Source organism: Cupressus sempervirens, chromosome 8, assembly GCF_028749045.1.
Source record: "Cupressus sempervirens isolate cs-2001-9-10 chromosome 8, ASM2874904v1, whole genome shotgun sequence".
Lineage (NCBI taxonomy): Eukaryota > Viridiplantae > Streptophyta > Pinopsida > Cupressales > Cupressaceae > Cupressus > Cupressus sempervirens.
Genome location: NC_143125.1, coordinates 40,657,616 through 40,729,704, shown reverse-complemented (window position 1 = coordinate 40,729,704; position 72,089 = coordinate 40,657,616). Strand labels below are relative to the sequence as shown.

The window sequence follows — 72,089 nt, the reverse complement described above, 5'->3', positions numbered from 1 at the left end:
TTTATAGATTCATTATAAAGGAAGGACATTTTCCTTTATCATCTATGATGGATGTATGGATGAATGTGAATGATTGTACCTAGTACAAACTGCTGAATATGAAGATAAGTAGAGCAGAGTAGAAGTGAAGGAAACTTCATTGTCAAGCTTTTATTGTATGATCCAAAGTTTGATACTTTGATTTGAGGTTCCTGACTTGGTCTACAAGGTTTGATAGTGATTGGTTTAGTTGATAGGATGGAGGAAAGAAGTTAAAGTATAGTACATATAATTATGCTGCAAGGAATGGTTGAGAGATCAATTAGACAATAAGTTTAGTGGTCTTTCCCTAGAAGCTATTTGGACAATGGGTCCTTCTATCTTCTACAACACCTAATAGGGTTTGAATCTTCTAGCAAGGATTCAAAGTCTCCTAATAGGGACTCATATGTACTAAATATTGCAATAGACTCCTAATAGGGACTCATATGTGCTAAATGTTTTAATAGAATCCTAACATTGTCCATCCTCTAACAAGGAATATTTATATTAGTGCATCATCTTGTGGGCATCATTCCCATTGGGGTTTTCCCTCTAATCAAGAGTTTCCCTAATTAACATATCTAGTGTAATTGTGTATGTGCATCTTGTTATGGTTGATGTTTATTTTTTTTAATGGATAAGATTTTTTAAAGCTGATACATGTTTTAATTATTGGATAACTAATTAACCCACCCTCCAACCCCTAAATTATCTCAGTGGACTATTTTTCCTAACACCTCTTGGAAAACAAATATGCCCTTCTTTGAATAGTAAACTAGTTTGTAAATTATAATCAACATAGTCATAGTGATTTTGAAATTCTAATAATATCGAGTAGGGTGTAGAAATGTCTTCATCTTTAGGATATAGATCCCTAAATTTATCTATCCCAATGCTCCTTAACTAATTTTTTTATATTTTAGCAACCTTCTACTTAAGTCATTTGCTACTTTATTATTCTACCCTTTATTTTGTTTTATAGTAAAAGTATAGGTTTGTATGTATTCAATCCATTTCATGCGCTTGTAACTTAGTTTGTCTTGTGAATTAAGGAAATATAAAGCTGCTATAAAAATTGTTGCCATCATGTTTTTGACTCATAATTTTCTATCTGCATAGGCTTCCTTGATGCTCCACTTTCTATTGTTATTAGCACTTGAAAGAAAATGAAACAGTTGAATCTGTATGCCAAGGATTTCTATCCCTCTTACTACTTTTCCCATTGTCCTCAACAACCGAGACCCAGTAATGCCACTCAAGAAGGACAGTAAAAATTTACTTTTCCTTTTTTTCCTTAAAATTCTTTTACGGTTCCTAGAGATAGTAGGGTTTAATGTTTGGTTTTTTTCTTTTCTCTCTCTTTAGTTACTCACTAAATCATCTCTTTAAATCTTTAACTAGATTGTAGATCTGTAGAGTGAATTATACAAACCCTAGTTCTAAATGCATACGACCATCAAATGATACTAGCATTGATTTCATTCTTCTACTTGATCAAGGGTTTATAGAAACCCTACTTCTATTTAAGCTAAAAATTTACAAAAATAAAATAAAATTCAAAACTATATTTGTGGTGAACAAGTAACCCTAAGATCATAATGAAATATTGTAGATGCATTTTAAATTCTTGAGCTTGGCGGCACATGCTAAATATAAAACTATGATTTTGGAAAGGTTTTTCCATGTTTTCACTATGTGATCTAGCTGATAGGTGGGGCGACTATACAGATTTCATACAAGTGTAAGGGCTTTCTCTGTACAAATCAATCTAGTAAACAATGCAAGCCTAGAGTAAAATGAAACATTGAATTTCTCCATAAAAAAGAGTATACAATTCCATCAAGTCACAAACTAACAAATTTTAATGAAAGCTAAAATCCAAAGTCTTATCGCAAATGGTAATGAAATTTTAAGGCTTTAGAAGTTTAAAGGCTATTATCTGTTGCCATAATTATAATCAGTTTGAATGCGAATATATATAACATTTTATTTATGGACATTCTTCTATAGAGCACTATTACTCTCCTTGGATGAGACTTTGTTAAACTTGCACCACATAGTAGTGATCCCCTCCTTGGGTTGGAATATATGTGTAGTAACCCTAGATTTGACACCCATCTCTTTTGATTTCTCCCCATTGTTGGGAGTAGAAACGTTCAAATCTCTACTTTTTAAAATGGCTTTCTAGAAAAAGTCATCCTTATCATCACAAAACTACAATCAATGATGGAAGACTAGAAACATAGATGAGGGCAATAAACAGAGGAGTTATAGCATTTGAGGTGATTTGTAAGAACCATGTCCTAATCAACTTTTCTACATCATCAGATTATGGAAAATGCAAAAGAGAACCAATCAAAACATAGTGGAATAGTAAAACTGATTAACTATTAACAATTAGTTTACACATATAATAAAAATGTTAAGATGTTGATCAACAATTTCACTTTTATGCATGTTTAGAAAAATTCAATGTTACATCAATAATGGTGATGCCTAATTACTCATCAAGTCTCTTTATTTATCAAGTAACATTAACCAAATTACTAATCTAACATACATCAATTATAGTGATTACACATAATTTACATTTCTTTACATTAGTTTCCACTTTTACATAACTCTGAAGTTAAAATTACATATATCAGTACATCTTGTAGAAGTTGATGAAAGCTAGCTTCATAGCTCACCAAGATCACCTGCATGCAAATAACCTGCTAAAGGGAAACCAAAAAAGGAAGAGGTGGAGCTTGGAAAAATACTAAATGGACTGAGAGAGAAGATTCCAAATAATAAAAATGTATGGCTATATAATATGCCTTGAAAATAAGTTATGAGTTACAATGAGAGAGCTCGAATATAAAGGCCTCAAAGAAGCTTGTAGAAAAATTTGGAAAGTGCTAGAACATAAGGTTGACAACTAAGCATATCCTCGATCAAGGTGAGGAGAAAAGTATGACTTAGATAGGAACAAACTCACATGTTGTCAACAACTCCTAGACTAAAACTAATAAATAAATGAATTAACCTAAGTAAACTTAAGTAAAAGAATAAATAATTATTTACTCTAACACATTCCAATGATGAATAATACAAATTAGACTAAGATAAACTTTCCTATTGTGTTGCCAACCATGGAGTGAAACCTCCCCTAAGATTCTTCTTGACATGAAGAATTCTCCAACCCTAGCACAAGAAGCCTAGCTTCTTAGAACAAGATGGATTGGATGGATCTAGTGCAACTGTGTAATGCACTACATTGCAACCATGTGCCTAGTAGCCTAATCATGGAATGTAGTCAGAAATAAAAATAAACTACACATCTACACATATGTAGGAAATGAAATAAGCATATCCACATGCAATGTGCATCATCTGGAAAAAAAAATGGCTTGTCCAAGCACTTTAGAAGTTAGATTTAATGGTAGAAGAAACAAGAACATCATTTATTCATTTTATAGAACTTGCAGATACCTAAACTAAATGTGAAGTATCCATCTTTCCCATAATTAGTACATTACACTCAGCCATGAAATAAAATGCACCTTATATGCTAACAATAACAAGATGTTCAACTAATCTAATTTACATCTGAATAATGCATATGATCATTCTCTAGGTGTAAAAATCAATCTTAGAACTACTAGAATGAAACTTATTGAAAAACACATAAGATTTTTGTGTTTGTATGCTTCTATCAAATATAGAAATACTAAATTGTAACAAGAGGTTTGAACTAATGTTTTTTCACCTTATGGTATAATCATTCACAGTGATACTGAAAGAATATTGTTTCATCTCATTCACATACAATGTATGTCATTCTTTTCCTATGTTTCAGTCAACCATAATATTGTTGAAATGCTTACTCTTGCAACTATAACACATAAAATGTCTTCCATTATGCTATTATGGTTAAGAAAAAATTTAATAAAATAAAATTTCATCTAAAATAAAACATACATATTTATCCATTCTATTAGTATGGTTATATCAATTACAGATTTCTAGAATGACCACTTTTCCATTTAAATGTTGATTTCACACTTTTTTAATCATTTAAAAAACATATAGTTGTGTTAATCTCCTATAGTACAATTAACTACAACAATACTAGAATGCATACAAACAAAACAAACTCATAGTCTCTAATAGCTAAATTAACATTCTGTTGTAGAGATTAAATGAATGAAAAGTATTGACAATTAATCTTCAAAATATACTAAACCTTTGGCAAAAGTAACTTCTAACTATTCTCAATATTACACCTAAAGTTGTCATCAATTTGCTAAGGGTTTTGCTACTTTCTAGATATTACAATCTTGACAATACTCTATAATTATATGCCACACTTCATCTAGGGAAATAATGAATAATGTTTTCCTTTATGTTACAATACACATAGTTCAGCTCAATGCTTGATTTCTCACACCAATCAGCATATGAAATTGATCTAGGTTAAGGTGTTCTAAAGTTATACAATTTCAATGTTGGAGACCATTTATGTGGTGTCTGTGTTCAGAGTAGGACTACCTGGAAGTTTCAATTATAGATTTAACACACCATTTATTCATTCTTTTTCAAAAATAGAGAGCTTAATTTGCTAATTGGTATTGATAGTTAGTTTTAGTTCTATACTCTTGGCTTATATCGAATAATCACCAAGGATACTCTCCTCACACATTTATAATAGGAAAAAAAAGGTGAAAGATATGGTTCATCATTCTGTGTCCACCCTAACCAAGCTATCACAGGATTTCAAAGGTTTTAAAGTTTCCAAACCATTGTTAATAATCAAAGCTATGCTATGCAAGGATGAGTAATTTGAGTCATGCCCTTACTTAACATTAGTTTTGATTGATTAAGTCTCAAGATGTTTTAATGAGCCACAAATAGATAACACTCTACAATTTAGAAACAAGCATAAAGAAAAGAGTAATATAAAAAACAACAAGCTACTTATTTCTTGAATCTTTCAAACAACAATTTTTCAAAAAATGAAGAATAAATCAAGGATGACCTGGTAAATCTTGCTATATTGCCTTCTCTCCTTGCTCCCTTTCACTAGCCTCTTCTTTATCATAATTTCCCTCTAGTCTACTGCCACTATCCTCTTCAAAACACTTGGCCCCTTTTAAAATAATAATTCCCATCAAAAATAATAACTGACCTAAAAATGCTCTTTTGTTTTTCCCTGCCTGATGACCTCCACTATACATTTATTTACCAAATTGTTTTTGTTTCATTGTGGAACTTTTAAAAGAAATTACATTTAGTAAACACACATATCTAAATATAGGTAAAAGAAAATTGTATTTATAAATTCCTTTCAGTTAATTAGAACTATATTAATATGTTAAAATCAAACATTAAAATTCTTCCATTAGCATATTATTATATATACATTCTATCTAACATTTTAAAAAACAAGATTATCTATAAATAAAATAAAACATAAAATATCAACACTCATCTTTAGTGACTAAATAGATTAAAAAAATTTGTTCTGATCTCCATCTTTCACAAGAAAATTTAAATAGAAACCTCTATATTTTGTTAACCAATCAACAAAGCATCTCTATTTCTTTAAACCAATCCTACTATAGCTTCTATATTTCATTTTGAACTTTCAAGATTAGTTTGTAAACATAACAAAAACAAAAATAAACAATATCAATTTCTATGTGATGTGTGTGTAGCAGCATGGGCATCCAATGCATCCCCTTCTAAGAGGGTAGCCCTCTCTACCTCAACCACACTCTCATCATGTCAATCCTTGCATCCACTTAGAGACTTGCAACCAAAAATGAGTTAGTATCCATCATAATGAATGTACCACAACTTAATTACATCATCATTAAGAAGTAAAACATTAACATAATCACATATTAAAGCACGACATTTAAGAATACATCAAATGTCATCATCATCATAAAGTAATATCTCATACATTTCCATAAAATCACTCACTCATTTATCTTAAATTAAGTTTAATCCATTTTTACCAAGTCAAAATTTTCCACATAAGCAAGAAAAAAATGATCCTAATGAAAGACGTGACATGATCAATAACCAACAACATAACACACCTAAACTTTGGAATAGGAAATTTCAAATATCTTTCCCATAGTTCTAGAGTCCAAAAATCTCCAAGAATTCATATGAAATGCCTTATAGAATCTCCATGATGTAAAATTCACAAATTCCTAAGCAAGGTTCACACCATTTATGCACAAAAGGAAGAAAAACACTTCAACATTCTTGAAACCTAATAAATCAAAGATGGAATACAATCTAACAAGTTAATGAAGTCTATACATATTAATAAGTTTCGATGGTGTCATACTTAAAATCAATTGGAAAGTAGAAAAAGTTATAGGAGGATAATGGCTCATCAACATCCATGCTCTTTTCTTTACACTTTTTAATACACTACATCCAATGATTATCTAGGATTCCAAGAAACATGTCTCGACTAGAAATGGTCTATACCAAATCACATTAGAATTAATGATGATACTAAAAATGTACTTTGAAGAAATTTTTACATTTTTATAAAATTGAAACACTTGGCTTCCAAATTTGTATAATGAGTAGTGGGCATACCTATATGCATTGGGAATCTATTTTATGATTCGGGTTGTTCTTATTAAAAAGAAAAACTTCACATAAAAAAATTCTACTATAACTTGCTAATCATAGATGCTCTGATATAGCCATGTATCAGAGTAAGAAACCATATCACAACCCATGAATCAAAATACACTCTGATAACCGAGTGTATTTTGATTCATGGGTTGATTAGCAGGTTGCAATAGAATTTGATTGTGTGAGGTTCTACTTTTTAATAAGAAAACCCTAATCATAAAACATATTCCCAATGCATACAAGTATTCCCACTACTCATTATATGAACTTGGAGGCCAAGTGTTCCCATTTTATAAAAATGAAAAAATTTCTTCAAAGAATATTTTTAGTATTGCAATTTATTCTAATGTGATTTTCTATATACTGTTTCTAGTCGAACATGTTTCTTGGAATCCTAGATAGACACTGGATGCAGTGTATCAAAAAGTGTAAAGAAATGAGTATAGATGTTGATAAGCCACTATCGTAGTATGACTTTCTACCTTCCAATTTATTTTAAGTATGACATTGTCTGAACTTCTTAATATGTATAGAAATCATTATCTTATTAGGTTTTAGGCCATCTTTGATTTATTAGATTTCAAGAATGTTGAAGTTTTCTTCTTCCTTTTGTGAAGAAATGGTGTGAACCTTGCTTAGACATTTGTGAATTTAACATAAATAAGAGCCAAATGGAGGTTCTATGAGGCATTTCATATGAAACCCTAGAGATGTTTGGACTCTAGAAGAACTATGAGAAATATATGTGAAATCACCTATGCCAGAGTTTAGGTGTGTTGTTGGTTATCAATCACCTCTTATGTTATAACTCCTTTTTCTATTTCCTCATCTATGTTCCTAGTCCACCATCATTTATTGTAGTTTTGTGATGATAGGAACAAGTTGCTCTCAAAAGTTAGTTTAATCACTATAGATTTGAATAGTTCTACATGAAATACTCATCACTAGTATTCAAACCACCTTGTAGTGGGGAGAAATCAAAAGAGATGGGTGCCCAAGGAGACGATCACTATTGTGTGGTGCAAGGTTAACAAAGTCCACTCCATGTAGTGTAACAAGACTATATAGTAGAATATTCATAAATGAAATATTATAGTTTTCGCTATTTAAGTTGATTATAGATATGGGTACAAATAATAGCCTTTAAAACTTCTACAAGCCTAGAGTTTCATTATTATTGAGAACATGAAATGTCCCTTTTCTAATTTTTTATGATATTTCAAACCTCTAATCAGATCTTTAAAATCAAACAACCAATATTTCAAAGATCCACCAATTTCTCAATAAACCCCAAATCGGGTATGCCAAAAATAGTGCCAAAAACTTCACAGCTTCACATATTATTAATAAATATGAAAGTGGAAATTTTTTATAGAAATTTAAAAACCATAACAGCCTACAAAATGAAATTTCTAGATCTGTATAAAATTTACACAATAGCTCCCAAATGGAGGATAAAAACAATGCTCATCGGACTCCCAACAACAACATAGAATAGCCCAGAAACACCACAAAAACACTAATAATCTATCACAAAAGTATAATCATGACCAAATACATATATTCAGCTCTATTTTAACATCTTAAAGTCAGAAATAAGCAGAAACCCAAACTGATATGAAATACTCAACAAGAAACACCAAACTCTTACAAAAAACACACCTGAAAACTCACAAATCTGCACTGTTCAGCACAAAGGAAAATTCTGCATGAGCATGCACATGGAATGGCTTCAAAATCCAATCCTTAGCCTTCCTATAAACCTAAAAACTCCCATTCTCAGGTCTCCTTCTCCATAGGTTTGGCAGCCTCTGAAGAATAACAAAGAAATGAGCAAAATTCAAGTTTTGGAATCAGCTCAAAATGCCTCCAAACCTCTTAAAAGAGGGCATAACCCTAACTCATGTCCAAGAGGGGTTAATAAAACATATTTTAATAATAATTTTCATTTATTAGTCCATTAGCTTCCAAATATTATCCCCTTTTTCTAAAACTTCACCTTTTTGGGCCTGCCTGCCTTAGAAAAGATTATTATTTTTAATTATTTGAAAAGGGGACATAACAAGTCCTCCCCTCCAAAATATTGCTTGTCCTCAAGCAATGGCTGAAAAATAAACCAATCAATCCACATGGATCCCAAATGTAGTCATGAACTATACTACTACCAATTAATATAGGCTCCTGCAATATCCTTTAAGAGGAATCCATAATCAAATTGACAATTACAGCTCAACCAAACTCCAAAATCACCACTACCACAGTCAGAAACCCATGAGACACAAACTCTTAGAACATCAGAACCCAAGTAAAGTGGAGAAATAAAACTACCAACATAATAAATACCCTCAACGCATCCCACTGGCCTATAATGAATGTACAATCCAACTCTGCAACAATGGTGAATGCTCCCGAATGAAATTGTACCAAGTATGGAGAATCCACACACTATACAACTCTTGTAGTCAACACAACTCTGCAGATCACCAGCCATTGTCTCATAACCATAACTCCCATGCACCCTTAATGGTGAAAAGCCATCACAAGATAAACAACAAGAAATGGAACCCAAACCAAATTTTCCTGCCATCAACTCCTCAACACAAGGATCAAATGCTAACTGATGTACATACCCTGCAATATAATGTCAATAAAAAAAACCAAACTCAGTCAATAGCTCACCATGAACAAGTGATACAACCCAGTGTGATTGATCACCAGCTAAGTTAGGAGATGTCATAGCCAAAGTAGTAGAATCAATAACAACACCAGCTGTAGCATCACTCCAAAACTCCTGCTCTAAGTCATGTATTATCAAGCTGTCAACTGCAAAACCTATTGCCATGTTGGTACCATCACAACTCTCATCCCGAGGTGTCAAACTATCCCATAACTGATGATAAGCACTAGGAACCAAAATACATCTCTATATCATCATCTCATCAACATGGTCATCAAAGGTGAATTGATAAGCATACCTCACAATGTAATGTTGATAGAATGTGCCAATCTCAGTCAATGGCTCAGACTGCAATCTAGATGAAACTAACTGCAATTGATCATTAACCACATTGGAACTGACTACTACCTCCGAAGATATCACCAAGGGAGTAGTATTACTAGCAGGAACCATGCCAACTGCCAGCTCACCAACATCACACATGATCTTTGATACATCTCTAGTCTCTGTGCCATCAGTACTAGAGGCCACCACCGTGTCAAGCATACAAAAATCTGCTACAGCACCCAACTCAACTGAACTTGACTCTAGTGGGAATGAACCTGATATGCCAATGTTAGTATCAAGGATGGATGCATCCCCATCTCCACTATCTCTAACAATATCGGCCATGGACATCCTTGGATCACCAAACACCACAGGTTGTGACTGTATAGAATTAGGTAAAGATTGTAGTCACTCTAACTCCATGGTCACCTTAGCCAAATGAAACTGTGACTCCTCAAAAGCCAACTATGTACTCTCAAGAATCTTAGAAGTCACCTCAAGTTGTTGAGTAAGCTCACTCACCTCATCTTCCTTGGCCAATAATGCATTGCATGCTATACTCCCCCACTCCATAAGATAATCTCTATCAGCTACCAACTGCATATAATTCTGTCTCAAAATCTGGATAGCCTCCCATAAAGAGTGGAACTATGTCAAGGAAATATAACTACCTCCTTTCTCATCACTAGTAGGAGAACCCCATCCATAAATTGCTAACAAAAAGCAGCGTCAAAATGCTGGCAAGCGATAGAAATGTCTCGCTCGCTAACTCTCAACTGATTAGACACATGATGGTACTGTCTAGACTGTCTCCTAGAAACCTCCTTTGATGCACTATCTAAAGGAATATCCTCAAAGTTACTAGTCTCTAGAGTATTACCATCCATATCCTATGAATCAAATCCAAAGCTCATATCAACATACGGAGTATCAAAAACTATAGCACTACTATCCAACTCCTTTGTACCAAAAGAAACTACCAAGGAAACTAAGTCTTCAAAACTGCCCACTGCATCCTCTTGGATGTCATCAATTTCAATATGATCCTAGGACTCATTTGTACACATTGCCAAATATGAAAGATCATCAACAGATTCCAACAAGTATGGTCGACTGGATATATGAACAAAGCCCAACACTGGTGTATAAAAACTAATACCAACATCAGACAAGCTGCTAGCACAAGAAAAGACAACACCATGCAATCTGCTAATCAAATCCATAATATTACCCAAACAAACACTGCTACCAAAAAGTGTTAGAGATCTCCAGTGAACTGAATCCCAAACGCCAATATAACAATCTCGAGTCCATATCCGTAAACTAAAATCAGCTGGTAACTTAAGCAAACTTCTCACTTGAGTAATATGACCAATACCAACTAACTCCACATGCCTGTCATGATGAGATAATGAAGTCACAATACTATCTTTGTTCACTTTCGACTGGCTGGACAAATCATGTGAAGTACTACTAGCCTCAACCTCATGTGATGAAGCATCTAACTGTGCTTGGTACTCTTCCTCAGCAAAGTCATGAATGCTCAATGTCTACTCATCTCTATTAGGTATCTCACCATCATGCACAACAACATCCTCATAATTATAATATAAACCCACTACCTCCTATGGTAGAGTAGAATCTAAGACCTCTGCCTGGCTATAAGCTAGTATCTCAAACTCCTCATGCAAGTTATTGGTAATTGTGTCATCTGCCCTGTGAGAAAATCTGTGAAATAGAAATCTAGTCAACTTATCCACCTTAGCTGGGTCGAAAAACATGTTATTCATCATACGGTGGTGCTCAACCAACTATTCAGACATGTCATGGCTTATTTTCCTAAGTTTATCTCGAATGTCTAAATAACCATCCTTTCTACTGTTCTGACTCTGGATATCAATTGTCCAAGATCGTGTCCTCTAAGACTTTGTACTATACCTGTCCATTCTAGATAAATTAGAGTGTAACCCCAATAGGATATAACTTCTTCAAACACCAAGAACTAACATGCAAATGATTAGAAGTAGCATGCAACCATAGATTTTGACATGTAGCTAATTAGAAGCAACATGCAACCACCAAATTCACCAAGAACTAACATGCAAATGATTAGAAGTAGCATGCAACCATAGATTTTGACATGCAGCTAATTAGAAGCAACATGCAACCACCAAATTCACCAATAACTAACATGAAAATGATTAGAAGTGGCATGCAACCATAAATTTTGATATGCAGCTGATTAGAAGCAACATGCAACCATAAATTATGACATGCAAGATTTGGGTAGTTCTCAAAACTGACATGCAAACTTCTACAAACCCTCAGGCTAGCAAGATCATAGCTCTAATACCACTGAAATTTCCCTTTTCTGATCTTTTATGATATTTCAAACTTATAATTATATCTTTAAAATCAAACAACCAATATTTCAAAGATCCACCAATTTCTCAATAAACCCCAATTCGGGTATGCCAAAAATAGTGCCAAAAACTTCACAGCTTCACATATTATTAATAACTATTAAAATGGAAATTTTTTTATAGAAATTTCAGCAGCATAACAGCCTACAAAATTACATTTCCATAACTATATAGCATTTACACAACAGCTCCCAAACGGAGGATAAAAACAATGCTCATCAAGCTCCCAAAAATAACATAGAATAGCCCGGAAACACAACAAAAATACTAATAATCTATCATAGAAGTATAGTCATGAAAAAATACATATATTCAGATCTATTTTAAAATCTTAAAGTCTAAAATAAAGCAGCAACCCAAACTGATATGAAATACTCAACCAGAAACACCAAATTCTTACAAAAAAACACACTCGAAAACTCACAAATCTGCACTGTTCAGCACAAAGGCAAACTCTACATGAGCATGCACATGGAATGGCTTCAAAATCCCATCCTTAGCCTTCTTGGAAACCTGCAAGCTCCCATTCTTGGGTCTCCTTCTCCATAGGTTTGGCAGCCTCCGAAGAATAACAAAGAAATGAGCAAAAATCAAGTTCTGTAATTAGCCCAAAATGCCTCCAAACCCTTTAAAAGAGGGCATAACCCTAAATCGCATCCAAGAGGGGTTAATAAAAAATATTTTAATAATAATTTTCATTTATTAGTCCATTAGCTTCCAAATATTATCCCCTTTTTTCGAAACTTCACCTTTTTGTGCCTGCCTGCCTTAGAAAAGATTATTATTTTTAATTATTTGAAAAGGGGACATGACAGAAGAAGACTTGGATTTTGGTTTTTCTATAATATTTGTTAGATTGTAATTTGACACAACTTAATATTCCTATTTATGGAGTAATTCAATATTTTATTTTTCTCTATGGTTGCATTTTTCTTTAGTTTGTGTTATATCTTAAATTTCTCGCCAGAATTCATAATTCGTATTACCCTTCCCGCCTTTGAAATACCCATATTCAAATGCCCATGGAAATATTATATTAATGCCAAAGTTCAAACCTTGTAAAAAGTTCAAACGGCTCGCAAAGTTCTCTGTCATTAGATCTAAGTCAGATCTACGACTGGCGCTATCTCGCCATCGAAAGCCGCACGAAGTTTACGTTCACAACATAGCGCCAGGAAAACACGTGACTGGTGGGTCCAGTGGCGGGCTACAACTAAGGATAGGTCAGAAATGTTTTGCGGTGTCATAGGCACTATGTCACTATCACACATTAGCCAAGAAATTCCCATGGCGATATAGCACCCATCGAAAAGGTGTGCTGATGACAGTGAGTCAGCGTATTCAGCAGCAAGGTTTAGCGGGCCGGAGAAGATAAACAACAAGGTTTCAAGAAAGCGGTTGGGTCACATCAGGTACTTTATTTTCCTAGTTGGTAGAGTCTGGTGTCATAGCGGCAAATCAGAGGAAGCCATGTGCGCCAGATCAAAAGTTCAGTTAGCGTTGCTAGTGCACGAAAGGGTTAGCATCTCTACCGTCGGATCCACAGAGATCAACAACAGGCACCATCATGCTATGGAGAAGATACATGATGTTTATGTTAGCGACATTGCGTCTTGTTGACACGTGTCCGGTGGGTCCGGTCGCAGGTCAAAAGATTCATGGCAGGTCAAAAAGTCCCACGACGGGTAGATTGCATCATCAAAAAGGTGTGCTGACGACAGTTAGTTTTATGGCAGACCAAGAATAGCCATGCGTGCTGGGTCAAAATGTAGATATGAGGTGGCACCAGATCTTCAGTTCAGCCAGCAAAATCAAGAGATGAGTCTTCACGACTGTCAAATTTGCAGAGATCTATGGCTGGTGCTATCTCACCATCAGAAACCACTCGGGAGATAACATCGATGACATAGCACCCAGGCGCCACGTATCCTGGTGGAACCATATTTCATGCCGCCAGCGCAATAGGGATTAAACGATCGAAAAACCAACAAGGAAGTGCCACATGTACCATGGGCCCAGCGAATTATGAGGAAGGAAGGTCATAGGAAGGTGGGTCTTCGTGACTGTTAGATTAGAGAAGATCAAGAGCATGCGCCATGTCACCATGGTGAAGCTGCGTGATCTTTAGCATAGCGACATGGTGCCCTTTTTCCATGTGTTGGTGGGGTCAGGTCTCACCAGAGTGCGGTCACCAAAATGTTGCCAGATGTTAGTTGGATACGACAACAGTTGCAGAGGTGGCACCAAATATGATGGGCCCGGGGTAAGGATAGCGTGGAGTATGACGAGTCTTCACGATCGTCGGATCTAGGCCGATTGATGGTAGGCACCATCGCACTATGGCAAAGATGTGTGAGGTTTATGCTGGCAACACAACACCTTGGTGACATGTGTCTAGTGGCCCGATCAAGATTGACAGTCGGCTAGTAGAGAGTATAACCGTCACAATTAGTGACAACAGTTCAAAGGTGGCACGTTGAGTCTAATGAAGGGTGGTCGACCGCGGGAGGACCCCTAGGTGGCAAAATAAAGAAAGGTGATTGGCCCACGTGGCCCAGTTGACTGTAAGGCTAGGCTGATTCATGAACCAAAAAATGAAGATAATCAATTTTTTCGAGCGATCTGATCTTCATGATCAATCTTGACCTACTAGAGATGAATGCGAAACATAAAGGAAACACTCCACCGTCTCAGTCAATCCATCTACTAGGTCAGAGTGAAGTTATGGCACCATTTTTAGTCTTCTTAGGACATTATTGGTGAAAGAGATAAGATCTTCTTGAGATTTTTTTTTATGATTGTCTTCCATAGGACTTAATGGCAGGTAGTTGCAGGGTCATTTCAGCAGCAAAAGATCTCAGTTATGCCTGAACTATAAAGGCATTTCTTGTAAAGTTTTAAGGGGACCTTCTCTCTGATTTTTCCTTTTTTTTTGCTCTGCAATACTAGTGTGAGTTCCCCTGTGCCTCTGAATTGTTTGGTTCTCTACTATTCTCCTTCAGCCATTGGCATTAAGTGTAAGAATTCTTGCCTATGCCATTGTTTTATGGAAATCTATAACTTGCATGACTGTATCTCTGCTGGCCTATGAATGACATATAAGTGAATTTCTTCCTTGTGCTATTCGTCTAGTTTTCTGATCTGTGTGTGGTTATTTGATCAAAGCAAGTCTTGATGTGTAATATCCTTAGTTTCATTCTGGTTCAGTAGTGCATGTATGGGTAGGGAATTGGTCCAACACTCTATTCTGGTGCATCACCTCCTTAGATTAGACTAGATAGATCTGCTTTCATGCCTCCTTCTCCCTTTTCCTCTCCAAGAAGTAGTTAGGTGTGCCCTGATAGTAAGAGGAAGCCGGCCTTCTTCGGAGACTCAACCTCACAGTTCAAGTCCCACAACTTGGAGGTTGTTTCCATGTTTCACTAGGTTGTCCTCGCGCATAGGCCTTGGACAAGGGTGCAAACCTAAGTGACAATAGTTTGATTAGTAGTTGAGATGGAATCTAGAGGCTTGTGCGTTATTTGTTTGATATAGACCAAGACCAAGCCCAAGCCCTTGTAAGAAATCCTAGATTAGTTAATAATAGCCTCATCCAACATTACTGATACTCAAAATTTAACCATTAAATATTAAAACTATATCGCATTTCTAAAAATATAATTTTATTATCTTGGTATATGTTCTATTTATATTGACACAAATTAATGTGTACGAAAATGATGAGTTTGATAATATGCTAGTTCGCTGGTATTTCTAATTTATTTCTCATATTCATAATACTTTGACATTTGAACATCCTCTTTTCAAATATATACTCCATGGTAGGCTTCTTATAGAAATATTTACAGATCCACATTTTTACAACATGATCATTTGAAATTCAAGCTTTGTCATCTAATAAAAAAAATTGAAGTTGCATTCTTTTATCCTCATGACAACTTTCCTACCAAATTTGATATTATAGTAGATTTAGTTTGATTCAAAATGAAATTGTCTAAAACATCATATTGATTCCCCATTAAAAATAATCAAGTATGATTTATATTCACATATATAATAATATCATTAAATAAAATTTATTATTATTTAAAGTTAAATAACTAAATTTCAAAATACAAACATATCATATTTTAAATATCTACAAATTTAATATCAAATAAACATATCCAAATAAATTTCTAAAGTATTTTCAATGCCAATTGGAATTTAAAATAATAATAAAAGAGTGTATTATATTCTCCCAAATTAAAATTATCTCACTGTACTCAGAGGCAACATAACATAAGGATAAAAGTAATATAGTGTCTTATATGGCCAAAAACATCATTGGTTGCATATGTGATACCCTTAGCATTAATCATAAGTTATTTCAACCATATACAGTAGTAATTTCTTCATTATAAATATAAATGGTTATGCCATATATGTATGAAAGGTAATTTAAGTATTTACCCCTTTGTTAGGCTCTTCCTCTCATTCTCTTAGGATCTCCTTTTTTTTTTACTAATATATTTCACCATCTCTCTCTCTCTCTCTCTCTCACACACACACACACACACACACACACACACACACACAAAGAGAGAGTTTGATTTCTATCCATATCTTTGTCTCTCCCCTCAATATCTAGAAAAATATCCTTCTCTATCCATCTATCACTTTCCACCACTCCCTTTCATATACCTCTAAAACTCTACATCTATATTTTTATCGCACCATATCTTTCTATCCCAATATATCTCCTCCATTTAAATGGACATATATCTTTATCTTTCTCAAATCATATCTATTTGTATATATGTACTTATCTATGTCTAATGTTTCTCTATAGATCTTTTCTTAAAGGCTATGACCATGTGAAAGGTATTTCAAAAGCTTGTTAAGACTACTCTGTTGAGATATTTTCACTGATTGACTTATTAGAATAATTTAGCATTGATCCTCAGTTACCACTACTATGCTAGATATCAAATCCTCTCTTTCCTTATGTACACTTGATCCTTTTGACTAGATATGTCTTCTCTATCCTCTAGCTATTGGAAATATTCAAGATATGATAGGTTACTGAGAGGGGAGGGGTGAATCAGAAACTCAAAACTTTTTAAATAATTCAATACTTTAACCATATATACTATTCACCATTCATTCATCTAATCTACTACATATATAAGAAATCAAACATCCATAACACATGTACATAGTAATTTGGTAACCCCGAAACCTTCCAAATAGAAAGAAAAACTAGAGTGGGGATGATACCCACAAAACTTCATTACTGTAGTATAAAGTTAGTCTGTTAAGGCTTACATTGACCACTTTTGGTGATTTTCCTTGGTAGGAGCACAAAGGATTGCTAGGTCCACCTTGTTGGAGAATTTATAAACATACACTAAAGTATGCACTCTGTTAGGAGATTTATACAAAGACTATTAAGTCTACCCTATTAAAGGATTTACAAAATTGATTCACCTTTTAGGATGAAACAATGGATCTACTTACACACTTGATTTTCTGATTAGATCCTTGAAGTATAGATCACCTCTTGTGACTCATGAATCTTTATTGTTCCTTGTAGACCTTGCTAAATACTCTGCTCTACTGTTGATTCATATTTATTCAGCTCAAAGTATTACATATCCATTCCTTGATACTCTCTTGCATACATTGTAAATGATATAATACATTAGATATATACCATTCCAATAATTATAATTGCAAGGTCGACCAAAACACAAGTGAACAAAATATTATTGAGTCAGCCAAACAGTAGAAAACTTGGGTTCTTCAAGCTGACTTGGTAACCTCTGATACTCAGCATCCACTGCATTACTCGGCATCATCATGCACTTGGTAGAACTGAAGGATCAGTCCATACTTATCACATAGTGTAGCTTGGAACTTGGTAACCATTGGAGACTCGGTAGATATAGTATCACTTGGTAAAAATTGAATCCTTCATTTACCTTGCTTGCACTTGGTAAACACTACACTTTAATTACTCGACAAGCACTATGAAGCTTGATGAACACTATATGCTCAATAGATACTAATGGGCTACACACCCACTCAATAGCTTCATGAATGCTCGGTATGAACTACTTGACTGCACACTCACTCCGTAGCTTCAAGAATGCTCGGTATGAACTACTTAAGTGATGAACCTACAAGGTAACCATTGAATGCTTAGTATACACTGTAGACTGAGTGATGAACTCGGCAGCTATACTGATATAGATAAGTGTTGTCACTAATGGAAATAATAACTTAATGCCAACAATCTCCCCTTTTGGCATTAGTGACAAAATACTTATAAGCCAAAACATATGTACATAACTTGACTCAATGAATTTTAGTTTTTCAAAATTGATCTTTGTAGAATTGTTGCATATACATTTCTATATATATCTTCTTGATGATGTATATACATAGATACTTATGTACACATGCTAACTCAATTGAGTACTAACTCCCCCTATCACTTATAGTGATAACTCTCCTCACTTATTATGTTGAATCTTTCCCCCTTTTTGACAATAATGCCAAAGTATTACATATATATAGTTTATATGACTACACCAAAGTGAGATAGAAATTTTTGATGTACCTTAAGGATGGTGGCAAAAGTATTATCCCAAGTTTGCTGCAAAATTTGACAAGTGGAGAGAGCAATTTGAACTTCTGCTGATAATTGGATCAAGTGATTAGCCATTGAGAAGTTCTAATCTTGGACCAATGTTTTGCAATGAGTAATATGTTTCTACATTGTGAACATGATAGGAAGGATCATATTTTGGATATCTATGAGTGTAGACCGGATCCTTGCTTCCTCTCTCAATAGTTTTGCCTGTACATCTGCCAAATATTTGATTTTGGTGTGATGGGAGGTTGTGGAGGAGGAGTCCACCTTTAAGTTGGATGCACTTGATTGCATATCAATTTCAATCTTATTTAGCTTATCCTTTATTTCTTTAGTAAAACCAAAAACATCACAAAGTTTGGTAAAAAGTGATGCTGCATTATTAAAAGAATTTTCAAAATTTCCCAAAAATGTTGACAATTCAACTTGCTTGATTGATATCTTTTGAGAAATATGCTTTAGCACCTTATTATCAAATTTCTTTTCAGCATTCTCAATAAGTTTCTCTTGTCTGGAAGAATCTTCATTGAATTTATGTACAACCTCTTCTAACTGAATCAAAATGTGTTGAGTAGAATCTACTTCAACACTTCTAGCATCTATAATTATATTCTTGGCATTCTCAATTATTCTATATTCCTTATCCCTTTCTAATCTTAACTATTTCTGCACAGCTTTCATCTCTATGAGTTGACTAGCTAACCTCATCTCTTCAATGGTAGCATTGTCATAGTCAATCTTAGGAATCACTATTTCTGTGTCTAAGTCAATGTCTTCTCCAATTTCCTTTTCGATGATCAAAAGTTTTAATGGATACTTTTGTTTGACTTCTGTGATGACTGGTTTGACCTTAGGAACAAACACAATAGTGGAGATAGAAGGGCTAGCAATGAAAATCAGGATAGGACTTGAGGATTGAATACCAATAGAAGTGTTAACCAGATAAAAAACTAAAACACTTCCCAAAAATGGTATCATACTCAGTAGAGTAACCATAGTAGTATCTGAACTGATTGGAATTGAAGTGGATACAGATGATGCTAGTGGAAACAAAAATGTAGAACTTACTGAAATTGATGAAAACAAAATTATGGAACTTACTAGTACACTCATTGTTGATGAAAGAGCTAAGGAGGCTAACTCGATGGCTAAAGAGGTGATAGACAACTCAGTAGATGAAGTGCTTGGAACTTTTGTTTTATATACCTAGAGCTGGGAGGTGGCTGGTGAAGATTGAGCAACTATTGTGCTCACAATCTCACTTGCAGCAACTATCCCCATAGCAAATGTAATTGTCTTTGGTGGAGAGTGAGGAAGGGATGCAATAACTTCTACTACAATTTTTACTGGATCTTCTTCATCTTTTTCTTCCTCATGTTCTTCTTCCTCCTTGTCTTCTTCCTCTTTTTCTTCCATTAGTGCATGCAAATCTCCTAGAGTAACCATGATGGATGGAGTGCTATCAAAATCACCACTGTCACTGTTGTCATCATCCTTGATTTCAACAGGATCATCACTAGGATTTTGCAGATGATAGATATTCTTCCACATGTTTTTTGCATCTCTTACAACATGCTCAATGTCCTTAGTTAAAATAAAACATGTGTGGAATCTAATCATCATTTTACCTTCATTGTTCTTCATTGTTGCCTTTATTTCTGCTTCAGTAAGACTTAGTAGAAGATTCTTCAAGGATTGCTCATATATGTCCTTGGCCATTTGGGTGGTTGACTCCCATCTTGGTTGCAATCTCTCCAACAACTCTTTGGAGATTTGAGAGGCAAGCTGGTCTAGGGAGTATTTCCATTTTCCCATCTTATTGAGTACCAGTTCCTCAATCTGCATTTTCTTTGCTTCATTCCTTGTTTCAAATTTCAATGCCTTGAAATTTGTAATGCCAACTCCCTCTTCCAATTTTTTTAGCCTTTCCTCAAATGTGAGTGTAGGCTTGATAAGTATAGGTTCCTACTTGCCTTGTCTAGTTCTTCTAGAGAATACTATAGTAGGTTGCTTCTTAGGTTTGGTGATAACCACCTTTCCTTTCTTTTTTGGTGGTTCCTCTTCAATTTTAGATTCAAGTCCTTCACCTTCTTCTTCTTCTTCTTATTCATTCTCGCCTTTTCCTTTAGTAAGCATAAGAGGGCTGGTTGCAGTTTTCAACTTTGGTATCTTTCTCTTGCCTTTGCTTATAGCCTACGGTAGCTTGATTTCAAGCTCAATTCTAGTCTTGCCTTCATCATAAGTGCCAAAGGTAGAAGCTTAGGATCTATAGGCTCATTTACTAGTGCTTCATTAACCTCATAAGGAAGAGGTTTCACCAATGCAACTCAAGGTCTGACTACCTGAATGTATACCTTATCGCAATCAGCCATGAAGCATACATCATCTTTGTAATCTTCAACCAATTTTGGTGGAATTCGAAACCTGTTGTTCATTCTTTCCTTGAAATCTTCAAAATAATTATCCTTAACTTTTTCAAAGTTTTCACCCATGTTAGCAATAAACTCATTAATCTGATATAAAATTGGAATATCTTTTCTCCATACAATTATTCCTTTGGATGGAAAGAGTTTTTGAACATATAAAAATAAAAAAAATAATAGAGAACCAAATTTGCAAGGATTATTCTTTGAAGTCCTTATGCTGTCCATGTTCTTGTTCAATTGTTTCAACAACAATTCTGACAGGTCAAATTCAAGATTTTTCTTCACAATTTTGAATGCTAAATCAATAGCCTCATAGGGCACACTATTCAAACAACTAGAGCTATGAATTTTGTGGGCAATGAAATGAATGCCAAACCTTAATTTAATGTCAGATATAGTGTTGACCTTCAAACCTCTACCATCCCATTCAGCTAGGGTTTGCTTTTGTAACTCCTCCCAACCTAGGGTTTTGGTAGTTTTTGGTTTACTTAGCATGGGGGGACCGGTAATCTTATGAATCATCTTCTTGGTTATTAAAACTGGCTGCTCTAACCATAGTTGCCTACTGTAAACATGATTGAGTATGTACCTGATCCACTTAATTTGAAAACTTCTTGGTATATGTGAGATATGGGTTAACCCTTTGGTTTCTAGATGCTTATGTTGGGGTTTCAATGAGCCATCAACACCCATTTCTTCTAGGGCATTGTCCATCTCTAGGTTTCCAATCTCTTGAATAGAACATTTGAAATGTGTACGAATGTCATTTATGAGAAGTAACTTTGGTGGAGTTTGCAATTGAGCTCCATTCAGGACGAGTGCTTCTGCAATTGCTACAACTAGCTTGAAATTTGGTGCCTTCCACTCCACACCTTTAACTAGCATTTTTTAACCTTTTTTTGCCTTGGTGTTGCTGCTACTCCCAGATGCCATCACTGCTCAGTAGGTGTAAGAAATTTTTGAACAAATTCTCTGCTTGAAAATCATTTGAAATTGCTTGGAATTTTCTTTGGAATCATTGGAAATTTCTTAGCTCTAAAATCATGATGAAAAATGAAATCAAATTATGCCCTTTTGACAAAAATTTTGCCATAAATGCTTGGTACAAAGGTAGCTAAGATGACATAGTGCATGATAGTTTGTCATTCACTTTATCAATAGGTGCTTATAACTTAGTCATTGAACAAAACTTTTGTTACTCTCAACCTAGCTCGGTAAGGTCTTCAACTGACTTTCCTTGGTAGATGCAACTCGGTGAAAGATACACTTTCTTTGATCCTTGTGTATCTAGAATACTGAATTGATCATTTTGCTTTTTTTTTTTTTGGGATTTCTTGAGATATCACTAGAAGATGTAGTTCCATATGTTAGATTGTGGTGACTGATCAGGAAAGTACTGTACATAAAAAAAAATTTGGGCAGTAGCCGACATGGTAGCTGACATATTATGGCCGACATATGGCTGACATGTTATAACCCTAAAGTGGTTTAATACTTGTATAAAAGGGCTTAGGGTTGGGTATTTTTTATAATGTTGTGATACGAAATTGGTTCTTGTGGCGGTATTGAGCTGTAAGGGATTATGGATTGTAATCAGGTTGTAATCATTGGATTGTAATAAGATCAGACTTGCTATTTGGTGGATGTAGCCCAGGGATTGGGTGAACCATGTTAAATCTTGGTGCCTTGTGTTCATTTCTGTGTGTTCTATTATTTTCTGTTATTGTTTATATTTGCATGTAGTTTTTATTTCTGTTCGTAGTTTATCCTAACACCATATCCTTGTTTATGGATCTAACTAGAGATGGTGGAGTCACCCACTTCTTGAGTGACATTGCCATCATTTGAACTATTTTTCTCGGTAGATTTAGGAATCCACTGTTGCCACATCTGCTTCCGAATGTTTTCAGCTTTAGCTTTCTTTTCATCTTCAACTCTTCCAATGTTCATGCAATTTTTAGCTATATGACTGAGTTCTGTGCATGTATAACATCTTACTATTGTATCTCTTTTTCTCAAGTGATGCCTTGAGCAGTCTTTGCCAACGTGTCCATATTCTCAACAATAATGACATATGCACTAGGTATTGTAGTCCCATCCAAATATTGCTTTAACAAGTTGTTCAACTGAATTGAATGATTTGGATTTGCATTGGAATGCCTTATGACCATGCTTCTTGCATTTGTGACAATTTCCTTCAAATTTTGGTTTCTCCTTGCATTCATTAGCTTTATGACCATACTAACTACAATTGTGGCATTTGCCATTGAATTTAGCTTTTTCATTACTCCAACATTTGTTTGATGCATGACCTAACTTACCATAGTGGTTGCAAATAGGTATTTGATTTCTTTGGGCACTTTGTTTGGAGGTGTCACCTTCTTCCTTATAACCAAGTTTAGCTTTACCTGTTTGTCTATGAAGATTCTGCTCACTTTGTTGATTTAACTGAGTCATGTCTGCTTGAGATTTCATCATTCTCTCATTGATTTTTTTTTTCAGCATTTAGGTCATTCTCCAAACTTTCATTGATTTGTCTTTTAGATCTTAAGTCACTTTGTAAGCTTTCATTGAATTTTCTTTCAGTGATTAAATCATTACTCAGGCTTCCATTTTCAGATCTTAGATTTATAATTTCTTTATTTTCATTAGATAGTTGATCCACAAGATCTTCATGCTAATTGGATTGATTATTTCTTGTCTCTAAGTCTTCAGTAGCCTTGCTTTTCTATTCCAAAACTTCACATAGCCTGATTGATTGGATTTCTTTTTCTCTTTTAAGCTTTCTTACTTCTCCCTGCAAAGAGCCATTCTTTGCTAGGAGTTCCTTGATTACGTCATTAGCTTCATCTGAACTGCTTGATGGTAAATGGTCTTCAATCTTTTCTTCAACATACTGATGATCATTCATTTGTCTTGCATGTTCCTTCCTTCTTTTTAGGGATTGAGAAAGATGCTCCTTTTCTTATTTGAGTTGAGCCATGGCCATTTCCAGATCTAGCTTTTCATTTTCAATAGCTTTGTTAAGCCTGAATATCTTCATTGTCCTTGATCTTTGCTCAAGTTTTCAAAGTTTATCCTGAGAACCAAGAAAGCTTTGATACCAATTGTTGAAAATATTCAAGATATGATAGGTTATTGAGAGGGGAGGGGTGAATTAGTAACCTCAAAACTTTTTAAATAATTCAGTACTTTAACCATATATACTATTCACCATTCATTCATCTAATCTACTACATATATGAGAAATCAAACATCCATAACACATGTACATAGTGATTTGGTAACCCAAAAATCTTCCAAATAGAAAGTAAAATAGGGTTGGGGATGATACCCACAAAAATTCATTACTGCAGTATGAATTTGGCCTCTTAAGGCTTACATTGACCACTTTTGGTGATTTTCCCTGTTAGGATCATAAAGGATTGCTAGGTCCACCTTTTTAGAGGATTTACAAACATACACTGAAGTATGCACTCTGTTAGGAGATTTATACAAAGATTGTTAAGTCTACCCTGTTAAAGGATTTACAAAAATTATTCACCTATTAGGATGAAATAGTGGATCTACTTAGAAACTTCATTTTTTGATTAGATCCTTGAAGTATAGATCACCTCTTGTGACTGATGAATCTTTACTGCTCCTTGTAAACCTTGTTGAATACTCTACTCTACTACTGATTCATATTTATTCACCTCAAATTATTACATGTTCATTCCTTGATACTCTCTTGCATACATTGTAAATGATATAATACATTACATATATACCATTCCAATAATTATAATTACAAGGTCATCCAAAACACAAGTGAACAAAATATTACTGAGTCGGCCAAATAGTAGAAAACTTGGGTTCTTCAAGCTGACTTGGTAACCTTCTGATACTCGGTGTCCACTGCATTACTCATCATTGTCATGCACTTGGTAGAAGTAAAGGCTTGGTCCATACTAATCACACAATGTAGCTTGGAACTCAATAACCATTGGAGACTTGGTAGATATAGTATCACTTGGTAAAAAATGAATCCTTCGTTTACCTTACTTGCACTCGGTAAACACTACATTTTCATTACTCAGTAAAAAATGTGAAGCTTGGTGAACACTGTATGGTCGATAGATACTACTAGGTTGCACACCCACTTGGTAGCTTCATGAATGCTTGATATGAACTGCTTGATTACACACTCACTTGGTAGCTTCAAGAATGCTCGGTATGAACTACTTAAGTGATGAACTTACAAGGTAACCACTGAATACTCAGTATACACTGTAGACTAAGTGATGAACTTGGTAGCTATACTGATATAGATAAGTGTTGTTGTTGGCATTATGATACATTTTTGTCATTAGTTACAACACTTATTGGATTCTGAATGCTTACCGAGCTCTCACCCGACATTCCTTTGTAAGCCAAGCTTTACCTAGTTCTCAGAGTTTACTGAGTGATCGAGGTGAACAAAGAAGTCAGTGTTTACTGAGTGATCAAGGTGAACAAAGCAGCCAATGTTTATCGAGTGTTTGAGGTAAAGAAAGGAATCAGTTTTGACCGAGCGAAGATGTACTTAGTATTGACCGAGAACTTCGTGATAACCAAGCTCCTGAGGTTATCAAGGAAATTAATTTTACCGAGCTCAGACGGTTATCAAGGAAACTAACTATCACTGAGTCACAAGGTTCTATCGAGTGTTTCCTTTGATCACCGAGCTACAGTTCAGATAGAAGTGTTCACCGAGTGACATCTCTTCTACCAAATCTCCAGTGGTTACCGAGTTCAAAACTACTCAAAGTGTTTAGTATGGACCGTGCCTTCACTTCTACCGAGTGCATGACGATGCCGAGTAACGCAGTGGACGCCGAGTATCAGAAGGACACCGAGTCAGTTCAGTGAACCCGAGTTTTTACCTTGGGCCAACTTTGTATAGAGATTTGCACTTGTTGTTTTGGCCGACCTTGCATGTATTGTTTATTTGAATGGTATATATATGCAATGTATTGTATCATTCAAATGTAATGGTAATGAATGAAAATGTGAAAGTGTGAAAGAAATACATGTGTGCGAAAGTATGTGTGCTGAGTTGTGAAGGTATTCAACAAGGTCAAGTTTTGGAGCAGAAAAGTTTTATCTATCACATCAAGGTGAATTAGAGCATAGCGGATCTTATCAGCAATCAGTTGTAATCAGATCCATTGTTTCATTCTAACAGGTGAATCAGTTTTTGTAAATCCTTTAACAAGGTAGACTCAACAGTCTTTTGTAAATCTCCTAACAGAGTGCATACTTTATCGTATGTTTGTAAATCCTCTAACAAGGTGGATCTAGCAATCCTTTGTGATCCTAACAGGGCAGATCACCAGAAGTGGTCATTGTAAGCCTTAACCGGCCAACTTCATACTGCAGTAACGAAGCTTTGTGGGTTTCATCCCCACCCCAATTTTACTTTCTATTTGGAAGGTTTCTGGGTCACCAAATCTATGTGTTCAAGTGTTGCAAATGATTTTGTTTCATGCTTACAGTAGGTTACTTGGATGAATGGTGAATATATCAGTATGCAGTTTTATTGTTTGAAATTTTAAAAGTTACTGATTCACCCCTCCCCTCTTAGTAACTTGTCATATCTTGAATATTTCCAACAATTGGTATCAGAGCAATAAGGTTCTCAAGATAAAAGTTTCACAGCTTGAGCAAAGATCAAGGACAATGGAGATATTCAGACTTGACAAATCTATTGAGAATGAAAAGCTAGATCTGAAAATGGCCATGGCTCAACTCAATGAAGCAAAAGAGCATCTTTCACAATCCTTGAAAAGAAGAAAAGAACTTGCAAGGAAAATGAATGACCATCAGTATGTTGAAGAAAAGATTGAAGATCTCTCACCATCAAGTAGTTCAGATGAAGCTGACAAAGCAATGAAAGAACTTTTAGAAAAGAATGGATCTCTGCAGGAAGAAGTAAGAAAGCTCAAAAGGGAAAAATAAATCCAGTTCATCAGGCTATATGAAATCTTGGAGCAAAGGAACAAGGCAGCTGAAGACTTAGAGGTAAGGAATAATCAATCCTCTCAGCTTGAAAATCTTGTAACTCAATTATCTAATGCAAATGAAGAAATTATGAATCTAAGATCTGAGAATGAGAATTTGAGAAATGACTTAATTACTGAAAGGCAAATCAATGCAAGCTTACAAAGTGATCTAATATCTAAAAAACAAGTCAATGAGAGAATGGTAAAATCTCAAAAGGACATGGATCAATTGAATCTACAAAATGAAGAAAACTTTCATAAAAAAAATGGTAAAGCGGGCCTTGGATACAAGGAAGAAGGTGAATCCTCCAAACAGGGTACTCAAAAGAATCAAAGACCTACTTGCAGCCACTGTGGTAAGTTAGGTCATACATCTAATAGATGTTGGAGCAATGGAAAAGGCAAATTTAATGGAAAGTGCTACAATTGCAATCAGCATGGACACAAAGCCAATGAATGCAAAGAGAAACTAAAATTTGAAGGTAAATGTCACAAATGCCAAAAGCAAGGTCATAAGGCATCACAATGCAAATCCAAATCATTTAATCTAGCTGAACAACTTGTCAAAGCAATATTTGGTTGGGACTACAACACTTGGTGCAGATGTCATTATTGTGGAGAATATGGTCATACTGGCATAAACTGTGCAAGGCATCACCTAAGAAAAAGGGATACCACTGTAAGATGTTATACATGTACAGAACTTGGTCATATATCTAAAAATTGCATGAACATAAAGAAAGTCGAGGATGAGAAAAAAATCAAAGTAGACAATATTCAGAAGCAAATGAAGCAACAATGGATTCCTAAGTCTACCGAGCCAGATAATTCAAGTGATGGAATGGTCACTCAAGAAGTGAGTGACTCTACCATTTCCAATTAAGACTCATCAGGATAAGACCAGGACTGTATCTACAAAGCAATATCCTAAGCAGTCCTAGAATGAAAATATGATCAAATCAGTATTTTAGATACATCAGGATCATGGTTGGTACATGACCTTACCGAGCTCAGTCGGGTGCAATAAGGCTTCTTTCACCAAGTTGCACTTACCGAGCATGGTTGGTTCTTCTCTTACCGAGTTAAGGTCAGTTTAACCTATTTTCTTTTGGTCACTGAGTTGCGAAGTTTAAGCCGAGCTAGTGGATGATAGTCTGTCGATCACAGCTACCTCTGTACTGAACATTAATGGCAAATTTTTCATCAAAAGGGAAGATTTTGACCTCATTTTTCATCGCGAATTCGAGATTTACACAAAAAAAAAGGCTTTCAAGCGAGTTCAAGTGATTTGAAGAGATTTTCCAACGAAGTATTCTTACGAAACCTTTTCACTCACTGAGCAGCAATGGCATCCGCAAGCACCAGCAGGCAAAGAAGGGTTTCGAAATGCTTGTGAAGGGAACAGAATGGAAGGCACCTACATTCAAGCTCGTTCCTGCCATCGCTAAATCGCTCGATCCCAATGGAGCTCAATCACAGATTCCACCCAAGGTACTCCTCGTGAACGACATTCACACTCATTTTAAGTGTGCTATTCAAGAAATAGGGACATTGGACATGGATAATGCCCTAGCGGATTTACGTGTAAATGGTAATCTCAAAATCGAGCACAAGCATTTGGAAACTAAAGGTTTGACTCACATCGCGCATATGCTAGAAACTTCCAAACCAAATGGATTAGGTATATCTTGAGTCGAGTGCATAATGGTCAGTTGTGGTTGGAACAACCCATTTTGATAACCAAGAAGATGATTCACAAAATCATGGGTCTCCCGATGCTCAGCAAAGCCAAAACCACCAAAACCTTAGGACGGGATGAGTTACAGAGGAAAACCCTAGCCGAGTGGGATGGTAGAGGTTTGAAGGTTAACACTGTAATAGATCCAGAACTAAGATTTGGCATACATATTATTGCATATAAGTTATATAGTTCCAGCAGGTTAAATAGTGTACCGTGTGAAGCTGTGGATTTGGCCCTGAAAATTGTAAAGAAGAATCTTGAGTTTGATCTGTCAGAAGTAATGTTGAAGCAGTTAAACAAGAACATGGACAGTATAAGGACATCAAAGAATAACCCCTGTAAATTTGGATCTCTGTTAATATGTTTACTATTTTATGTACAAAAATTCTTTCCATCAAAGGGAACCGTAGAATGGAGAAAAGATGTCCCAATTTTGTATCAGATTAAAGAGTTTATAGTAGAGATGGGAGAAAATTTTGATAGTATCATGGATAACTATTTTGAAGAATTTAAGGAGAGGATGAATAACCAATTCAGAATTCCTCCTAGGCTTGTTGAAGAATATAAAGATGACATGTTTTATGGTTGACTGTGACAAGGTGTACATACAGGCAGTTAGACCCCGAGTTGCATGGGTGAAACCTCTTCCATATGAGGTAAATATTGATGAAACAAGGGATATCATTGAAGCACTGGTAAATGAGCCAGTAGACCCAAGGCAACAGATTTTTGGTACTTATGATGAAGCAAAGGCCAGAATTGAACTGGAAATCAAAATTCCACAGGCTATCAGCAAAGGTAAGAGGAAAGTGGCCAAACTGAAAACTGCAATGGGTCCTCTTATGCTCACCGAGGGAAAAGGTGAAGATAAAGAAAGTGAAGAAGAAGAAGAAGGAGAAGAAGAACCAAAAGAAGAGCAACCGGCAAAGAAGAAAGGCAAGGTAATCATTACCAAGCCTAAGAAGCAGCCTACTGCAGTATTTACTCGGAGGAAAAGAAAAGGTATTCAGGAACCTGTATTGGTCAAGCCTGCACCTACATTCAAGCAAAGGCTCAAATCATTGGAAGAAGGAGCTGGCATCACAAATTTCAAGGCATTGAAATTTGAGACAAGGACTGATGCAGAGAAAATGCAGATTGAGGAACTGGTCCTTAACAAAATGGGAAAATGGAAATACTCCCCAGACCAGATTGCTCCTCATATCTCTAAAGAACTACTGGAGAGAGTACAGTCAAAATGGGAGTTAGCCACCAAGACGATAAAAGATATATATGAGCAATCCCTGAAGAATCTTCAGCCTAGTCTCACTGGAGCAGAGGTAAAATCTGAATTGAAAACCTATGAAGGTAAAATGATGATCAGATTCCAAACTTGTTTGATTTTGATCAAATATATAGAGCATGTTGTAAATGATGCTACAAACATGTGGAAAAACATCTATCATCTACATAAGCCTAGTGTAGACCCAGTAGAAATAAAGGATGATGACAGCAGCAGCAGCAGTGATGAATCAGATAGCGCTCCATCCATCATAGTTACACCAGGAGAGTTGCATGCAATGATGGAAGAGAAAGAGGAAGAAGACAAAGAGGAAGAAGCTGAAGAGGAAGATAAGGAGGATGATCAGGTAAAAATTGCAGCAGCAGTTATTGCATCCCTTCCTCACTCCCCAGCTAAACCTGTGACATCATCAAGGTTTGAGTCAGCTTCAGTAGGTTCATCTACACCAGATTTACCATCTACACCTACCATATCTCAGCTCCAGGTATCATCAGTGGAAGTGACTACCACTTCGTCTACCGAGCTACACCCCTCTTCATCTACCGAGTTGGCCTCCTCGACTCCATCATCATCAGTTGGTATTGCTGTGAGTTCTCCAATTTTGACTACTCCAATTTGTTCTACAATTTTGTCGCCATCTACTTCAGGCACAGTGAGCTTAGATACTATATTATCGAGTGTATCACCATTTTTGGCTAGTACTCAAATTTTTGACCCTGTACATACTCCTATTGACACTTAACCCTCAAGCATCCCAGTTTTTACTGCTAGTCCTTCTGTCTCTACTGTTGTGTCTATTCCAAAGGTCAAACCAGTCATCTCAGAAGTCAAACAAAAGCAACCATTAAGACTTATGATCACTGGAAAGGAAATTCCTGAAGACATTGACTTGGACACAGAGATAGTAATTCCAAAGATTGACTTTGATAATGCTACCATTGAAGAAATGAGGTATGCTAGTCAACTTATTGAGAAAAAGGCTACTCATATGCAGTTAAGATCAGAAAGGGATAAGGAATACAGGATAATTGAGGATGCCCGAAACATACTTACTGAGGCTATAGGTGTTGATGCTGATACTTCTCAACACATTTTGATTCAATTGGAAGAGGCAGTTAATAAATTCAATGAAGATGCCTCTGGACAAGAAAAGCTGATTGAGCGTGCAGCAAAGAAATTTGATAATAAGGTGTTGGGGCACATTGCCCAGAACATTGCAATAAATCAGGTTGCATTAACCTCAGTTTTGGCAGATATGTAAAATTCTTTTAATAATGTAACATCTCTTTTTGCTAAGCTTTGTGATGTTACCGAGTACACTAAGCGAATAAGAGAGAAACTAAATAAAATTCATGAGGATCTGAAGGTGAGTGCACAGAACTTGAAGCTTGACCCCAGTTCAAGCTCATCTCATCACCTCAGGATCAAATTTTTGTCAGAGAAGCAGGCAGAGCTGTTGAGAGAAGAGGCAAGGATCTGATCTACATTGATAGATATCCAAAACATGATCCTTCCCATCATGGATTCAATGCAGAAGCACATTGCACATTCAAAGACATTAATCCATGATAATAACTTCTCCATTGCAGACCATGTGATTGAAATTTCGGCTGAAGTTCAAGTAGCTCTTTCCACCTGCAAAATTTTGCAAGAGAATTGGGATAAGACTCTCCAGCTTATTCTTCAGGTACATTCAGAGTTCATCTCTCATTTTGGTGTTTCTATATAAGTATATATATTCTTTTATTCTTTGGCATTATTGTCAAAAAGGGGGAGATTATTGTTGGATATGTATACTATGGGTGAATAAGTGTTTTTGGAGAAATTGTACAAAGGAAGAGATATACAGCTCATGTAAATACTGTATGTACATTCTATGGGGGAGTTGTATATAACGAAGCTATGTATATTCAGAATCAGTCATCAGCATGTCAGATAAATTTTGTCTTATAAGTGTTTTTGTCACTAATGCCAAAGGGGGAGATTGTTGGCATTATGATACATTTTTGTCATTAGTTACAACACTTATTGGATTCTGAATGCTTACCGAGCTCTCACCGGACATTCCTTTGTAAGCCAAGCTTTACCTAGTTCTCAGTGTTTACCGAGTGATTGAGGTGAACAAAGAAGTCAGTGTTTACCAAGTGATCGAGGTGAACAAAGCAGCCAGTGTTTACCGAGTGTTCGAGGTAAAGAAAGGAATCAGTTTTGACCGAGTGAAGATGTACTTAGTATTGACCGAGAACTTCATGATAACCGAGCTCCTGAGGTTATCAAGGAAATTAATTTTACCGAGCTCATACGGTTATCAAGGAAACTAACTATCACCGAGTCACAAGGTTCTATCGAGTGTTTCCTTTGATCACCGAGCTACAGTTCAGATAGAAGTGTTCATCGAGTGACATCTCTTCTACCGAGTCTCTAGTGGTTACCGAGTTCAGAACTACTCGAAGTGTTTAGTATGGATCATGCCTTCACTTCTACCGAGTGCATGACGATGCCGAGTAACGTAGTGGACGCCGAGTATCAGAAGGACACCGAGTTAGTTCAGTGAACCCGAGTTTTTACCTTGGGCCGACTTTGTATAGAGATTTGCACTTGTTGTTTTGGCCGACCTTGCATGTATTGTTTATTTGGATGGTATATATATGCAATGTATTGTATCATTCAAATGTAATGGTAATGAATGAAAATGTGAAAGTGTGAAAGAAATACATGTGTGCGAAAGTATGTGTGCTGAGTTGTGAAGGTATTCAACAAGGTCAAGTTTTGGAGCAGAAAAGTTTTATCTATCACATCAAGGTGAATTAGAGCATAGCAGATCTTATCAGCAATCAGTTGTAATCAGATCCATTGTTTCATTCTAACAGGTGAATCAGTTTTTGTAAATCCTTTAACAAGGTAGACTTAACAGTCTTTTGTAAATCTCCTAACAGAGTGCATACTTTATTGTATGTTTGTAAATCCTCTAACAAGGTGGATCTAGCAATCCTTTGTGCTCCTAACAGGGCAGATCACCAGAAGTGGTCATTGTAAGCCTTAACCGGCCAACTTCATACTGCAGTAACAAAGCTTTGTGGGTTTCATCCCCACCCCAGTTTTACTTTCTATTTGGAAGGTTTCTGGGTCACCAAATCTGTGTGTTCAAGTGTTGCAAATGATTTTGTTTCATGCTTACAGTAGGTTACTTGGATGAATGGTGAATATATCAGTATGCAATTTTATTGTTTGAAATTTTAAAAGTTACTGATTCACCCCTCCCCTCTCAGTAACTTGTCATATCTTGAATATTTCCAACAGTTGTCACTAATGGAAATAATAACTTAATGCCAACACTACCTACTTCACTCTATTCTCTCTAATTGATTTTTTAATTCATATCTCTGCCATAACCTCCATAGTCACCATGAATGCTCTTTCTCTACTCTAAGCATCCGTCCCTCTTCTATCACATATACATACCAGGGTCTCAAAAAAAATTGAGTTTTCTCTCCTTATAAAAACATTGGTAGAATAGGGCTACATAGGAATCAATCGATTGCAATACAAGGTACACTATTCAATCTACTAGATTGATAGAATTTGTGAGAGATTTCCCTAATAGAAAAGTTCAACAATGGATTAGTAATAGTATCTATTATCATGCCTCTTTTATTCCATTTTTCTCCTTTATTTTTCTCTATCACTTCCTTTGAATCATTCCTCAAAGTCTTGGGTCAATCTAGAGTTGGGTAGCCAGTAACTTTGTGAATTGTCTTCTTAGTAATCTTAATTGGTCCACCCTCCAACCATAAAGATCCATCATGTATTCAACTCAAAATAATTCTAATCCACTTAGTTTTGAATACACTAGGAAAATCTATGACACACATCAAACCCTTCTTCTCAACTATTTTATAGTCTTCCTATAGAACAACATTTTCATAGAACCTATCATATGTTTCTCCGATTTTCAAATCACCAATGCTACCAATTTTGCAATTATAACATCTCCTTACATCTTGTACCATTATGACATTTAATAGAATCATGGATAAAGCAAAACAAGGATCTTGTTTGTAGGCTATGTTAGGGATGGCCTTAAATATAAATTGTTTGACTTCATTGCTAACAAGATGAACATTTAAAACATCTTTCCCTTCGACATTCTTCGAACTAGAAGTCATTTCTTAAACTAGGGTTTCTACAAAGAAAAATTGTGTAGCTCAACTTGTGATAAATACCTTGTGAAATTTTGAGAATTGGTGTGAGATCACTATCAAATTCTCTACAGATGTTGTAAACAAGTTTTTGAGTCACCTTTTTCTCTACTCATTCTTTCTTAAATTCAAATTGATGAATAATGAGTGAGAAATGATCATATACACTTCAAAATTCTTGCATTTAATTCTTAGTGCTTGTACAACTATAAACTCAATGCCAACTTGATTTCATAATCATTCAACATCCATTGATATTACCAATAATTGGCAGCTGCTACAGTCTTGACAACAACTAGCTAGGCTGGGAATTTGGCATAAACTACCATTCCACTCAGCATACATAGAAAACATTTCATGCTTGGAATCAACATGAAAAATTTAAAGATTTAACTTGAATTTACAACATCTTGCATCTTTTTTCATGCTAATGTATTGCTTTTAGTACTATCTCCCTTTGCAACTAATGTATGATATTACACTTGAATATCAATCGCACATACCTCTTGTTTATTCAATTTGATAAGGTGTGATCACTTGACCCATTAGGTGAAGTGATCCCTTCTACATTTGATGTACTACAAGTATCTTTCTTCTTCCACGTCTTGTTCATCTCATCTCTAATTTTTTCAACACATGCATTTCCTTTGCCTTTATCAAATTCACAACTTGGTGCCTTTGACCAAGTTGGAGAATGTTGTACTAATGTAACCAGTCGTCAAATAGCTAAAACATGTAGTTTGACTCAACCATCATTTGTAGTTACCACTGAAGTGTGTTCTAATACAAATCTCAAGAACATTTCCATATTCTTGACAATAGTGACAATTGTATCTTGTATTCTAATCCAAATTATAAATGTTTCCATAGCTTATTACCTTTGTAGGCTAGTTTGATGACCACATGGATTTGGATCTACATTCAAAGGCTCTATGTCCATACTTTTGATAGTTGTAGCAATATCCTTCAAATATTTGTTCTTTCATATTCCTAGTTCCACATTCATGTACTTGATAACTTTTCTTGTTGTACTTATGATAGAGAGTACTGTTCTTAGCCTTGACATTATAATTTGTATCATTGAGTAGTATGTCCTTTCTTACTACAATTATGACAAGTAGGTTTGGAGTTCTTACCTATTATGTTCCTTGCTTGAATTCCTTTGGATGATTGTCCCTATTTAGTGGTTGTGTAGCCCAACCCTGATGTGTTTTTGTTGGATCTAGGAGATCTCAGTAATTTCTCAAAGTAGTTGATGGCTTCATTTAGCTTGTTGAGACTTTCAGCAAATTCATTTTCTCTTTTTAGGTCATTCTACGATTGTTCATTCTGCAACTTCAATGTGGTTATCTCAATGTCCTTAACATTTAGTTCATAGTTGGCATTCATCATTTGACTTAGAGTATCCAATTACATGTTGGAGATCTTGGTTATTTTTGTTGACTTCTCTTTTAATTTGTTTGCCAGAAATTTTTTATCTTCTTCAATCATGGCTTTATCTTCCATGGCTTTCTTCTTTTGTTAAGTCACCTCACATAGTAGTATTGCTTTTGATTATTGCTTTATCTTGAGATTTCTTATTTCTATAGCTTGGATTCTATTCTTTTCCATTAGATCTACAACTACTACATCAAAGTCACTGGATTTACTATCTACAAATAGCTTAGTGGTGTCTATCTCTTTATATAGTGTTTCATTCCCTACAATAGCAATCTCTTTCCTTCTCTTCAAGTATTTCTTTAGTTCCTCTCTTACCTCATTTAGTTGATGTAATATGAGATTTATTTCAATCTCCTGGTTCTTAATGGTCTTTCCCTACTTGTAGACTTCTATATTAACATCTTTCCCCTAAGCTACAAAGCTTCTCTTTTAGAGAACAAGGATCTAATACCAATTATTGGAATTACAATTGGTAAGAGAGTAAACTTGTGAGAGGCGTGGGGGTGGTGTGTGAATCAGGAGTTTAAACTTGGACCCGTAAAACTTTCACCATTTATACTTCACATGTATTAATATACTTGAAATAACATATAAAATATATGCATCAATCATGTAAACATGTAATCAAAGACACATAACACCAGATATGATTACCCATAAACCCTCCAACTGAGAAGGTAAAATTGGGGTGGGAATGACACTCACAAATCTTCACTAGTATAGCAATAAAGTTTATCTAATTAAGGTTACACTAATTTTACCATGAATCATAATATGTCCTATGAAAGGCCTACCTTGTCAAATGCTTACAAAGACTATTAAGTCCCACCTTGTTAGTGTTGGATAAAATTGTTCAATTGTGTTTTGTATTTGATGTTACACAAATATCATATCAGTCATCAAATAGAGTCTACTAGGCTCAGTTGGTCAGCAAGGAGAAAGGTAGAGTCTACTGAGCTCAGAAGGTTTGCAATAAGGTTTATAGTATCTACCGAGCATTCTTAAATTTTACTCTATGTAGATAGTTGTTACCGAGCTTTCAAGGTTAACAAAGGAAATTCAGTGTCTATTGAGCTTACTCAGTCATCAAAGGAAATATGGCAGAGAATAGTTCTTATTGAGTTATGTTGGTCAGAGAAGGAGATTCAGTTCTTACTAAGTTAACTCAGCAGCCAAAGGATTTTGTGGATTTTGCAGTGTTAACCAAGTTTAGATGGTTAACTCAGGAAATTATTTCCAAAGTAGTGTTTACCAAGCTAGGTTGGCTGATGAAGAATTTTATTATTTTTTGAAATAAATTTTATTTGTTTAATGTAATACTTGTAGCTAATTGATGTATGGTTTATTGGTAAATGTAACTTGTGAATGAGCTAACTTGATAATATAAATGGTATATATAAGAGGTCAAGTTGTGAATTCTAAGAGTGTGATGGATTTGATGTGATATGAATGTGGAGGATTGATTATTGGAAGAGCAAATTTTGAGGGATGACCAAAGATCATTGAGGAGAAACAAAGTTATATTTGATCAAGGAGCATCTAATGGTGCACAATAGAGATCTAGAAGCAAAAAATTTAGTTACATCTTATTCAAGTCAATTCATTGTTGCTTTCTAACCATTGTAGCGATGATTTCAAAATCTCTTAATAGAGTTGGTTTAATAGTAATTTTGTAAATCCTCTAACAAGGTGATAGTTTAGTTGAATTATTTTGAAGACCTCTAGCAAGGCCACTCTTAACAGGGTGATTAAATCCTCCAACATGGTCACACCTAATAGTGTACTTTGTAATGTTTAACATGGTTGGATCCTAACAGGGCTCACTTCAGAAGAGTGAAAATTGGTAGCTAGTTACTTGGTGGTCTTTCCCATATTGGGTTTCCACATTAAATCAGGTGTCTCTTGTGTTCATGTTATTTACTTTAGCATGCATGTTAATAATTATGAATTCTTAAAGATTAGTAACAAGTTAATTTATTGAGTATCAGTAGTAACTAGTTATTTAAGACATCTAGGGGATCTAGATTTGTTTTTGTGGTAAATGATTCACACCCCTTCTTAGTTACTTCATCTATAATTCCAACAATTGGTATTAGAGATTTTGGTGCTTGCAAGGAAAGATTGCAAGGATCTAAGCTAAATATCAGGATGTCTTATAAGAGGGAAATTCCAAGACTTAACAGGGACAACTTTTTAGCATGGCAGGGATTGATAAGACTTCATCTTGCTTCTATTGGTGATATAGGGCTTAAGTACCTTGATGAAAAATATGTAGAACCTACTAGCACATTAGTTTTCAATGATAGTTTTGAAAAGAAGACTCACAACAACATGATGATATATATTTCATTTACCCTAAGTTATGAAGAATTTGATGATATCAATGATTGCAAAACTACTTTTGAAATGTGGAACAAGCTAAAAGAGATCTATGGAGGTGATGATAATGTGAGAAGAGCCAAAGCAAAAAGTCTGAGAGGTCAATTTGATCAGATGAGGATGAGAGAGGATGAAAACATAGAAAAATATGTTGAAAGAGTTAAAGAAAGCATCAGTGCAATTAAAGCATCTAGACGAGATATCAAGAAGGAAACCATTATAAGTAAATTTCTTAGAACACTACTTCCCATTTATGCAATCAGAGTTTCTACAATTCAAGAAAGAAGATGTGAAGCAAATCATAAGATAAATTTAGAAGCCATAGTTGGAAGATTGACTACATTTGAGCAAGATAATTGTGATAATTATGTTCCAACTGTCAAAAACATTAAATCAGCATTTGAAGCCAAGCTTTAACTCTAGGAGAAAGGCAAGAAGATAAAGGATTCTTAGTCAAACAATGATGAAGAATCAAAATGGAGTTCTGACAGTGATCTTGAGGTGGTTGAAGCTCTACTAGCAAGAAAATATTCAAGAGGCAAAGAATAAATATAAAGGTAAGGTTCCTCTAATATGTTTTTCTTGTGAAGAAATTGGACATATTGCTACTAGGTGCCCAAACAAGAAGAACAAGGATAGAAGAAAGCTCACAAATGCAATGGCAAGAAAGACTTCAAATCATTCAAGAACAAAGGTAAGAAAACATGTTTCATGGCTAAGTATTCCAATTATTCTGATGATGAAGATGAAGATGAAATTGTTTACATTGTTTTAAAGGATGAGTATGATAATGATGATGAAATGGCACTTATTTCTCATGTGAGTAAAAATGATACATGGATTATAGATAGTGGTTGTTCTCATCACATGACTAGTGATAAAACTAAGTTTGAACATTTTGAAGACTATGATGGTGGCAGTGTGAGGTTTGGTAATAATGAACCTTGCTACATAAAAGGAAAAGGAAGAATCTCACTAACCAAAGAACTTGTATGTAATAATGCATATCGGGTAGAAGGACTAAACCACAATTTGTTAAGTGTGGCACAACTACCCAATAATGGATTAAAAATGGAATTCATGCATGCAAAAGCAAGACTATTGGATGGGAAAGGTTCAAAGTTGATTTGATTAGGCACTCAAACAAAAGGTCACTTGTTTTATCTCAAACTTGGTGAATGTTCATGCTTTATTGCTCAAGTCGAAGAAAGTTGGTTATGGAATAGGAGGTTGTGTCATGTGAACTTTCATAACTTGGTGAAAATAAGTAAATTTAGGAAAGTAAGAGGCATTCCTAACATAAAGAAACATGAAGTTGGTTTGTGCAAGAATTGCCAAATTGGCAAGATTGGAAAGACTAGCTTTAAAAGTAAAAACTACCAGTATGAAGAAGTTTTAGAAATTATGCATATTGATTTGTGTGGACCTATTGGAATTAAAAGTTATACTGGTGAAAAGTTCTTCATTCTTTTTGTTGATGATTTCTCAAGAATGATGGTTGTCATGTACCTAAGAGAGAAATTAGAAGCACTTGAGAAGTTCAAATTGTATTTGGCCAGAGTAGAGAAGGAAATAGGCAAAAGACTAAAATTCTTAAGGTTAAATAGAGGCGGTGAACTCATTTCACATGAGTTCAATAACTTTTGCATTGAAAGGGGAATCAAAAGGTAGGTTTTAGCACTTGAAACTCCTAAACAAAATGGAATAGCTGGAAGAAAGAATAGATCTATCATGGACTATGCAAGAACTTTAATGATTGAAAAGAGCATTGCTATCAAATATTGGAAGGAAGCTATCAGCACTATAGTTCATAACTTGAACCAAGTACAACTGAAGAAAGACTCATTCAAAACCCCCTATGGGTTATGGTATGGCTACAAACCCAATATAAGTTACCTAAAAGTATTTGGAAGCAATTGTTACATTTTGAAAGAATCTAGAAAAGGTAAATTTGATGTGAAGGGTGATGAAGGAATATTTTTGGGATATTCTTACAAGAGTAAAGCATATAGATGTTTGAATTTGTCTGATCACAAAGTCATAGAAAGTGCATATGTGAAAGTTGATGAGTTTGTAGAAAGAACTAAAGAAGAAAGAAAAAGGGAACCAGAAGACTACAGGAGATTTGTTTTCATTAAACTAATATAGTGCTAGATACACCTGTCAATCAAAAATATTCTACTCCAGAGTCTTCAGTAACCAAGTTGTAGGAAGTTCAAAGTGAGCTAATACCTACCGAGTTGCAAGGAACCAAGTTGCAAATAGAACCTACTGAATCAATAGCTACTAAGCTTGAGCAACCAGAACCATAAATTGAAACATAAGAAGATAACAATGCAAGTCATTCAAAAGGCAAGGACCCTATGATATAGGAGGCATCATGCACCAGATCAGATCATTGGAGATAAATCTAAAGGAACCATGACAAGAAGTAAGTTAAAAGGTACTTGTTTACTTGCTGATTTTTAACCTAGAAGTGTCAAAGATGCACTAGGAAATGAAAATTGGATTGAGGCTATGAATGAAGAGATAGAGTAGATAGAGAAAAAAAAACATGGACTCTTGTACCCAAGCCTAAATACAAAAATGTGTTTGGAACTAAGTGGGTATTTAGAAACAAGTTAAATGAAGATGGCAAGGTGTCAAGGAACAAAGCTAGAGTGGTATGCAAAGGATACTCTCAAGAAGAAGGTGTAGACTATGAAGAGACTTTTGCTACTATTGCAAGATTGGAAGGTGTCAGAACCTTACTTGCATATGCTACCTACAAAGGGTTTTAATTTTATTAGATGGATGCCAAGTCAACATTTCTCAATGGTATACTAGATGAAGAGGTTTACATTGAATAGCCTAAAGGTTTTATTGATCTAGACAAAAAGGACATGGTCTGAAAATTAGATAAATCATTGTATGGTCTGAAGTAAGCCCCTAGAGTATGGTATGAAAGACTGCACAACTATCTTATTCAAATCGATTTTCGAAGAACTAATGATAATAGCAGCTTGTATATTAAGGAAGGACCAGATCATAACATTGTTATGGCAAAAATATTTGTAGATGATACTTTGTTCATGGGAAATGATGATCTTTAAAAAGAATTCTCAGAACAAATGAACAAGGAATTTGAAATTTTAATTTTTGGTAAGATCAAATTCTTTGTTAGTCTTCAAATTTAGTAGAATAAGAATAGCATCTACATCACTCAATCTAAATACATCAAGGAGATACTAAAAAAGTTTGTTATGGAAGATTGCAAACCAGTTGGGACTCCTATGTGTACTGGATTGAAACTTACCAAAGATGATGAATCAAAAGAAGTAGATCAGAAATTGTATAGGTCTATGATTGGAAAGTTGTAGTATGTAGTGCATACAAGACCAAACATTGCTCTTGTAGTAGGTATTGTATCAAGATTCTTAGCAAAACCAAGAAAAAATCACATGATGGAAATCGAAAGGATCATGAGATATCTGAAAGGAGCTGAAGATTATGGATTATGGTATAAATTTGGAGCAAATCTGGATTTAAAAGTGTTTACTGGTGCACATTGGGCAAGAAATTTTGATGACAGAAAGAGTACAAGTGGATAAACTTTCTTTCTTGGAAAAAGGTTGGTTTCTTGGACAAGTAAAAAGAAAAATTGTACGTCCCAGTCCATAACAGAGGTGGAATATGTTGAAACAGCACTAAATTTTTCAAACATTGTTTGGTTCAAACATTTATTGTAAGGTATGAAGGAAGAAATCAAATAACCTATTGTGATATTTTTTGACAATACAAGTGCAATTAACATATCCAAGAATCCAGTGATGCATTCAAAAACCAAGCATATTGCTATAAAGTATCACTTTGTTAGAGAATTGGTGCAAGATAAGGAGATGAAATTGGAATATATCCATACAAAGGAACAAATTGTTGATATATTCAAAAAGCCTTTACCTAAGGATACATTCTTGTATCTAAGAGGTGAGTTAGGGGTCATTCCCCTATCAAAAGCTCACTAAAATATAGTTTTAGTGATGCATCAATAGGAACAAAATTGAAGATCTATCAGTTGATGTAGAAAAGTAATAAAGACATTGCATATGAATCAGTACTTAATGTACACTGAAATTCATTTTTAGTTGTATTTACTTTGGCATGTGTTGTCAAAGAGGGAGAGTTTACTATCATATCTTTCTAAAACTTTCAAGAAAAAGAGAGTTTATGCAAGAGGGGGATATTACTATGAAAGAGGGAGATTACTATATTTGAGGACTTTTCTAGAATGAAATGTAAAAGGGAGAAGCATTCTAGTAGAAAATACTTATTTTCAAATTTCTTTCTGCTATGAGATATTGTGTTGACATCAATGCCAAAGAGGGAGATTTTTGGATACAATTGTTCAATTGTGTGTTGTCTTTGATGTTACAAAAATGTCATATAAGTCATCAAAAAAAGTCTACCAAGCTTAGTTGGTTAGCAAGGAAAAAGGTAGAGTCTATTGAGCTCAGAAGGTTTACAGTGTCTATCGAGCATTCTTAGATTTTACATTATGTAGATAGTTGTTACGAAGCTTTCAAGGTTAACAAAGGAAATTTAGTGTCTACCAAGCTTACTCGATCATTAAATGTAATATGGTAGGGAACAGTTCTTACCGAGCTCTCTTGGTCAGCAAAGAAAATTCAATTCTTACAAAGTTAACTCGAAAGCCAAAGGATTTTGTAGATTCTGTATTCTTAACCGAGCTAAGATGGTTAACTTAGGAAATTATTTTTGGAGCAGTGTTTACTGAGCTAGGTTGGCAAATCAAGTATTTCATTTTTTTGTGAAATAAAGTTTATTTGTTTAATGTAATACTTGTAGCCGACTGATGTATGGTTTATTGGTGAATGTAACTTGTGAATGAGCCAACATGATAATATGAATGGTATATATAAGAGGTCAAGTTGTGAATTGTAAGAGTGTGATAGATTTCATGTGATATGAATGTGAAGGAGGACTAATTATTGTAAGAGAAAATTTTGAGGGATGACTAGAGATTATTGAGGAGTAGCAAAGTTATATTTGATCAAGGATGATCTAATGGTGTAGGATAGAGATCTATAATCAGCAAATTTAGTCGCATCTTATTCAAGTCAATTCATTGTTGCTTCCTAACCATTGTAACGGTGATTTCAAAATCTCTTAACAGAGTTGGTTTAACAACCATTTTGTAAATCCTCTAACAAGGTCACACCTAATATTTTATTTTGTAACCTTTAACAGGGTTGGCTCCTAACAGGGCTCACTTCAAAAGAGTGAAAATTGGTAGCTAGTTACTTGGTGATTTTTCCCATATTAGGTTTCCACGTTAAATCTGGTGTCTCTTGTGTTCATGTTATTTACTTTTGCATGCATATTAATAATTATGAATTCTTAAAGATTAGTAATAAGTTAATTTATGAAGTATCAACAGTAACTAGTTATTTAACACATCTAAGGGATCTAGATTTGTTTTTGTGGTAACAAATTCAACCCCCCTCTTAGTTACTTCATCTATAATTCCAAAAATTAGAGGATTTCAACACCTTATTAGAAGTGTGCTTAGTTAGAGGACTTTAACTTACAATTAAGTAAGAACCCTATTAAAGGAGTAAGAACTCTATTAAAGGATTTCATACAACCTATTAGGACTTCTCTATTTAGAGATTTAACTGAAATCACCTATTAAAATGTCATAGCATATATCCTATAGTTAGTACTTTCTTTCCTAATAATAGATCACCTCTGCATAATATCTGATTGATCCTTCACAATCCGGTGTATCAATGTTGTTTCCTTCTCTATCCTCTATTCTTCACTTGACTAATTCTACAATTCACTCTTACTACTAATTCTTTACAAACTATATTTGATCATTCACCCCTTGTACACTTTTCTCATCATCATTTTGAATTTAGGGCTTTTTCCTCCTTAAGAAGACTCTGGTAGCTTAGGGTTAGGTATGGATCTACAGTTGAGATTCAACCATTTTTCCACGTAGACCTTCCTATTTTCTAATTTTCTACATGTAATTGCATAGCAATCTACATATAGATTCATCCTTATCTTTAAAAGATTGAAATCTATCTTTTTTTTAGCTTAAAAATGGTTTATATAGTTTTTTATGCCATTACAAACAAATATGTCCAGAGTGTGTCACTCAACATATGAAGTCACTAATGCTCAACATACATTGTATTTCTGCTTCTAACTCAACACCTAAACTTCTTGGTATCCACTATTTACTCGACTCTTGATTCATTTAGCATGGTCTATATGCCCAACACTTGATTAACTCGATACATGAGTGACTTGACACTCATTGTAACTCAGCATGGTCTAACATTTATATGTTGTGCTCAACATGTATTACTAGTTCGACATAAACTAAGTAAATGGCTTAAGTTTGTTGACACTCACTTGTCAAAACCAATCTAAGGTCAACATCTACTTCCTTTAAGGAATGATGATATTTTCATAATTTATATAATATTATATATTATCATATGATCTTACTAACCCCAAAATGATTAGATCCCTCCATTCTCTTCCTTTTTATGTTCTAATTTCCCCTAATATGTTTCTCTTCTTGGGGACATGTCATAGTGGAAATTTTATTTATGGGATGCATGTGCAATTATATTAAAGCCATTTCCCCTATTAAGGTTTTTCAATTTCTTTAATTTAGGTCATACTCTATGGTCATTCTTTTTCCATTGAAAATAAATACAGATTTTTTAGTATAACTTGGAGTACTTTAGCCTTAGTGCTTTATATGATTTATAAGGTATACCATGATCTATGTAGTTCTATTTCATATTGAGAGTTCCTAAGGGCTTAGTTTATTTTCTTTGTATTTCTCTCTAAACTATGTATAGTTTGGGATAACTAACCCCGATCATATTTTAACCCTTCTTTTGACTACTAGTAATCTAGGAAGCCCAATATTGATCCCATAAGTCCATACACATCCTTATGTATGGTCAACTTTAATTTCATTTTTTTTAGATATAGATTTTTTCTAGAGTTGAACCCTTTGATGGATTAACTAGAATGCCACACAATTTCTAGATGGGTCCATCTTCGATGGGTTGACTAGCATGCCACACACACTTTCTTGACCATTCAACAACATCTCTTTTTGTAGTACCCTTTCTATTTTTCTTGTGTTGTTCACAATATGGTACCAAAACCTTATTAAGTATGTAAATACACCTATTTTTTCATATTTTAAATCTCTCTTATAATGATTTTGGTTGTGATAAAGATTGAAGTGTCCTAGGGGCTTTTTGATTTCTTTTCCTCCTCAATCATGATGAGATTTTATGTTTTTTTGTTGATCTAATTTATCATGAGTTTGAGCAAACTCATATTCCTACTAAAGTGGGAGCTAAATTTATCATCTTAAAATGGACATACTTTCCTTTTTAAGACCTTTTTATCTCCCTCTTAATAATTCCTTCTTTGGACCAAGGATATGCTTGTGCTCGATATCTTTTCTCCTTTCCTCCTTCATTTTCCATCCTATTTTTCTTGGTATCTACCTAAGCTTCCTATGGCTCCTTTGACCTGATCTCTAGAGCTAAGTTGATTTAGTTTAGACTAGGTTAACCAAGTTGACCTCTTCATCCAAAGTAAACCTATTCCATGATTACGTCAAGTTTTCCAACCTATTCTAGGAGTAGATAAATGAGATCAACCTAGTCCCTAGTGATGTTGGGGATTAGGGAGCAAAAGGCCTCAGGGGTTTAATTAGTTTTATTTTGTTCACATGTCATGTTGTTTTTTTTCCTATCTAAAAATTCATTTATGAGAAAAATTGGACGCTTTAGTTTCATATCATATCACACTTAGACATCAAGATTCACTTTTTAAAGATCTTTCTCTCAAGTTTAGGTTCATGCCTTTTGAATTTAAGGATTTTAGGTATTCAAAATTTTCAAGCATTCAAGTATGGAGATTTCTGTGAAGCATTGAAGAATCATTTGTGAGAATTTCCTTTTCAAGATATAGCTTATTGTTGGTCATCAAGGGAAGAGATCTACATTTAAGCATTCATCTTCTTCATTGGTGCACATTTATATCCATGGAACCATTGTGGGATTATGGTAGATTAGTTATAAATTGTGGAGATGACTTACATTCCTAGTTCAAGATCCATAATACATTTACATACAAAACTCTTACAAATAATGGTTTCAATTATGGTGAATTAAACTTTGTCTTATTTTTCAATCATTTTCATTTTCATTTATTATTTACATTTAATTTCTTAACATAGGGCTTGACCAAGTCAATCCCTCATCACAACCCAACCACAAAATCTTTCCTTTCTATTTATATTAGAAGAGAAAAAATGATTAGAAATATAGAACCTAATTTTTGGAATCTTTCTAAAGTCCTAGTTTAGAAATCAATGAACAACATCAGCATGGTGGTAAGATGCCCTTCCAAGCTAGCATAGAGGTCCGGTGTCTATTTTGGGGAAGATTTATGGGTTTTATTCCTTTCATCATTTTATTCTAATATCCACAATAGGAAGTACAAAAATAATTCACATCTATGAGTTTTGGAGCTGAAACACCTCTTCCTCTTTGCATTTCAAGGTGATTAATCTACATTTTATTTCCCTATATATCTTTATCCTAAATTTATACCCTAATTGAGCCAATTGTATACATATATCAATTAAATTTATATTATTTAAGAAATTAGTTAAAAGTTACATTTGCATTATCCTATCAAGGGCCAAGGAGATTGTTTCCTTTTATTTCATTTTTCTTTATAATTTGAACTTAGAATTAGCACCTTTCTTTCTTTAGGTTCTACCTAATCTTATTTGGATCATAAGTGGAATCATATTTGGAAACTCCCCTCTTTCCCTCACATATCTATTTGAATGGCTTAGCAGACCTCAGAATAGGGAGATCAACATTCCTCTTAATGTGCTTCCCTTTTCCTCTTGTAAAATTGTACTCCTAGATACACCAAAATTTTCAAGAAAGTCTTTAGATGATGCAATGTGAACCTTTAAACTAAGCATGTGAATCTTAGAATATTAAAACATTTTTTTTACCGCATACCAAATATAAATAATTTCATCAATAGTGGTACATAATTTAACTCAATCATAAGCACTACAATTTTTAAAACTAAAATGCTTATGTTTCAACTATTTTCTTCACTTGAAAAGAGAAGTAATATTCGATGTGGAATAGAAAGACCACTAAAAGATTGCAACAGTTAGTTCAAGTATTGTTATATGGAAACTTGGCTACATCTTGATAAGAAATGGCCTAAAATTCTATTTAATGAGATTCATAATAATACATAGATCTAAAGTTAATAAATAGTAACTAGCTCTTCAATCCTATTTTACAATTATACATTCTCCTCTAGTCTAGTCCTCACATGTAGCTAGTTGGGAATAAAGAAATGGATTTAGAGTGAAACCATGAAGAAAATATACTTAATAGAGCTCTTCAAAACTTAGAGGCAAAATAAATCCACCATTATTATACCTCTCCATTAATTGACACAATAAAATTCTTAAATACTAGATTTAAATAATATTTATTGAGAGAACATGATTAGAGGAGGATCAAGTCTTGTGCTCTTTGAAAACACATCATCACCAAAGGGTTGTTGGTGCACCTTGTCCATGAAAAAGTGATCATCATGTACTTGAAATTTTTCCCATTTGATATTATTAACTATTTCTATGATAATTATAGGAAGCCAAGTTCCATCAAATTCTTCTTCATCGCATATGACTTCTACCTTCATTCCCACTTGGGTATCTATCCTTTTGTACCTTATATATGGGTGTTAAAAAATATTTAAAAACATACTTATTAGAAAATATAATAAAATTGATTGAGGTAGAATAATTTGCATTATTACATAAATTGAATTACATCAATACAACTCCTCTCTCTAAATTATCACCCACTACACCATTGCTTCAACTAACTTGTTTGTTCTTCAATTTTTCATTTAACTTTTTGATTTTACATTATTTTTATTTCTATATTCACCACTAAAATATATATCATGGAGATTAATGTACACTTCAATATTTATGCCAATATAAGTGGAGGGAAACAATATTACCATTCAAAGAACTTTAAATATAAATATAGTTTTTAAGTATAAACATATTATAAGATCTAATCAATTTTAAAATTAAATAATATTTTAGTAAAGTGATCATGGAGAAATAGATATTTTTCCCTTTCAATATTATTTACAAGAAATCCAATCCAAGTTTAGAAAAGAAACTAAAGTTCTTTTTAGATGATTAAGATCTTTTTTTACTAAATATAAGCTAAAAATGAATAGAAATAACATTAAAACCTAATAAAATGTATGTAAAAATTTTAATCTAGTAAAGTAACAAAATTTACAATGTAATCACTAGTTATGCAACTAATTTAAATTAGAACTAACTTAGTAGAAATGATTTTAACTAATACCAATTAGTCATATAAACTAAAAACATTCTATTTAATTGATTGAAATATAATTTTACTAAATCTAATTTTAAAAATGAATAGGAATAAAATTAAAAACTAATAAGAAATTTGGAAAATGTCTAATTCAAAATAAATCTATTAGAAGAATAAAATATATAATGCAATCACTATTTATAAAACTAATTTGGTATATGACTAAATATAATTAAAATCTTGCTTAATAAAACATCAATTTAACTAAAAATAATTATGATGCAGTTGCATCCTCGGTGTGAACGCAATCTTGCATCACCCAAAAATATTTTTTATTTTTATCTTTTTCTATTTTAATCAGGACTAGTAGACAGGGGGTTACTATTTATAGGAGCTTACTACTTTTAGTCAGTTTTTCATATGAGCTTGGAATGTTTTGATTTTATACAGGAAGGTTAATTTCAAAATTATAAGTCTACCATAAAAATCTCATTGATCCAAATTCAGTATCAAAGAAGTTATTGAAATTTTTGGTAGAAATTTTTGGAGAAAACTCTTTGAACTCAGTTTTGAAGGCCGTAGAGGCCCCTAGTGAGGTCTAAGCCTACAAACTAGGAGCTAGAGTTTCCAACAAGTGGTTATAATAGCCAATCAAAGCAACAATTTGAGAGTTCTAGCCTTCCAAAGTTGGTCTACCCATTATTTCTAAACTAAATGTCAAAGGTGTATTTGGATGACTCTATATGTATTTTAAGGGTCTTTTAGCCCTATGTATTCAGTTGGATTGTTTAGAACCTTCCTAGGTAGCATAAAATTGTCTATTTAAGAAAGGCCTAAACACTTTTTAGGACAACTCTGGGTGATAGTTCACAGCTTTTCCTAGTAGATTACAATAATGAAGGCATGCATGTAGGTTTGTATATTGTGATTATGATTTTTGTAAATCCACATTTACGATGATAATAAGAAGCCCCTATTTTGTTCTTGCAATTGCTTTTGTTTCTTTGTTTCTATTATGTGTTTATGGTATTAAGGGGCACACCCTTCATCAAGTGGTATTAGAGCTAGAGTTCTTGAGCATGCAAACAGATCTCTGACTCTGCGGAAATTCACACTAAGACCATGGTTAGTGTTGAACATGTAGACAAATCATTGATTGTAAGGCAATTTGCACTATAGTTTCAACATAAGCACATAAATGCCTCTATGAAGAGTGTGTGGTGGAGGAGTTGTGGGTGTTACACCCTATGGTTTTAGAGCCCTCCAAAGAAAAATGAAATAATTAGAAGCAAAAATGTGTAGAGGAATAAATATTTTGTAATAGATGAAAGCGAGGATGAGCAAAAAGAAGAGGAAAGTGCTAAATTAAAGATAGTTCTAAACCTAGAGGAAGAGAGGTTTTTTAAGGCTGTCTCCAAGATTGGAAAAAGACCTAAGTATGAGGTTCCCATATTTTTGGGAAATCTTAACCTAGAGGAGCTTATCAATTGGATTAATGAATTGGAGGAGTACTTTGAATATGAATATATTGAGGATGTTGATAGAGTCAATTTTGCAAAGGAAAAATTGAAGAGACATGCAAAGATCTAGTGGCATGAGATTTAGTTGGAGAAAAATAGAAGGGGAAAAGACAAACTCACTGGATGGGATCAGATGATAGATAAAATGAACCAAAAATTCATCACTGTGCATTATGAGCTTGATCTATTAGAAGAAAATTCAAGGGTTGAAGTAACTGAGAAAATTCGTTCAAGAGTATATTGAAGAGTTCTATCAAGTTCTCATTGGAAACAACCATCTAGAAACTCATAAGGAAAAAGTAGTATGTTATCTTAATTCATTAAGGCCAAGAACTCAAGAGGACACGAGTCTTGTCTGAATGAAAAGTATTGAGGAGGTATACTAGTTTTCCCTAATAGTTGAGGAGTTAAGAAAAATGTTTGATAACAAGAGTAGTGGTAGATATCATGGTGAAATATCCATTAGATTATCTTATGGATGTTGAAATGATGATGAAAAGAATAGGGATGAGGTTTGAAGTAGTAGTGAAAGACTGAGGGGAATAAAATCAAATCATTTCCATGATCAAAAAAATAGATATTAGAGAGGAAGAGGTAGAGGAAAAGGATCTTAAAGAGGAGGTTTCCATAGAAAATGTTTTCACTATAAAGAAGAAGGGCATAGAACATTTGAATGTTTTTAGTGCAAAGGAAGGACAGATCAAAGAACTAAAGGCCAGACTAGATTTGCACACGTTGATTAAGATGCCAGCTCATCACATTCTAAAGATGTTAAAAGAGAAGAAAAGTCATACTCATTAGAGAAGTCTTACCGTGTGGTGAGAATGAACCTGATTAATGGAGGACTCTATTTCATACCAGGTGCAAATGTGAAGGTAAGTGTTGTGATGTGATCATTGATGGTGGAAACACTTACAATCTAGTGTAAAAAAATATGGTCACAAAGTTGAAGCTGAAGAGACATAAATACATGCATCCACACCATATTGCTTTGGTACATGATGACCATAAGGTCATCATCAATGAGCAATGCTCAGTGAAGTTCAAGATTAGAAGCTACCAGGAGAAGGTATTGTTTGATATCATACCTATGGGCATATGTCATATGTTGTTGGGTAGGCCATGGTAGTTTGATAGGTATGTTGTACATGATAGGGAAGAAAATACCTACACTGTAACTAAGGGTGGAGTGAAACATAAGTTGATGTCATTGAAGGAGAGAGAAGAAAAGGTATGTAGTGCAACCAGAATATGTTTTGTTGATGGAAAGGAGTTTCTCAAAGGTATGAAGCATGAGAATATGTGTTTTTTTGTAATTTAGGAAGATGCTAAAGAAGAATTAGAATAAGTTCCTACATAAGTTGCATATTTTTTGGTAGAGTTTCCTGATATTGTGTTAGATAATGTACCTAATGGATTACCCCTAGTGAGAAAGATTAGTCACCAGATGGATTTGATTCCAAGAACCCATTTTCAAAAAAAGGCAAAGCCCAAAATTACACTAGTAGAAAGTGAAGAGTTGAACAAAAAAGTTCATGAGTTGTTGTAGAAAGGGTTGATTAGATAGAGTCTGGGAACATTTTTTGTACCAACAGTGTTTACACCAAAGAAGAATGGAGAATAGGGGATGTACATAGACTCTTAGGCTATTAACAATATCACAATAAAGTATAAATTTCCATTGCCAAGGATGGATGATAGTATAGCTTGTTTGAATGGAGTTATGTATTTCAAAAAGGTAGATCTAATGAGTGGATACCATTAGATTTGCATCATGGAAGGTGATAAATGGAAGACAAATTTCAAGATAGGGGAAGGACTATATGAGTGGTTAGTCATGCCTTATGGGCTAATGAATGCACCAAGCACTTTCTCAAGGCTCGAAACTAAGGTACTAAAGGATTTTCTAGGTAAGTTTGTCATTTTTTACCTAGATGATATTTTGATCTTTAGTGAGACATTGGAGATGAATTTGATGAATATTCAAAAGGTATTTGATAAGTTGAGGCAAGAGAAGTTGATGATAAATTAGGAGTGTAGTCTTGTAAAGAAAGAGTTGGTATACTTGGGATTTATAGTCTTAGGAGAAGTTTTGAATATGGACCTAGAGGAAGTGAAGGCAATCCTTGAATGACCTACTCCAAAAAGTGCTATAGAGGTAAGATCTCTTCATTGATTAGCTAGATTTTATAGAAAGTATATAAGAGGTTTTAGCCGTATTTGTGGACCCTTGATTGAAATGATGAGAGGGGGTAAGAAACAATTTAAGTGGACTATAGGAGTAGATAAGAGTTTTAAACTATTGAACTAGAATTTTACAAAGCAACCTATTTTAGCACTTCCATATTTTAACAAGGTATTTCAATTAGACTATGATGCTATTGGTACTAGAATGGGAGGAATTTTAGCCAAGAAGGTAGAGTTGTTGCTTATTTTAGTGAGAAGTTAAATAATGCAAAAAGAAAATATCTTTTTTATGATAAGAAATTTTATGATATAGTTAAAGCATTGAAGAAGTGGAGACACTATCTTCCTCCTAAGGAGTTTGTTTTGTATACTAATCATCAACCTTTGCAACATTTAAATAGTCAAGGAAAATTGAATCAAAGGCATTTGAAGTGGGTTGAGTTTTTGCAAAGTTATACATTTTTTTTAAAATGCAGGAGTATGAAGTCCAACAAAGTTGTAGATGCTCTTAGTAGAAGAAAACTTTTGCTGACAAAAATGTAGATTGAGGTAGTTGGGTTCAGGGAACTCAAAAATTTGTATCAAAATGATCCTGATTTTGGTGAAGTGTGGAAGGCTTGTACATAATATGTTACACTTGATAGAATAAAGATGTTGGATTTCATGATCGAGATAATATGTTGTTTAAAGGAATCCAATTGTGCATTCCAAGAAGTTTAATGAGAGAGAATCTCATCAAGGAGAAGCATAGTGGAGAATTGGTTGGACACTTTGGTAGAGATAAAACCATTGGTTTGATTTTTGAGAGCTATTATTAACCATAGTTGTAGAAAGATGTGAAAAAATTTGTATATAGTTGATGAGTATGTCAGATGGCAAAAGGAGTGAAGTAGAATATCGGTTTTATTAGCCATTATGTATACAAAGAAACCATGGGAGGATGTCAAAATGGATTTTATTTTTGGATTACCAAGGACTTAGTGAGGGCATGCTTTTATTTTTGTAGTGGTTGATAGGTTTTCAAAGATTTTACATTTCATTCCCTACAAGAAGACTAGTGATGATGTTCATGTGGCATAGTTTTTTTTCATAGAAGTGGTGAGAGTACATTTTTTGCCAAAGAGTATAGTTTCAAATAAAGATACAAAATTTGTTTGAATTTTTTGGCATACATTATGGAAGAAAATGAAGATAGATTTAAAGTTTAGTTCATCACATCATCCACAGAGTGATGGATAGACAGAAGTTGTGAATAGGAGTTTGGGAAATTTGTTGAGATGTTTGGTTAGAGATAAGACAAAAGGACAGGATATGATTTTTACCATAGGCACAATTTTCATATAATAATCATGTCAACAAGAATACTAGTAAATCATCATTCCAAATTATATATGGGACAAGTCCCAAAAATGGTTCTGAATTGAGACAATTTGATAAAGGAGAGATAGGTAGTATGGAAACAAACGATTTTGTTGAACATTTGAAGAATATCCATGAGGAGGTGAGAAAGAACATTATAAAGATGAATACATAGTATAAAGCTAAGGAATATGTGAAAAGGTTCCATAATAAATTTCACATTGTGGATGAAGTCATGAAACATTTGAGGAAACAACATTTTCTAGTGGGTACATATAATAAGCTAAAGATGAAGTTTGGACCCAACAAGATAATGAAAAGACATGATTATGGAAATGGCTATAAAGTGGAGTTACCTATTGAATTGAATATTTCACTAGTATTTAACATTTTAAACTTGACAAAGTATTATGAAAGAGGTGATGAAGATGAAGTGGCAGAAGCACATTGGAGCATTCTAGTAGCTAGTTCAGCTACAATGGAAATTGAGGAGATACTTGACAGTCATGTTGGAAAATCGTAAGGAACAAAACTTCTTAAGAATGCCTAGTCAAATGGAAAGGGAGGCTAGTAGAAGATTCATTATAGCTAAGAAGGGAGGAGGTTAACCATCTTGGTTTTCCTCTAAACAACTGATATGTGATAGATTCATTTCTCAGATTACCCAAAGTGTATGATGTAGGAGCATCCTGGATGTGAGGGAAATCTTACGACTCCCCAAAATATTTTTATTTTCAGCCTTTTCTATTTTAATCAAGACTAGTAGATGGGAGGCTACTATTTTTTAATGCTTACTATTTTTAGTAAGCTTGTCATATGAGCTTAGAATGTGTTGATTTTCTACATGAAGGTTCATTTTAGAATTATAAGCCCACCATAAAAATATCATTACTCCAGCTTCAATATTAGAGAAGTTATTGTAAATTTACAATACAAAATTTTGGAGAAAAATATTTGAACTCAATTTTGAAAGCCTTAGAGGCCCTGGATGAGGTTTAAAAACTTGATACATGGGTTCTTTCATGCATTTAATCTTGTGGATTAGGAGCTGAGGTTTTTAAAAAGTTGTTATAATAGCTAATCCGAGGAATGGTTTGAGAGTTGTGGCCTTCCAAAGTTGGGCTACCCAAAATTTATAAAATAAATGTCAAAGAAGTATTTGGCCTACTCTATACATATTTTTAGGGTCTATTAACCCTAGATATTAAGTTGGAGTATCCAGAACCTTCCTAGGTGACATAAAATTGTCTATTTAAGAAAAGCCTCAACATTGTCTAGGACAACTTTGGGTGATTGTTTATAGCTTTGTTGTAGATTACTATAATGAAGTTGCTCATGTGGGTTAGAACATTGTAATTGTGAATTTTTTAATTCCACATTTTTTGCAATAATAAGAAGCCCCTATTTTGTTCTTGCAATTGCAATTGTTTCTTTGTTTCTATTATGTGTTATGGTATTAAGGGGAGTACCCTTCATCAAATTAGTAATGTAATTTTTAAAATAATAATTGGGAATAAAATGAGTGAATATAGTAGAGATGGGGAAAAAAATCAAGAAATATTTAGGAGTTAGTAATGACAATTCAATTTAACCAATTTGAAATTCATTGTCAACAACTACTCAAAAGAATAACCATAGGGTCTTATTGTTAACTAGGAAAAATATAAGAAAGGTTATCATTGAAGTGAATTATTTAAAAATTATGAATTTTTAAGAAGATGTGACTTTGACAAGGTGGTAAGGTCAAGATTTAATTTTTTTAACTAAACACATCTTAAGAAACCTTGACAAATTGACATTTAGACACACTTATTGAGAGGGAAATCATGTCACCAATAGGTTAGCAAGTATGGAGAAATTTATAGATAGATTCAAAATTTGAGATAACCCTCTATACATCCTTGTGGAGGTGTACAAAGTGATCTATAATGTTCTCGCTCAAATTTTGCATTACTTATGTTGTCATTATTACTATTTATAGACGTTCTTTTTGCCATAGAATTTCTATGAGCTAGAGTGTCATTTTGATTTTTTAACTTAATGTTACTGAAAAGAAAAGATTGAATTTTTTTTTAATCTTGGCATCTATGGAATTTTTAGTTCTTGAATCCATGTTTTTGTACTTCATTCATCATAATAGAAGGATGAGAAGAGACCCTTATTAGATTGAGCCTAATGAATAGGTAGAGTACCAGAAAGATAAGAAACACTATGAGATCCTTGAGAAGGATGATTGAAAAAAAATATCATGTGCATTAAGGGATACAATCTAGAAATTTCACAAAAAAAATTAGGAGTCATGGGATGGTGGGAAGATCATGGTGGGATGTGTTACATTTTTCATAACTCAAAAGTCCATCTCTACCATCGGTGGCCTAAGCATGAAAGTGGTCAAGATTCCAAGAAATAGTGATATGTCATTAAAGGACTTTCTAGAGGGATTTAAGGAGCTAGATGAAAAATTCCCTAAATTGCATCATGGGTTTAAGAAAGAGGCAATGAAAGGGGCTTTGGAAGGCCTTGGTCAAGGTTCTCATCCAATTTATCACCTACAAAAGTAGGTACAAAAAGCTTCACTCCCATAACTTCCCTATGTTGAATTATTTCCACATGAAGGATTTATTATATTTTCCTTTTTGGATTTACTCATCCCTTTCTCTATCTACTCAAAAATGTAAAGTAAAAGGCCCCCTTGAAAATCATCAAGGGATTTTATTTAGAACCTATGGGTTGCACTAGAATTTAACCTTGTAGTCCTCCCCTCATGTTTTTCATGAGATAAATAAGTATGTATTGAAGGTTATTTCCTCCATGGTGAGATAATCACACAATCTTACTACTCCCATGATTTCTTCTAGTTCAAGGGTTAGGACACTACCTCCCCATAAATCCAAGAACAAAAATGATTAGCTCCTTGATATCAAAGATGAAAGAGAGGATATTTTAGAGGACTCAAAAAAAGGATCCTCTTCCACTAAAACTAATTGGTGTTGGAGTCTCTAACCATTGTTCTTTATAAGTATTGATCACTTAGTCATTTACAAGGAAAATTCATACAGTCATCACAACAACTAATCTACTCCTTATAGGCTAAGTCATGTACATAAGCAAGTATTTACCAAACTCTATAGAAGTTCAGTAAGTTTATTATCATTGAATATTTTCTATATGAGAAAATCTCAATAGTCACCAAGCAGATTTCAAGAATACAAGTATCAAGTTACATAGTGTATTCCAAGCTCAATACAAATCGAGTGAAAAAAATGCCAACCTATAGGAAAAAATAAAGACCAAGCAATGCATAGTTACATAAAGGTCAGAAATTAAACAGATTATGAGGTAAAACACTTTTCAAGCCAACTTGGAAAGAAAATTTAATATATGCAGAGGTTGTTACACCATATTTAATATTTCTTGAGGGTGTTATAGATGTATTATACTTTAATGATGTGGATTACATATCTTTATGTTGTGTGATCAATGTTTCAAATGAAGAGGCTATTATGGAAGAATCTATAAAACCCTTTATGAAGCTCTTTAAATAGAGAAGATTTTAACCTAGATGGCTTCATGTGCAAGAGAAAGAAAGAGATAAAGAAAAATAATGGATAAATTTATGCATGTGAATAAGGATTGATATGTGAGTGAAGGATCAAGATTAGATTAGAAGTTAGTGAAAGGACTTTTTATTACTTAACAGAGCAAAAGACCTATTCAAATAAGTGAAGTGAAAAGGGAAGAAATTTTTATCATACCACAGAAGAGGATCAATTGGTAAGGAGAAGAATAGAAACCAACTTAGAGAGTAAATTAAGAGTCAGGTACTGAATAAGTACTAATTGACTTGAATCAGGGTAAATCTCTTAGTAGAGTGGTCTTAACAAATCTTTGCACATATCATAACAAAGTCTTTACTTTTTTGTAAGTGTTAAATCCTCTAACAAGGTGGGACCTAGAAGTTTCTTAATCTTTTAATAGGGCAAACCCCTCATAGATAGATCATATATTATGATCAAACATTGTAACCATAAAAAGTTAACTTTATTATTGTACTAGTGAAGATTTGTGGGTGTCAACCCCACCCTAGTTTTACCTTCACCTTAGAGGGTTTCTAGATTAAAAAAATATTATGGTATGTATTTATTTTCATGCATGTGATAGATCAGACTTACATGTCATAATAGATTTACATTACATGTTTACTAATAGATCTGAATGAATTGGTGAAAATTTTAAAGTATTTAAGATTTTGATTCACCCCACCCTTCTAGTATCTTATTTATCATATTTATAGCTCCATCAATCAACAATTGGACCACAAAGAATTTTTCCCAATTATTTAATCTTCTTTTCTTAGGTTCTACAATGTACCCCTCCCCACCCATGGTGGACTTATGCTACTTAAATAATGATGTAGGAGCATCCTAGGTTGCACTGTTATCTTGGATTTTTTTTAGTTTTCTTAGTTTTTGTCGACTTGCAATGTCTTGCATTACCAAGTTCTCAATTGTTGTTGAGAAATTAATGGATGTTGAGCCTCATAGTTGATGTCGAGTTCACAGTGGTTGTCGAGTGTCTTTCATTGTTGAGTGTTCTTCGGTTGCCAAGTCATCCTTTGTTGTTGAGTGCTATGTGGTTACTAAGTTATCCTTTGGATGCCAATTTTGTGTGGTTTTTGAAGTTCACTTGGGTGTCAAGTTTGTGCGGTTACTAAGCTCATGTGGTTTTTGAGTTTGTGTAGTTATTTAGAATTATTGAGTGACAACATTTTCTTGGTCCTTCTTTAAACAAGTTTTCTGTGTAGTTTCCTATTCGAGCTAACCTTTGCATTTAATATTGTGATAAGTAGTTAATATTTGATGTGAGCCAACTTGTGGCTATGCATGCATTTAATGTAAGGTTTATGTTTGTAATAGGTCAACCTATGGCCACACAAGTATTTAAGGAGGTTTAGGATTGAGTTTTAGAGAGGAGGGAGAATTTTAGGAAGAGGGAAGCATATTATTTGGAAATTTGAGTTTTGAAACTGGATTGTGCAGCCTAGATGTATTTTTATCTAGTTGCAACCCACAAGGCATTACAGCTAGGCATGTATGTTGATTATTTGATGAATCCATAAAAGAAAATGTTATCCTACCTTATTTGGTGGTTATTCTTTGTGTTTCTTTCCATTGTGTTAACTCCTACAGGTGACTTGAATAGCTAGGTGTGCCTTTGGCCCTAGTTCTCCATTGTCTCCTTGTGTCAAGTGGTATCTAAGTCGAGGTTTGTCCTTGTATTATTTGGATCATGTAGAACCCTAAGTGAATTTGGTTCTATGGTTGAAAATCTACATATATGACCGATAGCTTGAAGAGGGTTACAATCTTATAGGAACCTAATTGTCAAAGGTGGTTCGAGGTAGAGGAAATGTTGATAATGCAATATTACATACATTGAGACAAATTGCAAATAGATTAGATATTGTGGAAACAACCTAGAGGAGATGAGCACATCTTGATGTTGTAAGTGATGATGAATTAGTAGCACCAAACTCAAATTGAGAACCTGAGGAAGATCAACATGAAGCAAGATTGATGAGAAAATTGACTAGGGCACATTCAAAGCCTATTGTAGAAGTTGTTCCTTATCATGGAAAATTGGATAAAAATGTTGTGTTATATTGGATCTCTAATATGGGTAAGTTCTTTGAGTATGAAAACACTCCTAATAATATGATGGTGAAAATTGTAGTCACTAGGCTAAAAGGAAATGCCTTACTATGGTGGGAGTATTTACATACTGATAGACAAAGGAGGGGAAAGGAAAAGATAAGAACTTGGGTGAAAATGGTGAATAGGGTAAACAAAAAATTCCTTCCCGCTGATTACGAAGTTAGCTTGTGAGAAAGATGTAACATTTGAGACAAAGAGACATGAGTGTGAAGGAGTATATTGTGGAATATTATAGATTAGACATTAGATTTGGACATGTGGATGATGATGTTGATAAAATTGCAAGGTATCTAAATGGACTAAGATCAACAATTCAAGATGAGATAAGTTTTTCAAACTTGGAAACTATAGAGGAAGCATATTAATATGCCTTAAAAGATGATGAAATATTGACAAAGAAGCATGAGCAAAGAAAAAGAGGTAGAGGTGGTAGATTCCAGAGAGGTAGAGGTAGATCTTATGGAGAAAGTGATAGATCTAATAGTTTTGTGCAAGATAAGGGAAAGTCTAAATGGAAGAATGATGATAAAAACAAGACTAAATGGAGAGGAGATAATTCTTACTAAGGAGGTACTAGTTCTTATATGGAAGATCTAATTCTTATCTAGAAGTGGTGTTTGTTGTAATTGTTTCAAATGTGGTAAAGAGGGACATAGATCCTTTGAGTGTAGATCCTTTGAAAGTGGACTAGGTAATAGAAATGTATTAATTCAAAGAGATGATGAGGGTTCACCAAGTGGACCTAATGTTGGAGAAAATGTAATGGTGAGAAGAACCTTATTTAATAAGTGAAGTGATGAGGAACCTATCCTTAGGAGAAGTCTTTTCAAGACTAGAATGTAAGATGGCTAGAAAATGTTGCAAAGAGATCATTGACAATGGAAGTTCTAAAAATTTGGCATCAGAAGAGTTGGTTACAAAGTTATAGTTGCAAAGGTTGAAGCATCCTAAACCCAATCATATTTCATGTATCAAAGATGAGCATAAGATATTGGTACATGAACAATGACTTGTGAAGTTCAAGATTGGACATTCCTTTGATGAAGTTTTGTGTGATATTATTCCTATGGATTTTTGTAATATTTTATTGGCTAGACCTTGGTAATATGATAGATATTTTGTATACGATGGAAGATTGACTCAATATACTTTTTGGGTGAATGGAAAGAAACAAATATTGTTTCATTTGATTGTAAGTCCAAATGAGGGTAAGTGTACTACTATAAGAATCTACATGGTCTATAGGAAATAATTTGAAAAGGAAATGAAGAAGAATCAAGTCTATTTTTCCATAATCCCAAGAAAATTGAGTTGTGCTAGTAGTAGTCAAGTGCCAAAAAATAGTGTTAATTGAGTACCAATCATAGGTGATTGATTGATAGTAGAAATTGGTAGTATTGACCGAGTTCGATTAGAAATTGTAAAGTTTCTAAATAAGTATAATGATATTATTATAAAGAATATACCTAATGGTTTACCTTTGATGAGAAGTATAAGTCATTGTATGGATTTGATTCCTAGAGAAAGTTTGCTAAATAAAGCACCATATAGATTGTCACCTATAGAGAATGAAGAACTTAATAGATAAATGCATGAGTTTTTGTAGAAAGATCTAATCAAAGAAATTTTGAGTTTATGTTGTATACCTATTGTATTAGATCCTAAAAAGAATGATGAATAGAGAATGTGTACTAAGCCTAGGGCTATTAATAAAATCATAGTGAAATATAGATTTACTATGTCGAGGATGGATGACATAATGGATTGTTTGAATGGAGCAAATTATTTTACAAAGATTCATTTGAAAAGTGGTTATCATCAAATTATAATTAGAGAATTTGATGAATGGAAGATTGCTATCAAGAAAAAAGATGGTTTATATGAATGGTTGGTTATGCCTTTTAGTTTGTCTAATGCACCTAGTGCTTTCATGAGGTTGATGAATGAAGTTCTAAAACTATTTTTGGGTAAGTTTGTGATTATTTATTTGGATGATATTATGATATTTAGTAAGACTAAGGAAGAATATCTTGAGTATTTTAGACAAGCATTGTAGAGATCAAAGGAGAGAAGCTAGTGATTAACTTGAAGAAGTGTTCTTTTATGCAAGAGGAGATTGTATATTTGGGATTTGTGATTTGAGCTTATGGTTTGAGAATGTAACCTAAGAAGGTTAAAGAAATTTTAGAATGACCTGTACTTAATAATGCGAGTGAAGTAAGATCTATAGGAAGTCTATAAGAAATTTGAGTGTTTTTTTAAATTTTATGACTGAGACAATGAAAGGACATAAAAAGAAATTAAAATGGACACATGGATTTGACAAGAGTTTTGAGACTTTGAAACAAAAGGTTGATGAATTGCTATATTGGATTTATCTAATTTCAATAATGTATTTCAAGTTGAATGTGATGCAAGTGGTAGTGCAATAGGAATTTTATTAAGTCAAGAAGGAAAACTTGTTGCTTTCTTTAGAGAAAAGTTGAATGATGCTAAAAGGAAGTATTTTGTGTACATCATCAATAGTTGTATGCTATTGTTCAAGCCTTGAAGAAGTGGAGATATAATTTGATTCCTAAGGAGATTGTGTTGTATACTAATCATAAAGATTTACAGTACTTGGGAAGTCAACATAAATTGAACCAGAGACATATGAAGTGGGTTGAGTACTTGAAAAGTTTCAAATTTGTCACTAAACATTAGAGTAAAGTTACTAATAAAGTTTTTGATGCATTGACCTGAAGATGTTCTTCATTGACTAAGATAAAGGTTGAATTTCTTAGTTTTGATTAGATGAAAGAGTTGGATGATACTAATCCTAATTTTTCTAAGTTGCAAAGAGAGTGCAGAGCACCAAATCTAGTAGATCACATAAGTAAGTATGATGAGTATTTTATTCAAGAAGGCATGTTATTCAAAGCTATTCAATTTTGTATTCCTAGAAGAGCTATGAGGTTGAATTTGATTAAGGAGATGCATAGTGGTGGATTGGCTAGACATTTTGGAATTGATAAAACATTGATTTTTTTGAAGGATACGTATTATTGGCCACATATGTATAAGGACATTTAAAAATTTGTAAAAAGTTGTGGAGTTTATCAAATTGCAAAAGGATTAAGTCAGAATACTAGTCTGTATACACCTATTGTTGTTCCTGAGAAACCTTGGACTAGCATCAGTATGGATTTTGTTCTTGGATTACCTAAAATAAAGAAGGGGTATGATTCTATATTTCTTATTGTGGATAGATTTTCCAAGATGGATCATTTCATATGATGTAAGAAGACATTAGATGCTAAGCATGTTAGTAAAATTTTCTTTACACAAATTGTGAGATTGCATGCATTACCAAGAAGTAAAATGTTTTATAGATACAATAAGTGTGTTTGTTACTATGGAAGACTTTGTGGAAGAATATGGGTACTAAGTTGAATTTTAGGTCTACATTCCATCCATAGACATATGGATGGACATAAGTTGTGAATAGAAGCTTGGGTAATTTGTTGAGATGTTTAGTTAGGGATAAGCCAAGTAATTGGGAGATGGTATTAGCACAAGATTAGTTTGTATATAATAATTTTGTGAATAGGAGTATAAGGAAGACAAATTTCGAGATTGTTACTGGAATGAAGCCTACAAGTATATCATTTTTGAGAAATGTTGCCAGTGAAGAAAAGATAAGTGATGTAGGTGAAGAATTTGCTAATTTTATCGAGTCTTTACATAAGGAAGTGAAGTTGAGATTGTAACAAAGTAATTAGAAGTATAAGGAGAATGTTGATAAGTCTAGAAGACATCATAATTTTGAAGTTGGTGATGAGGTGATGGTTCATTTAAAGAAATGAAAATTTCCTATTAGAACATAAAATATGCTAAAGATAAAGAAGCTTGGACCTTGTAAGATCTTGAAGAATTTTGACAATGGTAATGCTTATGAAGTTGACTTACTTGATGATATAGATATATCTCCTATATTCAATAGTGTAGGCATAAGTAGCTTCCATATACTCTACCTCTATGGCAAAAAAATTGACCTCATCTTGTCTCTTTCTCATTCAATTGATTAATCTTGGCTCAAATGTTTCATAATTTTTTTTAATGGTTTCATTAGCCTTTATTGTGATATGCATCACATTAGATAATGTATAAATATTGAGGTTATATGGTACATTTTCTATTAATAATGTAACAAAAGGGTCAAAACATAAACTTACATAAATATTTATAGATGTTATTAGTATTGTTCAAATTTAATGTTTTACAAGATTCCTTTATGTACATCCTTCCAGTCTTGTTTCATTTTGCATGGAATTTTTCATGAAAAATTAGGCTCTCAGTACGCTATTCTTGTATAACTATACTCTACTCAAAATTGTGCATTGTAATCCTTTCAATCAACAAAATTTATGCATGGCATCTTGCATGGAGTTTTTGTGCCTTTACATGAATTTCATGTTTTTTGGGAAAATTATTTCTCTCTTTTCTTTTAAATGGTAAAGGAACTTTGAGGACTTTGCATCTCCATAGGTGTCATTGCTAGAGTTATATATGCAACTAGTTCAACACAAAATTAGTAGTTAGCCATTTGCACACAATCATCCATTAGAATAATTTCATAAAGCACTGATATGTTAATTTTGAGGACTCAAATATGTGGTTATTACTGAATTGGTAACAATGTATTGAAGACATTGGAGAAAGAGAAAACAAAAATATGTGATATTGTATTGCTTTGACTTGACATTTAGTGTGGATATTTAAGCTGATAGACTTACCACCTACCAAATGTTTGTAGGTTTTTTCATATTTCCTCATAGTGTTATGTGGTAATAAGTGGATTTGCCAGCCACTAGCACCATAAAATGTTGTGTTTTCCATTGTATACTAGTTGATGAAAATTACATCTCCTAAACATTTGGTGATTAAATCTAATTAAAGATGACAAATCTAGATTAGCACATCTGTATGAGAATATCATAGGTAATAGAGAATACAAGCTTATAGAAAATATTTCTAGATTTATCTATGGATGTTGCATTTATCTAAGAAAGGAATATTGGGATAGAGAAATTATTTTTTATTTACTTGTGAAAATTTAGATAATTTTTATTTTGAATATTTGGATTTTATAGATTCCTATTTAGTGATCTTAGTGCTATAGATCTTGAAGCTATAGATATAGGAGGTCTCCTGAGCTCAAGGATAGGTATAGGAAAATTATTATTCGATCACTTATATACAATTTTTTTCTATTAATCAAATTATATATTATAGATAGGAGAATTCACATTAGATATTATCTAAATGACTAATTAAAGAACTAAATTAGAAGATGCATTTAGTTAAATTTTATTACAAGAAAAATGGAATAGTCAACTAATTGTAGATGGTCCGCAATAGTAAATTATTATGTCAAATCCCTCAACACACGCAAAATGTTTGATAGAATGTCTCCATGCAATGTTCTTATAGAATTGTGATGCCTTCAAAATAAGCTGATAAATATTAGGGCCACAAGAATGAGGTGGCGGTGGAGGGAGGCATACCAAAAATAGGTGGCGAAGTTGGCATGTGAATGTCACTTGTAGCTTTAAATGGAGTATCATTGTGTATTGGACAACCCATGGAAGGCTTGGGGGGTACCTTTGCAAATTTTGGGGCCCTCTTTTGTACTCAAGAAAGTTTCATTTTTATGATTTTTGGTTTTTGACTTGGATTGTCACATGGGGAGTTAGTTTGGCAATCTCTAGATTCAAGAGCTTCTAGCATATTCTTTCTTGTTAAATTCTCTTGTCTCACATCTTCACTCAATGATTCTATTTTAATTTTTTCTCATTCAGTCTTGTTATGTTTTACATTTAATATCATTATCTTTTTGCAATGCTAACTAGTGCCTATATTTTGAGCTAGGCTTTGACACAAGTCTAAGGAAAACTACCACACTAATTGATGAATCCTTCAATTCTGTAGATGTTTCTGACATGTTACTCATATCCCTTTAAGATTAACCAACTAATGACATTTATGCACCATGTGCCTCAAGAAATTTCATTGGTATATCATGGGCATCAAGTAATGTGCTTGATTTAGACTATGTCCTTATGTCAGAATCAATTTCCTTTTAAAGAAGTCAATGGAACATCTAACATTGAACATCTGTGTCATGGGCTTTTTGTCTAGATGATAGAATCAAGCTAGAATTTTTTGTATCTAGTTTGTCTACTAGATGGACTATCCAAAGAAAAGTAATCAAAATCAACTCTCTCAAAAGGTGTGGATATCCTAGATGATGCACTCTCAAAGTCATTATCTATGAGCTCTTTTTGATGCAATGTAAAAACATCTAGCCTAGTGCATTCTAACATAAGCTATTTTGCCTTCTCTTACGATCTTGGGCTCAAGCTTTTGTTGAGATCGCATGTAGTCACTTTCCCTAGAGGAGATTTGTAGTTCCTCAACTCATAGCATAGGCATGCATTAACTCATCTCAAATAAACTAATTCCTCAACTTCACTAAATCAATTATTTTGTACTCCTATTTGCTTTGATAGATATTTATTCTCATGCATCAATAAATTGACCTCCTCTCTTTCCTTCTCAATAACCTTTGTCTATAGTTTAAGAAAAAAATTGATACCTTTTGTTGGAACTAAAGAACCACATTAAATTCATAGACAATAATTCAAACACAAAGTTATAAATTGGAAAAACCTTATGACTTAGATGCAACCTAGATAGACCTAGAGAAATATAGATGGAAAATGTACCTCAATAATTTTAGAAAGGGAAGTGAATTTTTCTTCTACATCGTCTAGTTTCACTATGAACTCCTACTTTTCTCATTGTAGCTCTTTCTTGGCCCTTCTTAATTCATCTACTTCCACTTCTAGTTCTTTCAACTACTGTAATTTTTTCTTCAATTCAAAATTCTTTTCAGGACCATCTTTCTCCTTATCTTCATCAACTGTGATTATTTATTGAAGCATATTCCTAGCCATTGGAGAAAGCATCCTGCTCCTTATCTTCACTGATATTTGGACTATTCTCAATGTCAAAAAAATTTCATGGCTATCGAAGAAAGTAAAAATAGTAAAAACATATGCCATCAATATTAATTTTGATAAATGATACACCATCAATGTCAAATCAATAATTCCTCAAACATAAATGACATTGCAAAATAAATTGAAGAACTCAAGAATTATGCCCTTTTACCTACAAAATGGTGGTAAAAAAAAAACATCTATCTTTGAAAACATATGTCCTCTTCCCCCATGTTTCTAAATCCATAATTCCCATGTCCCATCCAACCCAAATCCTGCATGTAATTCCACATACTTTCATCTTAATGTCCAAAACCATCATCTCAAACCCCTACCCATATCTTGACCTTCACACAATCCTAATCTTCCAAAGTCACCATCATTTGCACACCATTTTTCTCAAATACAAAAATAAAATGATCTAATCATGAAAAGTCATACACCTAATGCCATGTCAAGAACTTGTTTCAAAGCATGCCATTATGGATTCATCCTCTCCTTTAGATCTAATCAATTCCATATCCCATAAATCCCTTACCCCTCAAAATACATTAATCCCTCTTAATCCATTTCATGATCCCCTTCCTAATCAACATCAAGACATTCCCTCTACTGCACCCATTTATGATTACATTCCATCTCAAGAGCTAGCATCCATAGATCCTCCACTTCATAAAGATGTTCCTTCCACTTCATCCAATAATACTCATCCATGTCAAGATCAAATCAATCCATCTCATGGTTCTATTCCCTCCACTCCATTATATGATTTTATTCCATTATAATATGATTATATAATTTTATTCCATTATAATATGATTTTATCATTACTTTCATCCCACTACATGATCCTCTTATAAGTTAGGATCAAAGTACCCCTTTATTTTTATTTCATGATCCCAATCAATCTCATGATCCTATTATCCCTCATAATCCCCTTGTGATACTAATTCTTCATGAGATCTTGTTGCACCTATTCAATCTTCTCATGAACCCCATATACATGAACTTGTATCTTGTATTGAAAATAATAAGTATCCCATTGAAGAAATATTGTCTCAATATGTTAGTATACCTTCCACTCCTTCCAAATCTAAAATTCCTCCATACAAAACTAAATGTTCCCATCATCCATATTCCATGTCCATTTTGGGACCCTATATCCATACTCTACTTCCTTCCTCATTTTCATATATTTTGTGTCATTATGCTCCAAATCCAAACTCTTTATCCCTTCCATCCATTTTGTGTCCTTGCATACATCCATCAGCCATATCTAATTCTTCCACTTCATCCCCTCATGATGTTAGTAAAGATTGGTAAAGGCACACATCGTTGAATTCATTCCAATTTTTACCATCCATAATTTCATCATAATCTCTCCATCCCATTTAATCTCATACACCCATAACATGGCCAATTGATGTAACTCAAATGCCAAAGATAAAGAGAATCAAGCCAAATATCCATAGAAATCCAAGGATCAACATGTCACATCTAAAAGACATGTTCCAAAAAAGAAAAATGTGATCCAAAAGAAAGAAAAAATCCAAAGGTCACAAAAGTTGAAAATAAAAACTACAAAAATTATGTGGATTCCAAAGCTACTTGATTAAGCAATAAAAATTAAGGAAAATTTCAAAATGGTATCAAATTTTACTAATCCAAAGGTTGCCTTCTTCCAAAAATCATTAAAAATCCCATTTTCGAACTCCATTTTGGGTCCTTATGCCTCAAAATCCATCTCCTTTATCCATTTTGGGTTCCAATATCCCAAACTTCAAACTTTTTCCTACATATCCCCCCAAATTTATTCTTGTTCATCACCCTTCAAGGTATGTGTCAATGATGATCTTTATAGCTCTTTCATCCACTCATTCACAAATCTTAAAACCTAGCATCCATCAACCATTTCTTCCTCCCAACAACTGCAACCTCTTTACCCAAAATTTGTCATAAGTCATTAACCTCCATTTTCAAACCCATTTCATCCTTCCCTTCATTACCCCACTAGAATTTATAAGAAAATAGTAAAAATTCCCTCAAAATAACAAAGAGAGAGAAATAAATATCAAGGGATACCATACATGTATCTAGATGCTTGAGTCCTCCCTTTGTTTTCTTATCATGTATCTAGTGTCTTCCAATTCCACTTATCCATCCATTCACTTTTCCTCTTCCACTTGCAGCCTACATTGGGGGCAAGCTTCATCCAAATAAATTTTTGAAGTATTTTTAATCTTAATTCAGATTTAAGATACTAAAAAAAGAGTTTACCATTTTCTCCCAAATTATAATTATCTCATTGTACTAAAAGAAAATGTAACATAAAAAGAAAAAGTAATATAGTGTCTTATATGGCCACAAACATCATTGGTTGCATATGTTGTACCCTTAGATTTAATCATAAGTTATTTCAACCATATATGGTATTCATTTCTTGGTTATAAATATAAAGGAGTATGACACAAATGTATAAAAGGCAATTTAAGTATTTATCCCTTTGTTAGGCTCTCCCTCTAATCCTCTTTGGATCTCCTTATGTTTTACTAATTTATTTCACCATCTATATCTCTTTCTATTGTATCCTCTCTCTCTCTCTCTCTCTCTCACACACACACATTCACACACATGCACACATGCACACGTGCATGCCCCCCCCCCACACACACACACATGCACACACACACGCACATGCACACACACACGCACATGCACACAGTCACACATGCACGCACACACACACCCACCCACCCACACACACACACACACACACACATTTTGATCTATATGCATATCTTCCTCTCTCTCTCTCTCCTCTATATCTAGGAAAATATCCTTCTCTATCCATCTATTACTTTCCACCACTCCCTTTAATATACCTATAAAACTCTACATCTATATGTTTATCCCACCATATTTCCCTCTCTATTTATATCTTTTTTGTTTTATTTGCATATCTTTCTATCCCAATATATCTCCTCCATTTAGATGGACATATATCTTTATCATTCTCACTTCATATCTATTTGTATATATGTACTTATCTATGTCTAATGTCTCTCTGTGGATGTTTTTTTAAAGGCTATGACCCTATGAAAAGTTTTCCCTATTAAAGGCTTTCAAAGATAGTTAAATCTTACCTTGTTAAAGGATTTCAACACCATACTAAGAGTGTTCCTTCTTAGAGGACTTTAACTCACAATAAAGTAAGGACCCTGTTAAAGGATTTGTAAAAGCTTGTTAAGCCTACTTTGTTAATATATTTTCATTGATTCACCTATTAGGATGTTTCAACATTGATCCTTCACTTAGCACTAGTCTACTAGATATCAAATCCTCTCTTTCCTTATATATACTTTATCCTTTTGAATATGATATGTCTTCTTTGTCCTCTAATTACTTTTCTTTGTTCTCTCTAATTAATTCTATAATTCATATCTCTACCATAAACTCCATAGTCACCATCAATGTTCTTTCTCTACTCTTTTCATTCGTCCTTCTCCTCTCACATATGCATCCTAGGCTCTCAAACTTTTTAGGGTTCTATCTCTTTATAAAATTATTGGTAGACTAGGGTTAGGTAGGAATCAACAATCGTGATTCATTCATTTTGCCACTTAATTCACCCCTTTTTTTCTAATTGGTTTCATGCAATGCATAGGGATTCACAAATATAAATCTATCCTTATCTTCTAAATCTATAAAAAAATACTTAGGTTAGTCCAAAAATGGTTTACATATGAAATTATGTCATTACAAACAACTAGGAAAAAAACTATTTACTCGACACTTGAAAGCTCTGATGCTCAACATCCACTATATTCTTAATGTTGTAACTCAGCTCCTGAATGATTCAACATACACTGTTTTAATCAACATCTAAATCATTCAGTGATGAGGCATATTAATGTCTCAAATTTGATATAATTTTTATATTTTGAATTTTCTCTTTGAGCCTTGTGAAAAACATTTCCAAAAGATTTTTTTTAAATTTCTTGTGAACTTATTCCGCATATGGCTAGAACTTATTAAACTGATGGATAGTGGGTATGACATACTTTTCTTAATATTATACATAAAATGTAGTATTTCATATAAATATTTTAAGCTATGTTCTAATATTTTAATAAGACTAGGAATGTTATCATACATATGTGTTCTAGATGTTTCTAACTTTCTAGAAATTGAGAAGTGGTGCAAAGAGTGGTGATTACCATATTAAAGGAAGAAGATGATGAACACCGATCATGGCATAGGAAGCACAAATTAGTTCTTATCAAGAAGCCACCCCTGTAGAGGAGTTATAGTTCTAGAAAAGTAGGGAAACCTAACTTTCTATATTTCCTACAAGCTATTATTTTGTTGCTTAATTATTGTTCTATGTCATGGTTGACATTTCGCCTTCTATTTTGGCAATGTTTGTTGATGGCTTTTATGTCATGTTTTTAATAAGTATCCAATCCTCTATATAATAGATTTGAGGATCATCTTCAAAAAAGGAGAGAAAAACTAATGAAGAAATAGATAATGCTAGTTTAAGATTCAAAAGTTACTCTTTTCTATTCTTCATGAACTATTCAGTGATGTAATCAAAGAAGGATTTTAATGAAAAAGTTATTTTGGAATACCTATTGTGTTCTTAGTGAGTTGAAGCCAACCAAGGTTTCCCACTTGGGAGGTGGAATATATTTAGGTAGAGTAGATTCATTTCTTGTAATTTCCTATTTTAAGATAGATTTATTTTATTATTCCTACAACATTGTTACTATGAAGGTTCCTGTAGCACTTGTGGAAAATGATCATGGTGGATGTTTGAATTGTTGACTAGTTTAGAATTCATTTTTTGAAGTTTTCTACAGTTATTGTTTGTTAGTCCGATTGTGTTTATTTTTTTATATCAATAGTATAGATTCCTTTCATGCATTTTACCTTCCTACGGCATAGGTGTTAAGACTCTTGAAGGAACTTAGTGCACATATTGTGCTGACCCATTTAAAGTCCTACATCCCTGGATTGACAATTCAAGTGTATTTCATGTTGGAATAAATAGTTTTCAAAATAGACATAGTATCCTTGAGAGGAATAATGGTGTAATTATCTTCATCTACTATGGAATCATAAGTTTTTGGAATCGATGCTAGGGATGGTGTCAAACTAGGAACTTTCATGAGTCCTTTATTTTTAGTTTATTGGATAGAAACCACAAAATTGTGGGCTTGATTAACAAGTCACCAATTTAATTGCATACATCAAAGAGGAAGACAATTAGATGAATATGGGAGATTTCTTCCATAGGATACTATTAATTTGAATGAAGAAATCAAAGAAGAATCTGATTTTCCTTTAGAGGATGCAAGCCTTATTTTTCCTATAGAATCATCCTCTAGAGTAGAACCTTTAGATACAAGTTGTCTTCAACCTTTTGCTAAAATTTTGGCTAGTTTCCTTAATAGTACTATTCTGAATCCACCAGTTGTTAACAATCCAGAACCCAATGTTCCTTTTTAGCAACAACCCCATAATTAAATACCTCTAGTAATAGCACAACCTACTTTTGTATTTCCTCTTCTAAGCCTCATAACCAAAACT

General features: G+C 33.8%; 2 pseudogenes; both read right to left on the bottom strand.

The window, feature by feature from the left end:
- Window positions 1-13,894: 13,894 nt before the first annotated feature.
- On the bottom strand, window positions 13,895-65,575 carry LOC149541477 (uncharacterized; annotated as a pseudogene).
- Window positions 65,576-65,648: 73 nt separating this feature from the next.
- Window positions 65,649-66,452, bottom strand: LOC149541476 (protein CHUP1, chloroplastic pseudogene; annotated as a pseudogene).
- Window positions 66,453-72,089: the final 5,637 nt, after the last annotated feature.